At 33.5% G+C, this 72,089-nt stretch overlaps 1 long non-coding RNA gene across 3 annotated transcripts; it reads right to left on the bottom strand.

The window, feature by feature from the left end:
- Nucleotides 1–27,056: 27,056 nt before the first annotated feature.
- LOC129231249 (uncharacterized) lies at nt 27,057–59,001 on the bottom strand. Of its 3 annotated transcripts, none has more exons than XR_008581230.1 (6): nt 58,669–59,001; nt 58,115–58,230; nt 47,777–47,882; nt 47,249–47,322; nt 42,880–43,025; nt 27,057–27,344 (listed from the first exon to the last, which is right to left on the bottom strand). It is a non-coding gene; the product is annotated as an uncharacterized LOC129231249 (long non-coding RNA). The 3 variants fall into 3 exon arrangements; XR_008581229.1 differs by lacking the exon at nt 27,057–27,344 and adding an exon at nt 37,788–40,102; XR_008581231.1 differs by lacking the exon at nt 27,057–27,344 and adding an exon at nt 37,788–40,102 and having other exon boundaries at nt 58,747–59,001.
- Nucleotides 59,002–72,089: the final 13,088 nt, after the last annotated feature.

Below are 72,089 nucleotides of genomic sequence, written 5' to 3'. Positions count from 1 at the left end.
ACTTTTAACATTGTTTAATCAAAATTAGGGGGCTCTTCCCGCTCGCATCACTCGCCAACCCCCGCTTGTCACCTGTGGCGGGTGATGATTTTAATGGAAACTTTTATCAATTCATAATTTTGTCCCATTATGTATTAAAGGTGTGATACAAAGCGGAATGGCTTCGCCAGGATATCTTGTATCCAACGGTACAACTAGGAGACACTGACATTCCGAAGGGGATAAAGTTTCAAACACCTAGAGAAGCAAAGTCAGACGTGCAGATATTTTAATTATATCGATATCGATTTTCTACAATATCTATTAATAACGGGAGCGTACAGATGAAAGTTAAGCACTTAATGCTTCTTTTAATACTTCGGCAGATTTTGAGCACATTAATGCCTGAAATTCAACGTCAAGAAAGAACATCAGATTGGTTAAGACTAATATGGTACAAATGGATAGCTAATAATTTTCCCTTTATCATCACGTTTCAATTTTCGTTCGCAAATCTATTTTTATTAATTGAATTAGTTAAAAAATAAACTGCTAAAATTTATCTTCATTCCATTACTACACTTCCTTCTAAGCTGAAATTTGCAATAACTGATCGATCCTGAAACATAAGAAGAATGTAATTGATATGGCTTCATGCTTTAGAGTAAGCCATCCGCATAGTGATCAATGTAGCAGGAGAAATCCCCTTAGTTATCCTCTAGATATTCGCATTCTCGAGTAACTCCATTGTTATATACATGCTTATGTCGTACAGTGGAACGAGTTGAAAATTCGTATTGGGTGCTGGGTGCAAATTGAAGAAAGGTAGAACGCATACTGATACACTGTTAAAAATTCAGGAAACTTTTACGATAAATATTACTGTAAAATGGAGTGTTTACAGTACAGAAAAAAAATGCATCAAATTGTACCAAAAAAAATAAACGATTGCAGCGCAGATTGATACGCCACGTGACTTACAGTGCGAAGCAGATAACACCGTATTTCACCTCTCTCGATGTGTCCCAACTCGTATGGTGGACAGCAAAGCCGCCTGTCAATCCGAAGGTACCAAGATTGAACCTGGTGCTCGCATTTTGCGTTTTTTAACTCTCGTTTACTATACCGTAAAATTTTACAGTAAAATTGGATTTTACGGTAAAAGTTACTGGCAACATGGATGCCAGTAACTTTTACCGCAAAATTTCAGAGGGGCCGTGGTAGCCCGATCGGTAGAGTGTCGGATTCGGGGCCGGAGGGTCCTGGGTTCGAACCTCGATGGTCGAAGACCCACCGTCGTCATTAAAGGGGACTGGGCGACGTTAAATATGCTCGTGGTCTCAATGTCCTCCAAGTGAAACGATACCTCTGGGGGTGCTAGCACCAGGCAGCTATTAGCTCCTGCACTAGTTCTAAATTCTCATAAACTGTTCGATCCGGTGATGGTGCTGCCATCTATCGGTATATAAAATAATGGAGGCAAGGCACTTAGTATGCAGTCCTCGACATAAATACAGTTGTAGTCAGTTGTGACTCTTGAATAGAATAGAAAATTTCAGAATTTTTTCTCACAGTGTAGATTTCGGTTGCAATTTTAAAAAACGTAAATCATGAAAGGTCTCAAAAAAGTTGTAATGCATACATTTGAAATTAATGGGCATTTTTTCCCCTTGGAACTGATGAGAGTTCACTTTGACTTCTCATTAAAAAGTGGCTAGTTTGTGTCCCAGTGAAGCACCAGAAAAAGAGAAATATGCTGCAAGTTGTGTCCATAAGTGTTCACACTTTAGAGCATCATTTTGGAAATTTGACAATATCTTGTATTTTTCTCTTATCTGCAAATACAATTTTAACGCATGAATATTTCCTTATTTTAATATTATTCCATAGTAATGCATATGGTGGTCATCACTATCTGTAGTACAATGAAAAATTAGTTAATATGTAAATTTTTGACTCGTTACTCATCGTGTTTTCAATAACTTTCTTGCATTAATAACGATTAGGTACGACCGATGGTTCTAAATGGAGCTCGTCCGTTAAGATACAAAAGATGTCACTCAAGCATTTTAAAGAAATGTATTGTAATATTTCCTTTTTATATAACTGCAAAAATAAACTAAACTTTTTTCACTGTTGCAATAGTTTTCATGGAACTCTATCCTTCGCATTAACTTCCAAATTCTTTTAGACTTGCAATTACCAGGCCTGCGGAGTCGGAGGGAAGATGGCCGACTGCGACTCTAACTCCTTCACCCCAAAATCAGCCTGACTCTGACTCCAACTCCACCAGCTCGGCGGGAAAAGGAGTGACTCCAACTACTGGAATTGTAATGCCACCGACTACGACGTTTTCTCCCCAAAATCAGTCTGATTCCACAGCCATTGTAACTACTCCCATTATCCCCCTCCCATAGTTAAACCACCAACGTTATCGTGCATAATAATATTTATGTGCCATGAGGTACTTATGCAAATATATACTTTGATTAGCATATTTTCCATTCAACAAGTTTTCATTAATGACTTGAGAGTTCATGTTTTGTTTTGATATATGAGGCTACCTGTGGCACATTCATATCTCTTAGTTATTATTACTATTCTTGTAATTTTATCAAATTTATCACATTTCATAGTAATTGTATCTATAGCTTTGCTTTCACCCTCAACAAGGTAGATCTAAGATGTAACTCTTTCAATCAAAACAATCCACCCCATGAAGCTGATGGAACAATACAAAATCGCTTCCATTATTACCATAGCTTGCTTAAACACATATATGTGAATCTTATGTGTCAACTCCATTCATAAAATATTATTGATAGTATGCTATGTTTCTGTCAGTTGGCAAACTGATGTGTAGATGCTATCATTTCAGGTATCGACTCTACATCATGGCATGCAAGCGATTATACATTTGAAAATATACTCTAATAGTAACCTTTTTTTTTTTAAATAGAAAGGTGTGGTGGTAGGTGTTGCAAAACGGTAAAAAATACTTAAACCTGTGAGTGTACACAATACGTACGCTGACGTGTGTGTGTGTGTGTGTGTGGTTTTTTTTTTTTTTTTTTTTTGAAATTGCTAAAGAAATAATATCATGTTTTGCTACATAACATACTTTAAGCAATTGTACTTTGAGTTACGACACACGCTCACACACACACGTATTAGGTCAATAAAATCTTAAGCCTTTTTGTGCAAATTTCTTACTCTTTTATTTATTTTTCAAACTAAACTAGATAATATTCTTCTTCTGTACTGTAGGCAGCTGCAGATAAATAATCCACTGCGAGCAGTTGTAACTTTAGTTATTTCAAACATACTATACTTATGAAACCTAAACCTTTATTTTTTATTTTGTGATTGTTTTGTTTTGCATTATAATCATTTGAAGTTACATCTTTTAACGCTACATCACGCGTTAGAAACTTTCTCTCAAGTCATATTAAAATACTAAGGAATTATATTGCACAGACTAAACACTATTTAGTCATTTGAGATTCATTAATTTATTCGTTCTTTACTTATTACTCGGGAAACATGGCGTAGTTTTCAGATAATTCTGCAATGTGTGTGAAAAATGTAAGACCCTGTTCGAGTTTTCAGATTTCAAAGTGATTCTCAAATTACTACGATGATTAAAATTTTTAAGATACGATCGTAATTTAAATTGAGAAACTGCTTCATCAATTTTAATATTTACTTACTGAAAAACTCATCAATTAGAAACTTTCCCTGCCGTTCCTTCTAATTATTGAATTAATACCCTTTGAAGGGTCATACCACGAAAAAGTCAACCCTTTGTCCCGCACGTGACGGTTCATATATTTCATTAAAAAGTAATTAATTTTAAAGGGTAGTGACAAATTTTTTGCTTAAGAAATAACATATAAGTTTGTAATTTGTTAAAAAAAATTTTCACTAATATTTTAAAGATTTTTTTTAATGAAATATATGAGGCGTCACCTGCGATACAAAATGACCGTTTTCCGTGGAATGGCCATGAACATCCTAAATGAGGAATTTCTGCACAAATCGAATTATGCAGGTGAAACTGCGAGTGATATTGATAATGTACTCTGAGTGACTTTCACAATAACCAGTCAAGTCATTTTCATCCACAGCTGTTATGGATACTTATTACTCTAGGTTCACATCTTTGGCAATGTTATGACGTGCACTAATATCTATTAACTCAAGTTATATGCCACTGAGATACCCTGAAAACGTGATAGTATTACTTGAATCTCCAGAGATTTCTTATCATTGCCTTTCCTTCTCATTGCCTGCCATCTGGTCGCAAGATGCGTTATGGTTTTCGATAACTGACTATGAGTGTAATGTAGAACAGCAATGATAAGTGATAAGATGAGTTTCATGCATATGAAGGGCTCGGGACAAGAATGTGATATGCCATATGATGTGAATTCTTCAGTAGGCCAATTTCCAACTTATGAAAAATATTTGTAGAATTTTTCAGAGGTATTATACATTCTATATTCTGCAATACTAAAACCAGAATTTTTTTCTATAAATGACATAATCCAATGTCATTTTTATTTCAATTTTAGTTATGAGAAACAAAAATTTTGATCGAAAAGTGTGACTTGTCACATTTCTATAGTGTGTAGCATATCTGGTCTATAAAATTATTAACCAGATAAAACGGCACTACTATGATTGTCATCGTAGGTGCATTGCAGGTTGCAAAACTGTGAATTTAAATCCAGTCAATCATGACTTGATTTTTGATTGTTCTAACGACAGTAAAAATTACTATCGACAAAATTCAAAAGTCAGGAGCTATCGTTAAATCGAAGGTGCTATCCACAAATTAACACCACTATTCTACAAGTGTATTCCTAAACATTTTTCCTCCACATGTTTGCCTTGTCTTTATAACGTTAAAAATTTTAGCTCGTATGCTACTTAGTTCCAATATTTCTTGTGATTTTTATTGCTTAACATGAAAACTATTTTATTTTTCAAAAATATGTTTTAGTGGTTTATCTTTCATGGAACCACACAAGAGGTAGTTATATTACTGTAAAGACATTAGCTTTCACTTGTAGACGTCAAACAAAATTTCCACGCTTTCAATTTTAGTCAGAATCAGTTAGGTAGATCTCTATAAAGCAATAATCCAATATTTCCAATCCTTCTTCTGAGATAATCCCTTCAAAGGGCTAAATGTGAAATTCTCTGATATAATAATTGGTAAAGGAAGAGCAGAGACTTCGAAATCTGAAGAGCATAACGTCTATGTATGGTCGCCACAAATACCATTGAAATTTTCGGCTCATGATTTGAGCATCCAACTGTATTCTTTTATGTAAAAATAGACTAAGTAAATATAATATAGTGTTTTATTTTTATTAATAGAAAGTCGCCGGTCAAGGTATAACGGTTGAATATTGCTTCTACATTTGAACGAAGCAAGCTGTTTAGTGATATTTTGATGGTTTAAATTTTACCCTAACTTCAGTGGATTCACCCTAAACTCCAGTAGATAGCTTTCATTGTTGACCACTTTTTCGTTTCTCCCGAAATGACAGTCTTACCGGTAAAACAGTTATGTTACCGGATCCAGTTCAGCCTTGTCAAAATTAAGCATTTCCCTGCATGTCAATTATTACCAAAAAATATTATCAAATTATCATGCCGTGGAGCGAATTTCATTGTTGGTGACGTCTCAATCATTGAATTCGCTATTATATATATCAAGATTATTCCTTCACCTACATAAAACTCACAATATCGTACTTCTGAAGAAATTTTATAAAATTTTAAAGAGAATTTTTTATTACTCTAAAATACTTTAACTGAAACTTTCAATGTAAAAAACTCTGATGTCGAATGTTGGCTCTTGTTCGGTCTTGCTCTATCTGGTGTAATAAATTTGTAGATAAAATGCAACGATTTCAAAAGCTACAGACATAACATTTACATATACATTATATGTAATTTTATATTTACATATATATGTATATTTACATTTACATTAGGGCAAAGAAAGTGACACAACTCAAAATTTGGAAAAAAAAACGTACTAGATTCATTTAAAATCTAAATGTAATACACTGTCTTGTCGCAAAACTTGCGCACAGTTTGCTAACATAATTGGTGCGTGGTGGCGTGTAAACGATTTAATCAATAGTGACACATTATTAAAATTTCATAATATAGAAGAAAATTTTTCGAACTTTAAGTGCGGATTATTACTTTTTTTTTCTGCGCATACTGTAATGTTTGAGACAAATTCACTTAAAACTACTATTGCGTGAAACCTTGATTTTCTCCATTGCTTTTTTTTTAGGGGGGGGGGAGAGAGTTGTGTCACTTACCTTGCCTGGCTGCGATATTTTCATTTCATGTAACACCTGACCAAAACTCTGGTCTAAACTTCTTCATGCAAAAATCAACAAAGCGATAAATGCACGATTTTAAAATATTGAAGAATAAAATATCAATTTGAAAGATTGATTTTAAAATATCATGTAAAAAACATGAACATAAGGGAAAAAATTCATCATTAAACCTTATTCTGAGAAATATTTTACCTTATTTTAAGAATAGATTGTACCTTATTTTAAGAATGGACGTTATCACAATGTTAATAACTCTCTTTCAGAAAACTAAAATATAATAAACTATTTTGCTAAAGAATTGGCCCTCGGTCTCTCTTTACATAAAAAGCTTTGGTAAACTATTTATTCAGATTTGAATTAAGTTTACTTTGAATAGGAAGAAACCTAAATTTAACACATAAGGAGAACTGTCTAAAGCATCGTTACCGCTTTCTTTGATGTTACTTGCAAAACGTGTGTTTTAAATAAAGCAGTAGGTTGGAATAAACATTATCACTTCAGTAGCATTCAACAATGAATATTATTTAAAACCATACGTCATGAATTTTAGGGTGTAATTCAGGCTAAACTATAATTACTAAAGAGGGAAAAAATGTAGCTAAATATCCGTTGCTCTGATACCACCCCACCCCTCCTCGACTCCGACACTTTCGTTCTTTATTGAAAGGAAAAGATATTTTATTAAACTTTGTTGGACTGAAGCTTTGTTTTTGTCTAGACTTATTGTTTAAAAGCTCTTCAAACAATCTTTGCGAATAAAGGAAATAGAATTTGGCTTCTTTGATATAATGCATTCAATGAACCAACTGTTTGCAGTCCTTTACAAGTAAAATAAAATCTGAATTTCAACAAAGCCTGTAATGCTACATTTATTGTTTCTCTCGTAAATTTATATCAAATATTATGGCCATAAATACGTAAAAAAATTAGCAGTGCCTGACTGAATGTTCAGACTCGGTCTTCATGGGGAGAACGAAGACTTTACGTATGAATTCCGTTTTCAAGTTATTGTTTTCGAAAACAAATATCTGGATTGAATTATGTGGATGTTTACTTAGTCAAAATTCTATACAATGTAAAATTTTCTAGATAAATATAACTGAAAGTTTACCAGATGAAAATACCGGTTTCAAAATCATTCATTTTTTTTTTCATCCAAAAGAATTGCTTTGAAATGTAAATAGCCCTTTTAATATGTTGAACTGATTGTAATTTCATACTAATTTATGTTTAAAGAAAGGCTGTAAGAATACGATTGTGTGCACATTAGCAAATCAAAATTCTGTTCAAATGGCGTTCAAGTGTCATAATTTTTAGGAAGAGACTTACACATTGTAAAGATATTATGTGGGTACCTGATCTTTTTTTTTTTTTTTTTCAATCAAGGGTTTTTAGCTCTTTCAAAAAAGTTCAATTCTAGGAAAAAAACTGCATAGTGACAATATTAAAGCTTTGGGTATTTCAAACATGCATGTTAAAACACCTGTCACGTGTTTGCTTTTAAAGATAACCTGAAAATAATTATTGTCATACTTCGTAGATAAGCTTTGAAGTGCTCCCTTATATTAAATGGCCCCCAACTGCAAAATAAAGTAATTATCAAACAAACCACAAAGCACAAGGATTTTAATTTCTAATGGCAAGGCAATACAAGGAAAAATATTGAGTAAAAGTACAAAAAAGAAGCATAAGGTAAAGACGCAAACTTTGATATTTTATAAATCCCTTTTCTGAGAGGTATCACAAACACAGTTTACCAGTGAAAACTGTTCACAATAACAATGTAAGAGCTGTGAGTATTTTAAGCAAGCATTTTAAAATACCGGTCATATGTTTAATTAAGATAACTGTAAAATACCTGGTCTCTTATTTTGTAGTACGCTTCGAAGTGTTCTCTAATATTTATTGACATAGTAGTTACAACAAAATAGTAATTGACAAACAAATAAAGAGCATAAGGTAAAAACTCAAACTGAATTAATTGATTCATTTATTTTCAGGTAACACAATCATACTTTACCATCCTAGGAAAAACTCTGATCCAAAAGGTAACAAACTTCAGAACATAAAACTAAAACTCAAAAATTGGTTAACTGATTCGTTTATTTCCAAGACCACATGCACACGTTATCAGCCTAGAAAAAGTGACTTAGAGGCCGGGTAGACCTTCTTGACCTGATGCATTGATTTGAAAAAAATTCTAATATTGTTGTTCATTTTGAAAAAAAAATTGCTATCTCTAAAAATTTTACAACCGTTGAAACGAATTCCTATTCTATTCCTATTCAGAGTCACAACTGACTACAACTATATTTTATGTCGAGGACTGCATACTAAGTGCCTTGCCTCCATTATTTTATATACCAATAGATGGCAGCACCATCACCGGATCGAACAGTTAATGAGAATTTAGAACTAGTCCAGGAGCTAATAGCTACCTAGTACTAGCATCCCCAGAGGTATCGTTTCACTTGGAGGACATTGAGACCACGAGCATATTTAACGTCGCCCAGTCCCCTTTAATGACGACGGTGGGTCTTCGACCATCGAGGTTCGAACCCAGGACCCTCCGGCCCCGAATCCGACACTCTACCGATCGGGCTACCACGGCCCTGAAACGAATTTAAGAGCTAATCAGTGCTCTGTAGAAAGCCCCAAAAAATCCTTAAACTAGATAATAAGCAATTTTATAGAATTCTGAAGCTATGAAAAATAATTCAAAAAATATGATTCAACATTTTCAAAATTTTTAGCTGTGTGCTAAACAAATTTGGGTGAAATCATGAATTAATCATCTTTATAATATGAAGAAACATTATTCCTCTGTGATTAACGTGATGGGGACATTTTACTTGTTGGGATGTACAAAAGACGATGTCCAAAGTAATTCTCTGCTGTTTTTAGACTTCATAGAGGTTTTTGGATTCATGTAGACTAACTATCTCTGCTAGGCTGTCTGAAATTAGCAACGACATATTTAAAATTGTCTGAATCCACCTTTGTGAAACATATACAGGGTGATACTGTTTAAGGCTTTCACGGCCGGCGTCAATATGGGGAAATAACATTTCTGGCCTTATTGGCCGTGGTCTAATTGGAGTAGAAATTCCAGACGTGTCGGCTTGCTTTGCTGCAGCCATCACTAAAAGCCGAAACGTCTGGAATTTCTACTCCAATTAGACCACGGCCAATAAGCCCGGAAATGTTATTTCCCCATATATACAGGGGGATTCTAAAGTGTTTTTACAAATTGAGAGGGGTGATAGAACCCATCCAGGTGACCAATAACAACAACCAAAACATAGGAACACTTGGTCGCAAACGCAATGCTGACGCTCTACATGCACACGAAGTCAAAAACCGACGGATGCGAAGCGTGTCAAAATTTATTTTTGAAAGACGATTTTATGCATCATTTTTTCAGAAAAGCTTAAAACGACTGTTTGCAGTTGCGACCTGTAGCTCTAATACACGCGTCCCAACGACAGTTCAGCGATCAATGAATGATTGTCATAATGGTTCGTCATTGCGACGATCGGTGCGTTGTTATTCCGACGCATGCATTACAGGTGCAGTGCGCAAATTTAAACAACTGCTTTCAGTCTTTTTTAAAAGCTTAAATGTTGTGTAAAATTGTCCTTGTGTGATAAGTTTGTGAACTATTTCGCATCCGTCAGTTTCTGGCTTCGTATGCATGCAGTGCGTCAGTATTCCGTTAGTGACCGTATAAGGAAGTGAGAAGCAAAGGGATGTAAGTGGCGAAATTAAAAAAATTGGAGATAACCAGTACAAATAGCAGGGGAACCTCTTCTCTGTCTTGAGGCAAAATATAGTACTAGTAGCCCTGGTAGGTGCTGCTGTATAGCATGATTTAGAAAAGAAATTCAATGAAAGCCTACCTTTTAAGTTATTTTTAAGCGCGTTTTACTCAAAACTTGAAAATGTTCACTTACATCCCTTTGCTTCTCACCATGTTCCTATGTAATTATTGGTCGTCTGGATGTGTAATATCACTCCTCTTAGTTTGTAAAAACGATTAAGAATCAGCCCTGTATGATATATATATATATATATGATTACAAAATTGAGCTCAAGATCAAAACTGCTGAACAATGGTAAAAAAATTCCATTTGTAGTATTAAAATTATGGCAGAGATATCTCCCTCTTTATTTTTCTTCTACCACAGTACTGTTGGAGATTCATATTATTTTACTCCCATTTTCAGTAGAAAGAGTTTCTCAATAGAGAAATAAGCCAGGAAAGTGGTTATCCAGTACATAAAATAAAAATAATTGTTTCTTTCAGAAATTAGGCAAACTTAGACCAGTTTAGTTTTAAAATGTAAATATCTTATCTGTACGTACAATGCTTATGTATTACATAGCTTCAAATTCGGAAAGTAATTTCCCAGGGCTCCATAAAGCACAGTTTGAAGACCACTTTTTGAAAATATTTCATCAAATTATTTTAGAAATTACTTGAGAAAAATTGCTTAAATTTGTAAATTACTAAACGAGTTAATTTTTAAACAGAATTGAGGAAATAATTTGATAATAAAAGAATGGGTTTTTTTTTGCTTGAAGACGGTCGCCAGATAGAGCAGAGTACAAGGAAGTTTTGATCAAAATGACTGATGACGTCACATGAGACCGTACAACCGTTTTAATTGCCTTGAAACTACTCATCTAGAACGTATCATTAGTTACGGTAAATGCATTAAAAGGTATTTACTGCCTAACATCCAAATGAAGACTGATAATGGGAACAATTAACTTTGAATCATATTTCCCACCCGGACTTGGCTTTTACTCTGAATTAATTTAGCACTGTTTGCAACAGTATAGTAATTATTTTTTAAAAAAATCTAAATATATTGTAAATTATGTCATTCACTGTAGCATTCGCTGACTATTTTGTTTAAAGTTTCTTTATATTCTCACAAATTATGGTTCTGATTAAATATGTTGATACACCTTTTTATACAACCCTTAATAAAAACACAATTTGACTACTTTAATTATACAATATTTTGAATTAGGAGAAAAGAGTTACTGAAAGATGATTCGAGTTTTAAAAATTAGATTCATCCAAAAGTAATAATTGCTGTATTAATGAAATGTTTTTGAGACCGTTTCGAGACTTCAAAGTCTCGAAAATAAAAGTATATTGTAAGAAAAGAGCACACATCAACAATAGTTTCAATTTTTTGAGTGAAAAAAAGCACAAAATATTCAGTGTAACTCTTTTTTTTTCATCCATATAAACATAAAATCGTCAGTTTTTTTGTCGTTTCATAAAAGCTCCTATATTCTTATGTAAAGGCTTGAAAACGTTCTAATAACTCATTCTTTGAAAAAGGACGCTTTTTTTTCTTTTTGTCTTTTTTTTTTTCATGAATCTGGCTTTTGATGCATTATTGAGATGGATATATACAATAGTAAAAAACAATGTTGATCAACTGAAGAAAATGGTAGTGTAAGTACATATTATAATAACGTTTATCATTAAAAAATATTAGAATAAAGAAAATAAATAAGCGTAGTTTAAAAAAAAAACTGAGAATTGTTGGAAACGTTTCGTCACATTGCTCTGAGTTAAAACACTATTGGACACTATACTATTGGACTAGTACAACCACAGAGCATCGTTTTTTTTTTTTTTTGTTTTTTTTTTTTTTTTGAAATGCTAATAACAGAAGTTTTCTTCAACTGAGGAAGTTCGAGCAAAGATTATCTTGGGTTTAAAAAATAAACCTCTTTTTGCTCCCAAATTTTGGAGGTTAGTATGCAGTTTCACTTAAAATACAAATGAAAAAAGAATGAAACAATTTACCCACTTCTATATCGCACTAAAATTCGCGAAGATGTTTCGTTTCCCTTCTTTTAACTTTATACTAAAGAAACTGAGGAACATCTTTTGGTGTTCACGCATTAATAAAACGATTTGTTTTGTTAATTTATTTTGCTTTATTATTTCGTTTGATTTTAAACTTTGATGCGTACTTTACACTTGAACGGGTTAAAAAGTGCTAATAGTAAAAGAATATTGAGTACAATTATTTACAATTACTGTGAGTTATCGATTTCAATTCATCAATATATTTTTGCTATGTATTCTGCTTCCTCCTTTTTTTTATTTTGTAGTTAAATGCTTATCAGATGGCTGGATTTAAAAAGTTTGCGATCTTTAATCTTAAAAATTCTTAAATATCTAACGTATGGCACGTTTTTCCTATTGAGCATGGAAAATAGTCATCGTGCTCGTCACGCCCCAATCTTTGACTCAAAACAGGTTGAACTATTGAACTTATTTTGCTGAGTAGATATTTCTGTGATTATGTCAGTATTCCAATTTAAATTTAAGTTATCTTCCATCTTCCCTGCATTATTCTTGCTCGTCTCTACGTAGTACTCATAATGTAAAATGTGGAAAGATTTGGGTTTTTTAGGTATATCCTACGTTTTTCATTTGATTAAGAGCAAAAAATATTCTGTGATATTAACGAAAAAACCATTATATTTTTGAGAGTAGTATTTAGATTTCCTTTCTTAAAAAGTATCCTACCGTAGAGTTAACATTTCTTGTTCCTTAGTAACTATGTATTATTTTAATTTAGAAACACCGTAATATTACCAAACATTGAAAGTTCATATAAAAATGAGGTTATCAGACCCATCAATCAAATTCTTCCATAGGGGGAGGGAGGTACTCAATGCAAATTTTGTCAGTAAATAGCAAAAACTACGCCCACTTATATGTAAAGACATTATTTTTTCAAAGTCCGGGGGGGGGGGGGACATTTGCCCACTAAATGACGGACCTGGTGGTTTTTTTAATGGGTTATCAATGGATTATTTTAAACTTCGAGAATTTTTTGGTAACATTTTTTGAACTGACTAACTCTCACAGTAAAGCAGTTGGAGTCTTAGAAAATAACCTTAAACATTCCATACAAAAATTTCATATGTGTCTGAACAACCCATAAAAAGCGTATCCACCTAAATTTAACCTTTCGGAGAAAAAAAAACATTCTTCCATCCTGTCTAAGTAAACTTCCTATTTTCTGAGAACTTTTCCTCCACCAGGTGTTTGCACAGTATGAACGTGCTTTTGTTCAGTACAGACAAGGGCGTGCCGACTCAGTGTGCAATGTCTGCTGCGTGCATAGTCGCGTTTCACAACTATTTCTTACTTTGCTTATGTAAATTTTAAATATATCATTTATCTCCCACTTCCTTTTCGCCCTCTGGTCCACATTTATAAAAGGATTACTGAATGGAGTCTTTACAGGCACTAGAGACTGCTAACACGCACTTAGCACACACGTAATTGCTCTTCAGCGACAATAGTGGCACACCTCAAAACTTTTTTAAAACGTGATAATAATTGATTTAAAATTTCTATTTGATGTTCTTTCTTTCCACACAACTGGCAAAAAAGCTGTTTTACCTAACTGGTGCTTGAGGACGTGAAACCATAGAAATCAATGGCAGCACAACATTATTATTTATTTATTTTTTAATTTAGAAAAAAAATCAAACTTTTTCAATACATTCTTATTTAAACTACAGAAACTAAACAGTAAACATCACATCAAAAATCTTTCGCGTATAATCCAGTAAGGTAAATGTGTCTACAGAGTGAATCTAAACTCTAGAGCAAAATTTTAAGGGATGTTAAAGGGGAGGATTAGAAGCAAGGATCATAACGTATATATGGTCGCAAACGCAAACCTGGCGCGCTACATGCACACAAAGCTTGAAACTAATGAATGCGAAAAAGGTCACAAATTTACTACACAAAGACGACTTTTGCACAACATTTAAGATTTTAAGAAATGTTTAGAAGAAGTTATTAAAAGTTACGGTCTATAGCAGTTCTAATACACAAGTCGCAACAAAGGCGCAGCGATCGATCAAAATTTTTCAAAATGACTCGTTATTGCGATGGTGGGTGCTTTGTCATTACAATGCATGTATTGCAGCTGCAGGTCGCAAATTTCGTCGATCGTTTTAAACCTTTTTCAAAAACTAAAATGTTGTGCAAAACCGTTTTGGTGTAATAAATTTGTGACCTGTTTTGCATCCATCAGTTTCTGGCATTGTGTGTATGTAGTGCATCAGCATTGCATTTGCAACCATTATGTTCCTTATGTGTTTCTTGCTTCTTATCCTCCCCTGTAACACCCCTCAAAGTTTTGCCCAACAGTTTAGATTCACCCTGTATAGTATGTAATGTACCTATAATGCACAATCTGTTTTTTGCTTGGTGAAAAACAAGCTTATAGGAAACTAATGGAAACAATGAAATAATATCTGATCGGTTGAAACCCTTTCCAGCATATCGTCGCCTCAGAGCAACAGTAAAATATCTAATCCCAGAAATAATACTAAGATAGCTTATTGTTGCTCTGAAGCGACGCGACGATATATAAAAAGGAAAAAAAAATAGTTACCCGTTGTTGTATAAGTTATAGACACATATTTTTATTAAGTAGAGTTAACAGCTATTGTTTGCCAGCTATAATCGATTTATTTTATCATTTAAAGACCACGGCACACGAGTTCTCTAAGTTAAAAATTTATTTCATAAGTTATGAAATACGAATAATTTTTCCGGTGTTTTTCAAACAACAGAATCATCATAACATTAGCAAAAAGAAGTTGATTATTGTTTAAAAAGTACACTGTAAATTTATTTTGAAAACAACCCAAATGTTTCCAGACATCTTCACATCTGCATTCGTCCTGTCCTGCTTCTATTTTTGTTCAAAATTATTATTTAAATGAAGATTAATTGATGGTAATGTCATTAATTAGCCAAATATTTCTAAATTCAAAAATAAACCAATCAAATTTTGCAAAATTGTTTCTCCATGTGGTTGTCTCTGAATAATAGACTTCCTCTTTGAGCGACGATCACAAAGAAAAGTTACAAAAAATAATACATAAATAAATTCGAAATATTGATTTTACTGGACTTCAAGATTTCCTTTTTGTATAAAAACTAACTGATGAAGGGTTGACATTTTTTGACATGTACAAAACAGTAAGTATATATTCTGGAATTCTCGAGCAAATTTACGAACATATTTTTCTCTCACCGCAATTTATTCATGCATTCTCAATGCTGCATGGCCCATGACATCATGCCAAGCTTTCTATATACAAAAAATAATAAATAAATAAATAAAAACCCTGAAATTAATGTGAACACTAACTGTAATTTACATTGTACTGCATTGTACATTACATTACACCAAACACATAAATGTAACGAATTATTTCAAAACAATTTCTGCGAATCACAAAACTTAAAATTAAAATTTAATTTTTAAAACGTCTTCCTTTTTTTAATTTGAATACTTCAGAATCTTATGTAGTGTATATGAAATATTTTTAGAACTTATTATTAATCGTTAAAAGTTTGTTTATTTTTAAATTATGCTGAATTTAATACACTGCCTGCATCAACTCAAATACCTACCTCTGAAAAAGGCACACCTCTGTTTAAGGGGCGTAATGTCCAGACCTCTTTGTATTTCTTATGGAAAGATTTTACTGCATATATCACATTTGCTCACAGAGAAGCTCACAGATCACAGAAAAGTTACAAAAATAATGTATAAATGAATAAGAAATATTGAATTTACTGGACTTAAAGATTCACTTTAACTGGTAAAAACTAACTGTTGAAAGTTTTACACTTTTGACATGTGTACAAAAAAGTAAGTATATTGTCTGAAATTCTCGCTCAAATTTAAGTAGTTTTTTTTCCTCTCACAGCAATTTATTCATGCAGGATCAGTTCCGACGGATAGTGAACGGCCCATGATACCATGACAAGCTTTCTATGAAATAAAAAAAAATCTTGAAATGTGAACACTAATTGGCTAATTCAAATTTACGTTGTTCGACATTGCAGATTACATTACATCAAACGCATCGAAGTAACGAATTATTTCAAAACAATTTCTGTTAGTTATAAAACTTTGCCATTCTCAAATTTTTAATTAAAATTTAATTTTTTTTTAAAAAATTATTTTCTTTTTTTTAAATTTGAATAATTCAGAGTTGTATGTAGTGTATGTGAATCATTTTTAGCACTTATTCATAAACATTAATAGTTTATGTTTATTTTAAAATCATACTGAGTTAATACACTGCGTGCATCAACTGAAATACCTACCTCTGAAAAAGTGACACCTCTATTCAAGGGACAAACTGTCCAGTCCCTTATTTAGAGGTTCTACTGCATATGACATTTGCCTCGTTCATTTTAGTTCAGAATGAAACTCGCTGAGACTTCATACACCTCATTATTTAATCACAAAGGGCGGTTGTGGAGGTTCGGTATTCGATTAGAAAATTGAATGACAGTATCAAATTAGGGAAAATTCGATATCCATTTTAGCTAATGAAGAATCTTGATAGATTTTTAGCGGTTGATTTACGACAGGGGGAGAAAACTAGGTGTCTTCCTTATAATTTAAGTGTAAAAATGTCCAAGTTTATGCGAGATATTTCTTCCAATCAGGTATTAACGCAGTTACGAACTATGTGCTGTCATTTCCGAAACTTTTGCTTCAGAATACATTTGCTCAAGCCATATATTACGTCAACGTGATTAAATACTCGTTTCTCAGTAATTTAAGTAACATAATCATTAAATTTATATCACTTTTTAAGGTTTGGAAACGATAGTTCGTTTTCATTAACGAAAAATAAAAATAAAGCGAAGTTCATTCCTTGCACCAAAATAAAATATTTTGGAAAAAAAGATTAATTGATCAAAATAGCTTGGTTATATATATAATAGGGGGAGATGGAGCACATTGATGCACTTTTCTACTTTTTATTTTTTTATCTCATCAAAAAATTAAATGAGTAGTTAGGTTTTCCCCCTTGAGGTTCATTAAACATTTCTCACCTTTCCAGGTTCTTTTGCAGATGTTCAATTCATTAACTTTTTTCTCATTAATATTTTAACTGAACTCTCTAAAGCCAACGTGCCTCGAGTGCGGGATACATTAGTTCGCATTACGAAAACAACTTCTATAACAACTTTAATGGTAAATATTATCCCATATTGTAACTAACTTACGTTCTTTTGGGTTCAACATGAAAAAAAAAATCTAATTTGAAGATTAATATAATGATATAATGCATTAAAGTATTAAATTCACCAACTTCTACTCTTGCGCTATTTATGCCAGAACCATCTCATTTTCGCATGAATCAACACAACTTCAGTCTTCTTCAAATTCACTGTTGCTAATAATATAACATTTATTTTCTAGTTCTTCTAAAAGTCTAGGTTTTTGGTGGGTTTTCTAAAAGTGGACCAACGTACTCCGCGTTCTTCGCCTGAAGAAGTGCTGTCATATTTTTCATTTTTTTAATGACAAAAAATAAAGACACTACAAACAATTATGAACAAAAATTACTTTAGGAGAGGAGTTCAATTTATTACTCCATTTTTGATTAAAATCATTTAGAAAAATAAACTGGGCCGCGTTCTTGACTGGTATGGCGCCGAGTTCGTAACTGGAGAGTTCCGGTTCAAATGCCAGCAGGTCGGAGATCCTCCGTGTTCACTGATAATGATTGGGACACTTTAAACGTATCGCAGTCATCAAGTACTCCACGTGAATCAATACTGCCGTGGGCAGTATCTGCAGAAATAAGTTTTCGAGAAAAAAATTTGAAAAAACGTGGTTTTGATTCAATACTAATCATAGGGAAATGTTGGAGTTATACTTTTTTTTCGATCTATTTTTCACTCGCCTAAACCAATTAAGCAAGCTTGACAGAAAAGCTAACGCACTAACGTACAATAGGTAACAAAAATGCGAAAAAATGAAAAATATAAAAAATGCAACTACTCAACTACTTAAATGGTGCTCATTAAAACGGAAGCCTTCCAGCAATCTATCGACCAGCAATTGCTACTCGGGTTCTGTTTACCGAGTGGTATCAAAAACAACAACTAAATAAAGCTGAAGACTTATGAAAATTACTCAGCACTAAAAAAAATGGCAATAAAATTTGGTCAATATAAGTGTACTATGTGATTTTGTTGAAAGATTTGCAGAACTATAAGTGCTATTGTTGAGCATAAATTAAAATAAAAAATATTAATAGCGTTAAAATTATTGAGACGGGTCCAACATGCTCCACGGTTTAACGAGCCCCATCTCCCCCTAATCTTGAAGGAAAACAAAGTCAAATAAAAGAATAGTAGGTTGGTTGATATTCAGTGGAGCCCACAGGAGGACGGGACCGAAAATTGTGCTATCAAAATAGGGAGGGGGGGGGGGCATTTTTTAATTTTTTAAATTTATTTATTTAAATTTTTTTATTGATTTATTTTTAAATTCAATTATTTACTTTATTTTATTCTGTTTATATTTTATATCATTTATTTAGTTAGTTTGTGTGTGTGTGTGTGTGTGTGTGCGTGTGTATGTCATTGGCGTAGAACAGAATTTTTCTAATAAAATAATAATATTAATAATAGCAATAAAAAATAATTAAAATAAATAAATAACTAAACAAATAAAAAATATTTCCAAAAAATAAAAAAGAGAGCTAAAAAATAAAAAAATACTGAAGGCAAAGGGGGTTTGAGAAAATAGGGGGGGGGGGGAGCGTTGTGCCATCGAACTTTTCATTTTCATTTTTAAGTGTAATGAAAGTTTTTTTTTTTTTTTTTTTTTTTTTTTTGCTGTGAAAAATTACTGGGCTACTGAAATTAATACTGGATTTTAAAAATAAAGTATACGTATTTCATCAAAACTTTGCTCTCAAATGTTCATCTATGTTTTGTACTCATGCACGTCTGCTCGTCAGACAATGAAAATAACGAAATTTTTTCCAAATGTTCTGAGTTTGACGTAATGGGATCTTTTATATAATTGCTTTTTTATCTTTTTTTCCCTTTATGAGAAAACCGATTTTCTTTTAGATCCAAATTGAGAGTTTCATCGCTCTTTCCTGGGCCAATCTTTGGCCATCGAATATGTGCAAGTGCCATAATTCCCCCCTCCACCCCCCCCCCCCCTTTCGTGGGCAAACCTGCATGCATATCATATTTGCAAAAAGTTTCTTGTTCAACCGAAATTTTTAAATTCAAAGTTTCATGTAAATGATTTACTCTTCCTTTCAACAGTAGATGGCAGCAGCAACAAAGAGAGCTTTAATGTGTCAAAGTTTGTTTATACGTTTTTTTTTTTTTTTCCTTTTTTTCTAAACTGATGTAAGTGGAAACATGTCAAATTTTTCTTTTAATTTGAAGATAAAAATTAACAAATTAATCTAGACGGAAACGAAACATTCAAGCCCGTGTTTTTTTGTTTTGTTTTGTTTTGTTCTTCAAGGCATTTAAGTTAGTAAATTGGGCCGCAAAAGTTAAAAGAATGAGAAACGCTGCTGTTGGGGAAAGAGACGCACATGTAAACAATTTTTTTCATTCTTTTACTCTTCAAAATAATGTGATCGATTTCTCAGATCAAAAGTGTCACCATAATTGAACAGCCTTTACGGATTTTTGTGAGATTTTTTAAATAATTATTTCTTTACTTTGTGGTATTTTTAAAAATGAAATCGATTGTTCACATGTGTCCTTTCCATCCTGGGTCACATATGAACAAGGTTTTTGAAAATAGGGCTATCATCCTAGTTCAAAGAATAACTCTTTGACATGAAACAATCACGTCGTACATACCAATGGGGTTGTTTCCGAAATTTTAAAAGTATTTCTTTTGTGAAAGAGCATGCTTAAAAATATAGGATTTAAACATTTTTAATTCAAATTATATGACAAAGTTTAATATTTTTAACAATTATTTTAATCGGTTCGGTGCTCAGATTGAAATTCATTTTTTTAAGTTCCTGCACATGACATCACAAGTGATGAAATGCCATTCATCAAAGTTGCAATGGCGTAACGCGTCAAAGTACATCACTTGTGACATCATAAAGACCATGCCTTATTTCCAAAATCGGACAGTTAAAAAAAAATAAAGTATTTTCTGGCTCCATGTTATTATTTTTGCTTATTCTATCAATTTCAGTGACTAAAAGTAGTACTTTTGACTGAAGGAAACCACCCCATTACGTTGAAGGGTTTGTAATCTACACTGTGTCAGTTTAAGTTGTTCAGTAATTTATCATTAAAAATATTAGAAAATATGAATGTTATAACCCTGCACACCGTTAAATTTTTAAGATTTGCACTTGCAGCATGTCCTGATCAAACAAGAAAAAAAACCCTATAAAACTTCGTAGTAGAAAGAATAGTCAATTATCTAAAGATTATTCTTATCATGTATTGCTTTTTAGCTTCATACAGGATATGATAATGTATTTAAAATGATTTTAATTTTAGGTTTTTAATTATAAGCTCATATTGCTAACTTCTTCACCAGTTATTTTAGTTTTTTTTTAATATAAATTTACAATAAATTTATGAATAGATTATAGAAAAATAACAATTAGGAATGTTTATACATTTTTGTTAAACTTATAATATCCTACACTAATATTCACATTATGGAAGGGATATGAGATCTGTTCGTTTTAACATGTGTCCTAAAAGAGTTATGTTCACAAGTGTCCCATCATTGACCTTAGGACGAACTTGCAAAAATAAAGAACTTTTCATTCAATGAAATTTTTTTTACAATGTCATAAATGAATCTCAGCTTTCATTCAATGGTTTGCAATAATTGAGTTTAGCTTATATTAGCTTAACACATGCTCTCAAGTGAAGATGACAGATAAAGTTACATACAACAGATGATAAAACAAAGACATTGTCACCACAAAAAACACAAAATGACTCTTTGCTGTAAACGTTTTGCAAATTGAGACTGCCATTAACTGGAGAATTTTTCATGATTTTTTGCACCACGTTTAATTAGCAAAACGTAATGTTCACATGTGCCCCCGTTTCCTCTATGGCGTCGACGTTCAGGAAGATGTAATTTGAAAAAAAAAAAGACAGACTAGTGCACTGCATTGTAACTTACAATCACTTATTTTACTATACTATAAAGCAATTTCACAATTCAAAAGTTACATCAACAAACCAATTGCAGGAGTAATGGGTCTGTTAAATAATTTATACTATTTTCTATATCGATTAGATAGCTCAAACCAGTGGTTCTTAATGACTTTTGCCAGAACGTTGCAGTACACAGCGTATCCCCGTTTAACCTGCAAGGCCTCTATTTTTGCAGTTGTCTTAAATGCATACTTCCAATTTCAGAAAGAATCAAAATAAGCTGTAGAGTTAATAGATTAAAAGTTTAAAGCGATAGCATAATTTAGGGGGGAAATACGAAATAAAACATTTTATATAAATTTTAAATGCTTTGCATTGCATTTAAGAAAATTACAAGCATGAAAAAATAATTCAAATACAAAAAAAAAAAAAAAAAAAAGGTTTTAGCGCGACCAATATTCACCGAGATATGAAACGCACACGCAGCGTTTTGTGAATTACAGGAATTCGCACACGGTCAATTACACAATTTAAGGGGAAATATAGCGGCAAACAAGGGTAAAAATTCTGTGTATGCTTAGAGGGTGTTTTTATTCACACTGTACGAGCTTTTGTAATGTGTTTTTATCGAGCATTGCATAATATTTGCATATATTCTTTAATAGTAATGAGAAGTATGAGTCGCGAGTCCATTGACAACATATTATTCTTCTGAAAGCCACCAATAGGTTTCCAATCTCATCTTCTGCACGGTCCTTACTAATTTTGAACTCGAAAATCTCCTTGAATTTTGTTTAAAAATGCTTCATTTTTTTTTTTTTTCAACAGAGATAATTTAACTAAATGCAATGTAAGGAACTTGAGGACTATAGACAATATAATGTGCTTTTAATGTTTGTAAATTCTCCTTTATTTTTGTCTTGCATAAATGTATCATTTCTTGATTTACTTCAGTTTTACAAAACTAAAGACGAAAATAGGATTAATGTATGTAAAGAAATTTCTCACAGATGCTGGTGATATAGACTATAAAATGAAACATTTGATAGTTGCTTTTCCTCAAAGATATGTTGCATATTTCTTCCTAACACCCCATTAAATTGAAAAGACTAGATACTCTATGTTTTTTTCCCCCTTAGAATATTTTTAGAATGTTTTCTTCCATTGTATAGTATTCAGAAACATTCTTTCGCATATCCTTAAAATGTTTTTATTCAAAGTATTCAAAACATATTTTCTTAGAGCGCATTCAACCAGTATCTTTCTCAAGCTTAAAATAGTGTTTCTTCTCGGGGGGGGGGGGCGAATATAGTAGAATACAATGTAAGAAGATAAATAACAAAATCAGCTTGTAAAGGACAGCTATATATCTGAAGCATTTTCTATAAGATTTTACATAAAATGAATGTTTCCTTACATGCGTTAAAATATGATTATCTGCGAAAGCATGTTTATCCTTTCTTGTAAAGGAGAATGCTATACAAACTAGCATCATGAGGATAGATGAATGGAATAAATGGAAGTCATCGTCGAAAAGTTGTTACAAACAAATATAAAACTACATGTAAATACTATACTTCTATTTACTAAGTTTTGGACAGTTCCTACAGTTTTTTTTTTTTTTTTTTAATTTCTAATGATGCTGCGTTAGGCGTCTTAGCCTTTTGCAGACCTAGTGCGATCCCCCGATATGACATACAAACTTTCATGAGCCACCATTAAGGTACGGATGATTTTAGCACTCAGTTTTCCACCAGATGGAGGCACCTGGGCTCTTTTCAATGCGAAACTGCACTAGGGATTTAGCTTTTCCGGGTGCTTTCAAAGCAGTTCCTACAATTACATTAAGGAAGTTAGTGACCTATTTTTTATCAGTAAAACGAGGAAAAAATCATGCTCATTACTAAATCACTCTCTGTGATTAATAATAAATCTATCATTAAATTTCCTGACTCATATTGCTAGGTCTATAAGTTCATGAAGTTGCTTTTCTTAAGGTGGTTGAACATTTCAATTCCAAAGATTACCATTTAATAGGTCCGTTCTGGAATATTTTGTTTGAGAACATGAATTAGTGTTCGTCTAATCTTTCTTAAATAGCATTTTTCTTGATATTGATATGTGTATCATACACATGGAAGTAGCAAGTGAACTTACACATCCTCAAGCGGAAGCTTTTTTACCTCCTTTTTTTAAGGAAGAAAACTTCGTACTGATAAAATAAGAATTTAGTAATGGCAGTGGCGTAGCGATGGAGGGGGGATAGGAGGGTTAGAACCCCCCCCCCCCCCCCCCCATGAGCCCCAAAAACATTTTTCAGTCGAACCTGTTTTTATTTATTTATTATTATTATTTTTTTTTAATTCAATCAAACTCTTGTGGTGAGCAGTAGCTGCAGATCTAATTTGTCCAGTATTCTAGGATTTTCCTTCCACGCTTCGATCATTTTAATTTTCTAATGAATCATAATGTTAAAAAAAAAAAGAGCAACTAAAGAATAGCATCACAACAAACCAGGAAACAGAGCGGAAAGGCTTACGCGGGGGTTACGTTCCACGGAAATGCCATGTAAATAGAAACCGCGTAAATTGAGGCCTAATAGTAGTGTTTAAATAGGGGTTAGGTTCCGTAGATGAAAAAATTCTTCATTCTAGGGATGACTTATTGTATAATAAGTTAAATGCGTATTTATATCGATTTTTATGCACAACATGCATAAAGAAAACATAAAATAATTTTGTGTTCTGTTTATAAATAAGAGCTGGTTACGATAGTCTTTTGGCAGTCATTAAGAATTTTTCTCTGTAATTCTTTGCAGAGCATTAACCGCATTCATGATCCCCCCCCCCCCCCCCCCCGTCGTTTCCATGATAGAATCTTCCTTCACTTACAAATCAGAAAGATCATTTCTATTGTCAAGGAATGGCTTAATATTTACAATGAGAACGTTTTTGATTGTGTATTATTGATGTCAGTATCCTCGTTGCTTTTGTACTCCTTTGTCACTCCTAAAAGCTCTTTCAGTGAGTTCTGAACTGTTTGAGTTGAATAATTTTACTTCTCGAAAGACCTCTGGAACCGATCGCATAAAATGTCTCCAGTGGCCCAAGCTCAATAATTAGCACGCCAAAATGCAGTTTATTACATGTAATCTGAAATCTTTAGGAATTTGGATTTTGAAAGAGGGGCAAATTTTATCTGTTTGCATTGCCGCTTCCGTGTAAAACCGAAACTCAACTGCGTAAAATAAAATAAAGGTGTCAAATCTTAAACCGCGTATAACGTGGATCTACTGTATATATTTATATACTTAGCTCATAATAAAGTAACATTTCAAAAATATTCTGTGAAATTTTCATGCATTTATATGAAGAAATGAGCTATTGACAGCAACTTTCCATGGACGTCTCAAGAAAAAAAAGAAGCAATTATAAGTAATTACTGGATCATCTAAAATCCTCCCTCCCAAAAAAAAAAAAAAAAAAGATTATATTTGTTGACTTTCTACAGGTAAGAAATTCTTTTTTTTTTTTTAAACTTGAACATAATTTTAAAACAGCAAAACTTTTAATATTTTTACAATGAAAAACTGGTATTTTTACTTCTAAGTGCTGTAAAAAATGATGCTATTGCCTGCAGAAAATGAGCTAGGAGGAATTTATTTTTGTGGTGAATTAGCTTGGGGTACCACAATGAATTTTCTTTTTCTTCGACTCGAGATGCCTGCGGGGCGTTCAAATGTTAAAATGTGCAACAATGACTGTCAGAATTATTCTACAGCCTTTGGTAATGAAAATATGACCTTATTGTCAATAATCAAGTTTTAAAAAAAGTTTTATTTCTTACTCTTGCAATCCAATGCTTTTTCTTGCTTCAATTTTGAAGAGGGAAAAAAAATCATAAAACGAAAATGTATGCATTAATGGCAAATATTTAATTTGTACACTAACAATCATAACTCAATTTTCAGTTTGATAATGATAAAATTCATTTACATGAATGTGCATAAACAATCATGACTAATTTAAGTTTGTGACAATGACAAATTTTTTATTTTCATGAAAGTACACTCTGTCGCAAAAAAATATATGCACCTAGAAGAATTAGAGCCACAATCATGAAACTCGGCACAAATGCAGGTTGGTAGCCGATATGCAAATGATTAAAATTTCAACGCCAATGAAACAAGGCTAAGCGCGCTATGAGCATGTGAGTTGCAGAGGTGGGAGAGTTTAAAAGCATGAGTACTTGTGCCGTAGGGTTATTCAATCGAATCTGTTGACTTCAGTAGACTGTATTGCGACTTAAGATGCCTCTAAGATGTAACCCGCGGCAGTACGAACATCTGACGGAGTTTGATAGGGACCGTATAATAGGTCTCAGAGAAGCAGGTTGGTCTAACAGGAGTATCGGCCACCACCTCGGTCGGAGTGATATGGAAGTTGCTCAGTGTTGGCAACAGTGGATCACGGAAGGGAGAATCTACCTTCGCTGAGGGTAGGGCGTCCCAGGAACACAAATGAACGCGAGAATCGCGCAATCAGAAAAGCGGCCACATTGGCACCAACAACGTCGCTAGCATCGATTCAACGCCAATTAACTCCTTCAAGGCATCCGGTGGTATCAAGGGAAAGTATTAGGAGACGACTGGCCGAAGTTGGCTTAGACGACGTCTATTAAGACGCTTGCCCCTGGCCCCACATCACAGGCAGTGTCGACTAGATTTTTGCCGACCTAGGGCAGCTTGGAGTGTAACAGACTGGAGGCATGTGATCTTCAGCGATGAATCCCGTTTCAGTCTCAGTGCTGATGATCACCGTGCACGTGTATGGAGGTGCACCGGCCAGCGCTCCGATCCGGCATTTGTTGTCGAGCGGAATACAGCCATTTCACAAGGTGCGACAGTGTGGGGAGCGATTTCTTGGGACACACGATTACCTCCAGTTGTTCTCCAAGGCACTTTGACAGCTCGCAGATACGTGGACAGCATTTTAACACCAATTGTTCTGTCCATGCTATCAAGTCCCCCAGGTGCCATTTATCAGCAGGACAATGCTTGTCCTGCGCGACTCTCTCAACATTGTCTTCAGGGACACGACGTACTCTCATGGCCTGCCAGGTCACCAGACCATTCGCCAACCGAGTATGTCTGGGACGTGCTGGGAAGGCAACTTCAGCCATCACGCGATACAGGGAATTAACGACGCAGTTGCAAAGATTATGGCATGATCTTCCGCAGGGGGTCATAAGTGACCTAATTGATTTGATGCCACGTCGGGTTTTGGCTTGTATAGCTGCCAGAAGTGGCTTCACTACTTACTGATTTGTAACCTTTTGCATGCTGTAACTGCTTAATAAAATTATCTTTCATTCTGAATTTTTAATCATCTTATTATTTCCTTATACACTACATACCTGCCAAGTTTCGTGAGTGTAGCTCAATTTCTTCTGGGTGCATATATGTTTTTGCAACAGAGTGTATATACATTAGCAATCATAACTTTTATTTAAGTTATATAATGACAACATTAATTTTATTCCGTTTCCCCGAACGGCTCGTACATGTATAATACTGTTTGAAGATGAATCCCCTTCTCTCTGAGAGTAATTTTCACCTGCTATTGAAAAAATGAGTGTCTTGCCCATTTTGGCATACATTATATAGCACACAGTAAGTCATAATAAAAACTGGAGTTTTATTGGCACTTTTCATATTGACATATTTTAGTTGACAAAATCTGCCTTTCAAGAAAACAAAACTTTACTCCACAGCAGTTCTAGTTCTTGACTGAATAAAATTGTATTTTGTTCAGTTAGAGCTTAGATGGCCATCCTTTAATGGTGTCATGAACTGCTTATTCAAATCGTATGCAGATTACCAATCAGATGCTATCCTAAGGGAATCTTTATGGGGAGTTTGTCATTGGAGAATGTGTGCATGATGGACAGATCCAACTTTACCAGAATAATAATAGTTAAATCTGCACCTAAAAATAGATTTAAAAAATAGAAATATGACAATATATGTATATATATATATTTAAATTTCTAAATTCTATTTCTATAAGCTTGGTTCACACTAAAAAGTATGAAATGAACTCCTCCACTCCCCCCCCCGCCCCCGAATGATATCTAGACCATATCGGTTTGATGAGGGGAGTGAAAAAAAGAAGTATGAAATAAAATAAGCCAATGATTTCTTGATTACAACACTCATAAATTGTCGTTAATCTTAATATCTTTATATTTTGGTTGATTTTAAAGCAGTCAATTAAAATTATTAAAAATATGAAAGAAGAAATAGGCGATATACAGCTTTATGTGAATAGCTTTTACTATAGTGCCTATGTTTCATCTTCCCTCAATTTTAATTTTTTTGGAATTAACCTAAATGCATCAACTGCAATTTTTGAGTGTTGTAATCAAGAACTCATAATAGGAAAGCACTGTACTGTGTACTGTTCAAGAACAATGATTCAACTGTTAATATTTTATTTTAAGGACTGTATGTAACTCCAGAAAGAATATTAAAAAATCTCTGATCTTAAGAAATGATGGGGAAAAATTATTTTGATAAGCTTCAAAATGCAATTCAGTCAACATACTGGAACTCTGGAACTGTATGAAGTGATGCGATTGCTAGTAATAAGTACGCTGTTAACTCCTTCCTTAAGATACTGGTTTTACTGATCAAGAGGCGTCTTCATTTTGGTTTTTAGGTTGAGCAGTAAACTCCTTTCACTGTTGTTATGTTCTGTTTTTACTGCTCTTGAAAAAAAAGTTTAAAAATTCAATTAACATGGAACTGCACTGTTTATGGTACAGTCATAGAAAAAAAAAAACGAAACACTCGATCGTATTCAAAGACTATTAACACTAGAGACACGTGTAAGGTGTCATTGTTTCAGAAATAAAAAGTTCTACATAATTATGGTAAAAAATTGTTGTTAAGGGGTCGTCTTCATATTAAAACGAGCATCAACTTCAAATTTTTCAATGAGAATCCCCTTTTTTTATCACATATTTGTGATCAGCATCCTTTTCTAACTTTGTATGCAAAGTTTTGTTTGACTCGATCCAGCCGTTACTTCAGAATCGAATTTTGAAAAATTCCTCTCGTAATGTTAAAACGTATTTTGATATTTTTACTCATAACACAAAAACTAGATTAGGCACGGCAAAGATTGTTTTTTTATATCAAAATATGAATCAACCCAATAATAAATATATAATTTACAACACCTAAAATGTAATTTTAGTTTTTTTATGAATTATTTTAATATTTTTTGAAAAAAATATGATCTGAAACCATATTAAATTTTAACAGAAAAACAATCTGGAAGAGCTTTTATGTGGGAATCCAAAATTTGAGCTCAAAATATTCAGTAGTTTTTGCGCTATGCTTAAAAATTTATTTTTTCCTACTTTAGGGGACCGTATACTTTTTTAAAACAGAAATTATGAAAGTTGGTTTCTTCGTGAAAAAAGAAAAAAATTGTTCAACAAAATAAGCAAACCAATTATAACGTGGTTTTTCTATATTAGAGGTTGCCGTCTATGAATTTTTTAAATACATAAATTTTTTCGCTGTCTCTGCAGAAGAACAACACAATATTGCAACCGTCAGTTTTTTTGTGGATATCGTTCAGACGTCAATGTTTAAATAATGCGAAACACTACTTCATTGTCTAATAAAAGAATATTTTATAGAACTTTTTCAATTAAAAGCTACACTTAAAATACTTCTGTTTTTTTTTTTTTTTTTTTTTTTTTTTTTTTTTTTTTTTTTTTTGAGCAATCACGATTGCTTATTGTTCTCATTTGACTGTTTTTGATGTTCCGTGCCTTTTTTAGTTTGGACCAGAAGCCTCTGCAGCACCACCGCCCACCGTCCTCTGCAGGCGGCGCGGCGCGGCTGCTCCGGTCTTGAGCTATCCGCTTCTCCTGGTCGGAGGCGTCCATGTCCTACACACACGCACGCTCACACACTCACACACGCCTACGTGCATACACACAGGTCTACGCACACACACAAGCCTACACACTTACGCACACAACTATGCACGCCCAGGAGGAGAGGCAGGCTTGGGGGGGGGGGGGCAGGAGCTGTTTCCAGAAACAATAACTCCAATGAGTAGGGTCTCAGTTCATGATTGCAAAAAACATAATTTGCATTCAAAATTTCAGAATTCAAATTAATTTAAATTTTTTATTTTATCCTGGACGGTTACGTGTGCATAGTTGTGTGTGTAAGTGAAGTAGGCTTGTGTACGTGCATAGACCTGTGTGTATGCACGTAGGCGTGTGTGAGTGTATGAGTGTGAAGTCGTGTGTGTGTATGTGTATGAGTATGAGCGCGCGTGTGTGTAGGACATGGACGCCATCGACCAAGAGAAACGGATTTCAGGAGGCAGTGCTCGGAGCCGCGCCTGCAGAGGCCGGTGGGCGGTGGTGCTGGTCAAGCTAAAAAAGGAACCACAACATCAAGGACGGTGAAATGAAAGCAATAAGCAATCGTGATTGATCAAAAAAATTAACATGCACAACTTTTTCACAGAAACATACAACAAAACCTCATTGTCTTGCTAGTCATGTTGCAATAGACAGTGTAGAATTAATGGCTCTTTCCGGTGATAATTTACTAAAAGGAAAAATTATTGCCTTGCCAAAATCGGGAAAAAGCACTCGAAAAATAGCCGACAGTGTGAAGTTTCGACTTTAACAGTATTCAGATGGGTGAAAAATATTTGCTCTTAGATAAGTTTACTGGTTTTTAGAAATTATTTTTATTATTATTATTTTTTGTATAGTGTTTAAATAATTTTCAATGTGTTAAGATGTAAGAAGGGAAATGTCAGTCGCATTAGTGGGCCGCGTGCTTTGAGCTGTATTCTGCACAAAAGTAGTAGTTGTAGCTAATTGTGAACTTTTTTTTTTTTTTTTTGACCTAGTCAAAGATTTAACAAAACATTAATTTGCGTGTTAGATTAAGTTGAGTTTTTGACTATTCTTAACTGTAATTAAAATACTTATTTTTCTATTTACTTTCTCGGTCATTTTGTCCGTGTATTTCCATTAAAATCATCCTCGCAAGAAAAAGATAAAATTTCAAATTATTTTCATTTTTGAATAACATGGAAAAATATCGACGAAAAAAGAGTTATAATAAATTATTGTTATCAACTTCTATATGCCTATCTTATTAAATGCATGTTTTTCAGAATCCAATATCTGAATATTCGTCTCCAACTTTATGACACTGGAATTAATCCTACTTTCTGATCTTAATCTTAAAGCAAACAACGGGCCACACGCACCAGCTTCAAAGGCTAAATGTGGCCCGCGTCTTCACTGCGATATAATTGCGGTTTAGTTATCCCATTCGATGGCTGCTGTGGGTCTTAATAATGAGCACAACTGCCCTGAACTAGATTTAACCAAACATTGAAGCAGGTGTCATGTCATTGAAGCTGAGAGTGCCTACAGACTGGTGGATGAAGAAAATTTATCTCACCAGTGAGATGCCTTAAACATACAGCAGATAAATTTACTTTACCTACCAGTTTATTCGAACTCTCAGCTTCAATAAGGTGACTTCTGCCTCTCGCACGATTAGTTTCGATTCCAGTCTGAGAAATCTACAGCGAGGACGAAATTGTAGTTTTGGCTGGATAGATCAATCCACCTGTCGGGTATGCTGCGTATAGTATTGCTATAGGCGCGCCTGCCTGATATTACAAAAAATGTTAGTTTGCAGGTATATAGTGCGCGAAACAAAATCAAATAATGCTAAGTTTTGTTTACAAAATCAGAGAAATAACAAGAAGTCAGATTTCGGTTCACCTTGGTTTAAGCTAAAATAACTTTTGTCTTTTTAAATTACGGGTTGGACCATCTCGAATCTCGTTGCTAGAAACAGCATTGGGAAATTACTTTCCTAAATTGCTTTTAAGAGACATTACATGTTAACTAAAACCGCTGATTGTGTTATGCTTTTTAAATAGTACCACGCATTATGATCTTTATCATCAAATTTGGATTTGAAACAAAGTCTCTTTTTTTCATTACAAAAAAGCCGCTAGAACTATTACTGTGTTTGTCCACTGTGTTAATTCAAATAACCAAATTTTTCCCAAATAAAGTTCGAGTATGAACGGTTTGCTTATTAACGGGTAATTATATTCTGTTTCTGTTTTATTTTTTAGATTGATACTTCGTTCATTTTATGTATTTAGAGCAAATTTTCACGGAATAAATTGACCTTGCTTCACTCGAGTCTCCAATCTATTTAATGCTGCGTCTTACCACGTAGTGCGGTACATTTTTTATATTTTTGTGTTCGATGACCCAATCTTCTGCCGATGTTCTGCGAAATTAAAAACGCGCAATTCCATTTTACATCAAAAGACTTTCTGTTCATTCCAAAATAAACCTGTAACATAGGTGCAATACATTTTTCAAACATATTCACATCATATTTCTAGTTATAAGGTTGCATATTTACATTTCTATGAGGCTAATTTGCTGAATGATTATATAAGCAATCCAATAGGTTCATATTAAAAAAGGCAAAAAGTTCCATTACTTTTAATTTGTCATTATTCGATTTACTAAACAACGATCTATACGATGGACCCGCCAAACCCCATCCATTTTTCTTAGGTTAATCCAGATAGACAAAAATCAATAAATATTTAAATATTTTAACTTTAAAAAAAAAAAAAAAAGTTTTCGACTGTAAATCGCTTTTTGCCGCTACATAATCGGCTAAAAAGTATCGAATTACGGAAAAAAAAGAGAAATTCAAAAAATCATGAATTGAGCTGGATAATCTCGGTTTTTTAAGTGCTTACATTCCGTTTAAGCCGTGACCTTGAAAGAAACGTTTTCAATGTGGTGACGGTCCCTAAAACGTTTTTCGTTAATAACTCCTGTTCTACTGCACGGGATGCAGTGAAATTTCGTACCCTGGCTGTATTTTGTGGTCTAAACATAATTATGTAGCAAAAATTAGGGGTTCCCATTCGAAAAATCAAGAGTTGGTGCTCATTTTGCTTTGTATATGGTCCCTTATCAAAATTTTACCTACGTAGTTTTAAAGAAGACTTTAAACCAAGTCGGATGACATCTTTCTTTCCTACCTAGCATGTATAATGGCTGAATAATTAAAAGTGTTTCGTTTTTTTTTTCTATGACTGTACCAGAGGTGCCCAAGAGGAGGAGGGGGGGGGGAGATCTAGGGTGTGGACTGCGCCATTGAAAATTTAAGGGGAGGGGAGAGTTTTCAAAGGGGTTTTGATCTCATTTTAGGAGTTTCTCTTTCTGGGGGATGCTCTGTAATATTTGAGAAGGTGCAAAATCGCCTTGGCAGGATGGGTACCCTGGAAGAGTTAATACTCTTACTGAGTAAAAAACTTAAGTACTTTTCAAGAAAAAAGAAATGCTTTTTAAGGTAATACCATAAATTCGTGCTATGAATATCACAGTCAGATTTTATTTGGCAATAAAAAGTAAAGAAAAACAAAATTGCATTTTTTACAAAAGACAATTTACTGTTTCGAAAGTTTTTCTAAAAATGTATGAAAAGCTTAGTCATAGAGAAAAGCAGATGACATGAGGCTCAGTTTTGCAATCTTCACATTCAAAGTAAACATTCTTCCTTTTCTCAAACCATTTCTTTCTCTCGACTTTACGATCCGCTTTTGCCAGATTCTCAATAGAGAGAAAACCCCTGACAGGAAATGCTGCAATTATAGGAGTGAAGTTGATAAAAAAAAGAGTGAGCTAAGAGAAAAGGATTTAAGAGCAGTTAAAGGGGCAGCTGTAAAGAGTTTGTATTTTGACAGCCACAAAGATGACATTGTTAGCATTTGAAGCACATGCAGCACTGACAGAAGAAGCAGGTAGCAAGTACATTGGTCATACATCGCTAACAGCAGGTGAAAGTGCAAAAGACAGGTGTAAGATTTATAAAAGATTGGGTGAAGCATGACAATTGTGACAAATAGGGGGAGGGGGTCAGAAATGGCAAAAAAAGTGTGATGACATGAACAGACAGCCTCTGTTTATAAATGATAAATAATGTCAAAGAGATTTATTGCAGTAGAACAAGCTATGGCGCATTTAGAAACATTATCAAATTTAAGTTTATCAGACACGGAGTATGCCAACTACCCCCTGATGAACCAGGCAATATTACTTAGGAAGAAGATATTTTAGAAAATGATTTAGAGCTGATTACATCCACCGATGTATGTCGATGGCTAGACATTTTTTTCACAAACACTGCTGAAAATTTATCATGAAAATCAGAGGAAAAGCAAAAGTTAGTATGATTAGGAAATAAAAAAAGGAAAAAAATGAAAACTGACTTCAAATGGTGAAGGAGAGTAATATTCACAAGTTCATTCAATTGGAAAATATTGAAACTATATGACACGCATTTCCAAATATAGAATATTTATTTTAAAAAAAAAAAAAAAAAACTTCATGCAAAGTGCCAATGTTCCAAAATTGGAACATACTAAAAAACGCATTTAGAAAAAAAAAAAACAATCGGAAATTTTATGCAATTTCTGTATTTACTGGACTTAAACAGACATAAACTCAAAACATTATTCAAATCTGATCATCCATCAATAGTTCAGAATGTAAACGGTTAAAGTGTAATTCTATACGTAGAACATCAATCACAAAAGGTAGGGCATTGCTCCCTAATGCCACCCCTAGGCTACTGCCCTGGAGCCATGCAGTGGACATAGATTGTTTATGGCTGTAAATTTAAAAACCAACTTTTGAGGTCAACCAAATTCCCCCCTCATATTTGATTCACCGCAAAGCAGTACATCCTGAAGAAGGTAAGTATAGGCGAACAAGAACATCTTTTATTGTATTAAATAGTCTTTGCCTTAATATTTAAAATTTCATGTAGGCATGCAAATTTCTCAAAAATGTCACAATTTTTTTTGACACTCGTTCAGCAAAAAGAAACTTGTATTCACATAAAGCACTAATCAATCAAAAGTACTTGCCACTCGAAACACAAACACAAATTGTTAGGGGTGCCCGAGCCCCTCCATGCCCCATGAAGTCGGCTACTGCCCTGGGCCCCCACCCCTAGGCTACTGCCCTGAAGCCATGCAGTGGACATAGATTGTTTATGGCTGTAAATTTAAAAACCAACTTTTCAGGTCAACCAAATTCCTCCCTCATATTTGATTCACCGCAAAGCAGTACATCCTGAAGAAGGTAAGTATAGGCGAACAAGAACATCTTTTATTGTATTAAATAGTCTTTGCCTTAATATTTAAAATTTCATGTAGGCATGCAAATTTCTCAAAAATGTCACAATTTTTTTTTTGACACTCGTTCAGCAAAAAGAAACTTGTATTCACATAAAGCACTAATCAATCAAAAGTATTTGCCACTCGAAACACAAACACAAATTGTTAGGGGTGCCCGAGCCCCTCCATGCCCCATGAAGTCGGCACTAGTAATTTGATGCATCTCAAATTGTTAGCAGAACATAATTTAGGAAAGGTTTATGAGCACTTTAAGTTTGAATAATATAAAATACAAATTGTAATCTCCAACTACACGAGCCTCCAAAAGTTAAGGCACCACATGTTTTTCAAAGCTCACCGTAAAAAAAAATGGCAGTAACAATTAAATGCATAGTTTGCATGAATGATAATAACGAACTTTAAAACCATTTATAAAAAACGATTGCTAACACTTTTTTTTAATATAGAAAATAACGTATCTTCTTCAGTGAGAAAAAAATATGCATATATCAAGCTTTAGTACTTTTGTGTGTAAGTTGTTTTGATTTTCAACTGTTGTTGGCAGTTTCGGTGGCAATAGTCAATAGAGTTTAAAAAATCGTCGTTCACTCGATTTGTTAAGGTGGCGGGCAGTTGGATGGGTTGAAAATGGATTGTTGCAAGCTGATGCTGCTAGACATCAATGTGTCTTGTAGTGTTGTTCAGCGACTTTGGATCAATACCAATCCGAAGATTATGTGTCCAGGAGACCTGTTCCAGGACGACCACAAGCTGCATCACCTCCAGAAGACTGTTTTCTAGTTCTTTCGGCCCGAAAAAGAACCACTACTGTGCCGCTGCTCATTGCAGACCACTTTGCAGCATCAGGAAGAAGAATCTCTGCTACTAGGGTGTGAAATTGTCTTCACAATGCAGCTCTCTATGCAAGACGACATGTTGTGTGTGTTCCCTCAATGGACCAACGCGGATGATCCGCTTATGCTGGACAAGAGAACATGTTTCCTGGACCCAGCAGCAATAGGCCTCTGTGCTGTTCACAGACGAGTCACGATTTACATTGGAGAGTGATTCAGGGCATCTACTGATCTGGAGGGAATGTTGGGGGATTTGTCTTCTGTTTTTACCTTAAGTTCATTGAACTAAATAAAAAGTTTACAGAACCCAAACATCAAAAAGCCGCGCAGTCTGCCAATAAGAAATAAAACATACTCAAAATAGTTTAAATAAATAACATTTATTCAAAAATATCACAGTATACAATATGAAAATAGTTTTGTTGAGTACCAAAATAATTTAGATTGTAAACCCTCCAATTATCACAAAAATTTCAAAGTTAAATTGTTAGACAAACAAACATATTTGAATAAAGGGAAATATTAAAGAAATTGCAAAATGTCACCTTCCTGCACCAAATGCGCATGTTTACTTTGCCGAAGAATTTTGAATAAAGCATCAATAGCGTAACAGAGTTGAGGGTTCAGCTAACAGTCCCATCATTCACCAGCGGATAGGCTTGCTAGGTTAGAGAAGAACTTCCCCCATACACCGGAACAACAACTTGAGCACACATATCACCAGAAACACCGTTGAAAAAACCAGGAAATTCAATCAGGAACGTCACTCTGTTCCACATCGATGATTTAAACTGAAGGCAGTTCCATTCATCCATAGAAGCACCGGTAAGTCGATCCGGGTACAGGCCAAGTTTAAGAATTAGGCCTAGTTGCTGTAAACTACATATTTTTAGCAACTACTGCATCACCTTCAGCAATGGTGACATTTTAAACCACCAAAAGGAGTAATTTAAAACTTTTAAATAACACTTAACACTGAGTAAAACTTATTTCAAGTCCTGCTTGAATTCAAAACATTACTTCAACAGCGACTCGAGCACGCCGCAACTTCCATCAACGACAACCCAGCACGGTTGCCAAACCGTTAAAGACCAACAAAAAATGGCAAGATGCCAATGGGGAGTAAATACGAGTAATCAAGCACAGAAAATATTTCGAACAATCTATTTATACGTTTTATGACCGCGATACGTCATCCCATGACACACCCTACTTTGCATTGAAAATATACATCTCAACTATTCCTGATTGAGTGATTTAACAAACTTTCTATTCGTTCTTTTGGCTCAAAGTAGCCAAAAACATCTCAACCATCGGGTGTTACGTCATAGGATGATTCATCATGCCCGAATCAATTTCAGCTATCCGTCGCTGGGACACAGGACGCGGAGTGGCAAAACATAATGGAGGTAAGTTTCAAAAAAAAAAAAAAATACACTTAAACATTTGTAATTAAATTAAAAGTGCTCTAAGATACTGAATAAAGGCTTCTAAGCCCAACAGGGAACAGTGCACTAGATACAATCAATCCAACGCTGTTGAATGACACAATTATAGAGGTGGTGGAATCATGGTTTGGGCAGGGATCTCGCTCGGTACTCACACTGACCAGCATGTGTTCCATGGAGGAACTCTGACTGGTCTGAGATCCTTGATCCATATGTCAGCCCATATGCTGGTGTTACTGGTAATGACTTCAGTCTGAGTGATAACCCACGACCTCACTGAGCTCGGATTGTTAAGGAATCAGTTTCGAACGAATGGAATGGCCAGCTCGATCTCCAGACCTGAATCCGATCGAGCATCTTTGCGACTATTTTGGCAGACAGGTTGCTGCTTTAAATCCTCCTTAAAGGTTGTTACATGAGCTAGAACAAAGTTTACTCTGAGTCTCGTCTTTGCTTCCTATTCTGGTGTCCAACAACTTAATAAACAGCATGGAAAATCGATGCCGCCAATGCATTCAAGTTAGGGACGTACACATTCTCTATTAGAACCCTTTTTTGTATTGCTTCTATGACATTTTACTGCATAACACTGTAATGTTCTGTTTTCTTCAAGAATGGACTTTTCCGCAAAAATTGTTCTTTTTGTTATAAATCGTTTTTTTGACACACTTATACCAATTTCTATGACGCATTCAATAAGGAACTATTTATTGCACATATCCTCCAAATTTTTTGTTTCTACAATCATTCATTTGCAAATTAGATGTGAAAAACTGGTTGTACCTTAACTTTTTGAGGCCAGTGTATTTAGTATTTTCAAATGATAAAAGGAAATTACTGTTGAGTTGAGAGGGACTTTGATATACATTAAATTAAAAATGAGACAGTACAAAAACATTTTTTAAAGCAAAGAAAAGCAATTTTGCTCTTTATTCATATACTTAGTAGAAGCATTATAGCTTTTCAGGAATAAAATGAAGGAACAGTTACATATACAAAATAAAGAAATCATTTTGAATGGAATAGTTGAATATTTAAAATTTAAGCAACACTGCATCACATGCATAAATATAACAGGAGTCTGTCCAGGATTTTTCACAAGGTCCGTTTTTTTGTGAAAAATTAAATCATTTTGTGAAAAATCAAATTATTTTTCAAACAAAAAAAAAATTGTTAAACCAAAATTTTAACATTTTGAGATAGCGCAAACTGCATCATTGAAACATTTAGTTGTGTGTTTTCCTCTTTTCTGTTGAGCATATCATTCTTGAGTATTTTCCTAGTATTTGGGGGGGGGGGGGGAGAGTGGCATTGCTCTTTGGGAGATGAACACCCCTCAAGTATATACATTGCGTTGAATTATATTAGAAATGTTATAGGTATGGCATTGAAAATAATTGAAAAAAAATCAGGCAGGGAGGGGTTCAGCATTTAACTTTATGACCCAAGACACTCTTAAAGAGTAACGAATTTCGTTTGTTAAACTTATAAATTTTGTAATTTTAGCAAAAATAAAAAAGATATTTTATTTGTTTACCTTTTAACATAGAGTACAAAACATCAAAAATTCAAATAATTCGATTCCCGTAGCAGGTGCAAACATATTGCAATCCTCAAAGTGAAGGCGTCAAAGTTATAAAGACAGCTTATAAAATATCTATTTCTTGTAAAATTGTTATGAAATTGTATTTTAGAGGCCTATGCAAAAGATATCCTTTATATTTATCGACACAGTGGAAGCAAAAATAAAATTAAACCATTGGTTCAGCATTTTAATTTTTGACTCATAAAATAAAATGGAATTTCACTTTAAAAAAATTGAAATGAGCGTTATAAACATAAGTAAAGAGTCTTTTCATTTATTTGCATCCTAATAATGTGAAGTTAGCTTGAAAAAAGAATAAAATATGATTCTCATATCAGATGTAAACCGATTGCATTTTTCAAAATGAAGGCATCCAAAAGTATAAAACCGCTAAATAAATCAGTTTATTAAAGTTAATCATCCTTGTTAGCAATGAAAATTCAAACCAATATAATTTTCTCCTGCTAGATAATGTTTAACATTGCACCGTAAAAACGCAAATATTGCCAAGTTGGTAAAATGATGGGAATTAATTTCTAATCAAGTCACTAGAAAGGTTGAATCCAAACACTAAAATAAGTGACGATAATTTTAAAACTGGTAACCCTATCTGAAGCGACCACATTTTCTCCCCGCCCCTACTATCTTTTTCAGTTCCAAGTTCATTTCGCTGACATATATTGTTATTATTTTTATTATAGTTGTTTAAATCATGAGAGGGGAAATGTGCTAATGCTGCCTTTTCAGAGAAGTTTATATCAACACCACTGCAAAACAGCTACGATAAAACAAACATGCAAAATTATTTGAAACGAAACTGACTTTCAGCTATTAATTTCTTTTAAAGAAAAACCACACATTATATTTATTTGGCAGTTTTAATTTATTGCTTGCAAGAGCATCACAAAAGTATGTTTTTTTTTTTTTTTTTTTTCAAAATTAGCAGATCCTGAATAAGCTCATCCCTCAAATTTAACTTTTAGAAAGGTTTCGAAAACTCAGTTTATATGCCAAAATATGCAATATTTAGATTTCAGATTTGCTCTTTCAATAAACAATTTGTGAAAGATCTGTTTTGGTTTATCAGAATTTTGTGAAGGGTCTGTTTTGTTTGATTAGGATTTTGTGAAAGGTCCGTTTTGGTTTATTGGAATTTTGTAAAATGTCAGTTAACCCATTTGGGACAGCAGCCAGCAGAAGATAGAGCCCCCTCAGGACGGCAGCTGTTACACGTGAACTGTGAGTAAAGGTGGGGGCAATTTTTCCCGCTAAGCTAAATACGCAATTTGGGAAAGTACAAATTACATAATCATGGATAAAATGTACATTTAACTTAGAAATGATACCATTTTTTAATATATGATAAAATGTATCATAATTTTTAATCATAACAAAAAAATTGGTGAATATAATTGATATTCAACAATAAAAATACAAAATACATTGTTTTTTTATTATAACTAAAAATACCAAAATTAAACAATATATTTTGTACAATAGAGGATGTTGGAGCCCCAGCCGCTGCGGCGGATGAAAGACCTGAAGTTTGAGGAACTGAAAATGGGTTGATGCAAGCTGAAAGAAAATTTGTGGAATGATCTGTCTGGAGGAAAAGAATTACATACTCATTTCTCAAAATAAACAACAATTTATTAATAAAACAGAGTAAAATGTGTAAACAGGAAAAATACATTTAACATGGGTAAAAACAAATGTCATACACTCAAATAATTTAGATTGTGAACTCCCCAAACATATTCCATTAAAATTTATTCAAGTTCATAAAAGTCCACCCTCTTGAAAAATGCCATAACAATGGAAAAAGTCCCAGTAAAAGAAATAAATGTTCATCATACCAAGGTAAGTCCATACTTAGAAAAACAGGCATCACACAAATTGACTAATTAGAAGAAAGTTCCAAACTTCCTCAATGCTTTTAAAATGCGCACTGCACGTTGCTCCATGCTTTGAAATTTTTCATCCAGTCTTGAAATATTTATTGTTACAATATTCTTTATGTATTTCATAATATTAAAGTGCAATTGTTTTTCCTCTGTTAGGAAAATGGCTCCATTTTAGTTCTTGGAGAAATTTCTAAAAAGCTAAAAAGTGTTTTTAAATGAAAGAACTTGTTTTTGTCTTTAACTTGGTAAATTATTCCACTCTCCTGAACCGGCGTACGCGAATTTTTATGTCTTAGTGTCTAAAGAACCAACTGTTACTCACGTGTTTACTGGTGGAAGTGGTATGACGTCACAGCAATGTGTGGAGTAACATACTAGGAGGTTGTTGATGCTAATGTGAAAAATTGTTTTGAAAGTTTTCACAGTTGAATTTCTAAGGGTTGTGTATATTTAAATCAGATCATGCAAAATAAGCGTTGTGTTGTGCAGTTATGTATGTTTAACGTTAACATAAAAGTGTTCTTTCACTCACTTTTTCTCTTTTTGGTCTTTACCGCCACTGCAGTAGGTTGGTGTTACTTTTGGTGCGGATATTTTGCTCCTGTGAGCCAGCTATTGGGCTCTTAATTTATTTTTTCTCTAAGAGAAAGTGGATGGAATTTAAAATATGAGTTGAGTGTTGCATTCGCCCTGCTAGAAAAGCAGGTATGTTCATAAAAGTTTTCTGCCCTGATTATTGGAGGATTCAAACAAAGTGCTTCAGTAAAAGCATAATCATCTTCAGTTTAATTTAAGATGACGTTAAGTGTATTCTGATGTGTCTTCGGTCGGCTTGCTAGGCCGTGCAGTAAATGGAACATGCATTGTAGTTGTTTAAGTTGGGACTTTGCCGTTCCTGTGTACGACTTAGATTTGCCGTGGCTGAAGCAAAGCATGGAGACTTCATCAAGACTCAACCAAGCCTATTACTTATGAACTGGCCGGACTGGATGTCTGTGCAAATGGGTTCATCTGCAGATGGAATGGTTTCTGGGATAGAGTATGGAAGGAGCATGTTTTTCTTTTGTCTACTACACTCATACGTAATGTTAAGTCTTTTATTGTGCTTTGAGCAAACTACACATCTCCGTGTGAGTTCTTTGCCTTTTTTTTCAGCGTATGATTATGGAAAGTAACTACTGTATGAGGAACTCCAATAATTTATAATTGTTTCAGTGCAGCCCAAAAGATCCATAGATGGATCAGTCATAAATTGAGATGTTTCCTCCTCGGAAAGATAATGCATTCACTATGGCTACAAAAATGAATCTAAAAGTAAAACCCCTTGCTAGAATATCTGCGGTGAAACCTCATTTAAAAATGGAATTGAAACTACAAACAACCGCTTCAAAATGAGTATGAGTTTCTCTTTTCACCTGTTAGCACATGTTTAGATTTTCTTTCATGAAATCCAATAAATCACATACACTTGACGGACCTTATTCTGACCACACAGAGAGAAATACTAATGTTTGAGAATAATCATTTAAACAGAGGACAGATAAGGACCACAGAAAAGTAATGCCCTCTGATAGTAAACATTTCTCTGATAGTAAACATTTCATTTCGAAACCAAGCCGCACACGAGCATAGTTTGAATTTTTGCCAAACGGGTTAACAGACCCAAATTTCCTTGCCAGATCCATGAATAGATACTTTGTATTTAAGGGAGCTCCTTGATAACATTTAGTATTTTTGAAGATTTTATCTTAATATTAATTTATTAGCAATATGAATTAAATATTTATTTTTATCATGATTTATTTCAATGGGTTTGATTTTTCTATTTAGTAAGAGGAATAAATATTCTCACTGCCTCAAAATGTAAAGATTACAAAATGTGCTTACCCCTGTTTAATCAAAATATTAAGAGATATGACAAAATGGTGGCGAAATTTAAGTGTCTGATTGTTCGGCAAATGACGGTGGAATGCCCCTACTTATGATTGATAAAAAAATTGTAATTTTTAAAATTATAATTAACTGGAACAGGCTGATTATTTTTTGCTGATTAATTGGGAATCAGCAAATTTGCTCATTGTCCATCTCTAGTATTTGGTACAGATCTAGAAAAGATAATTGCAGAAAAAGACAGAAATAACATTGACAGGAATCTTAAGAGGATTTCTTTGCCAATGCTTGTATTGGGAAAGTTCACAGCAGTCAACTTGAGCCAATGGTTGATAGTTAAGACCAGTATACCAAATAATGTAGCATTTTTGTGAGAACATGAAATATAAAGGAACAAGAACTCAATTGTGTTTTACAACATTGTCATTTTAAGAACATGATAAATTTATGTAAGTTTGGTCAGAACTTGCCCGTTTATGTGTTGACAAATGCTAAGCAAAAAGCAGCAAAAAACATTTACATTAGAATAGAAAAGAAAACTTCAATGTTTAAATTTACCTAAAAGCCATGATCAAGCATTTTGATCATTAATCACTCACAATTGAAGCTTTCTGTATAAAAGAGTCATGCATGCTCCCAGGAAACTAAGCATTTTTTTTTTCTTTCTTTTCTTTTTTTAGTATCCTGATGTAATAATCACAAATCTAAAAAAAGAAAAACTAGGTTTAAATCCATAAAGCAAGGGGGAAAACACGTAATTTAACACAGAAAAATATTCTTGAAAAACAATTTTTAATATGAACCTTTTCTTTTTTTATTCCAATTACTCAGAATAATGTTTTTAAATTTATGTAATTTCTTTCACTTATGTTAAATTTCTGCACACACAATTCTCAGTGTAATGCAACTAACTATAAACTTATGAAGATGCTATATTAAAATAAAACCAACAAATACGAATATTATCTACTAGAGGTTATAAAGCAGTAAGTAGTCATTTTCAGTGTATATTAATTAAAACCAGTCAACTAAATATCTAATAGTAGAACTGGCTTGAAATAAGCTCCCCCCCCCCTTTTTTTAAAGGAAAACTGCACTTTTTGATGAAAAAGTGCTACTTTTCATTGTGAAAGTCATTTTTCCTTACACCTCACAGATTTGTCTGTACAACAACAGTGTTCATTATTTATTGTATAGTAAAATAAACAGCAACTTGATTGCAAAGAAATTGTAACAACTAGAGAAATAATATTTAATTTTTCACAAACATAATTTTAAAGAAAATTTATATACTACAAAAAAGTGAAACATTACCGGGGTCAACTTTGCATTAAAAATTGTACACAAGTGTTTCCAAGTTTGCAATTAAGAGCCAGTTTTTATAAGAACCAGGCAGAAATGGGGAGTTCAGATATACACCATTTTTGATTTTGCTCAAATTTTTATAGTGGATTCTTTTAAAGATTTTAGAAAACACGTATTTTTTCTTTTCCTCTAAAAAACTTTTTGGTGACCTGTAAAAATTTGTAAAGTCGAGCCCGACGTAGAGGTTTTTCCAAATCAGTGTTTTTTAAAATGTGATTATTTCTGTGTATTAAGCATCAGCCAAAAAAATTATTGTGTTGACAATATGACATTCAGTACCTAAATTGAAATATATTTTAAATTTTGTGGCTGAGCTTCAGTACAGCTTTTCAGGGGTCACTAAACTTTGTCGAAAAAAAAAATGAAAAAAGTGCCATGTTTCAAGCCATCTCGTTCCCTGCATTCAGGCTCAACCATGGTTTTGGTATGTAATTTGTGTAAGAATATATATAAACTATTCAATATCCTCATTAGTTGCATGGCTCACCCTCTGCGCTGCCAAAAAATGGGAGTTTTTGTATCGAAAAATGCTAAAAGTTGCAGTTTTCACGAGCCTTTATCTCAGTTCACTGAGGGTCAGTGTAGAACTGAATGCCTGCATTTCAAACTAGAGTATGTGTATTTTCAAACGAGTGACAGAACTATAGACAACTTCTTTTCAAGAACATAATACGTATTTCAAAACAGTAAAATGAACTATTCAGTTTTCAATTCAGTCAACATATCGGGGTTTAAATTTTCCTCCAGGGACTTCCAGTTATTATTTAAAAACTAGTATGATTAATAACTTACCATAAAAGAGCTACAAACTCGCAAATAGACTGATTATGCTTACTCGTATACTTTATAATATGATAACTAGAAGCAAAATGAAAGAAAAACATCAAAATATGATAAAAAATGTACTTTTTAGAGGCCTGTATCTCAGTGCACTGAGGGTTAGTATAGAACTTGATGCCTACATTTTAAACTAGAGTGTATGTCTTTTCACAAAAAAGTGACATAACTATGGGCAATGGTTCTGCAGGCTGATAAAATGGACTTCAAGATAAGGAAATTGCATAAGAGTTAATGACGCATCTAGTTAGTTGTACTCAAGCTATAATGCTTTGTCTTGCTTTTTTTTTTATTGTCCCACTAGTCAGTTAGGCAACTGTACCCTTGTTTTATAATGTCATAGTATTGCTTTATCATCAGTAATAAAATATGACTTAGTAATTGTTTGCTATGATGGTAGTTTAGTGCAAAGAAAATAATTTTTGTCACTATGATGTACAGCCTAAATGAATGTCAACGAACTATAATGTACAGTACAAACGAAAAAAAAGGTATCTTAATTAAAGTAATTAATAATATACCTAAAACACCTTCAAAAAAGTGTTACAAATAACTTATGTTTTTACTGCAATATAATTGCTTTTTTTTCACTTTGCTTCCAGTTATCATTTTATAGAGTATGCAAATAAGCATAATCAATCTATTTGCAAGTCTATAGCTCTTTTATGGTAAGTTTTTGATCATATCAGTTTTTTAAATAGTATCTGAAAGTCCCTGGAGGAAAGTTTAAACCCGGATATGTTGATTGAAGTTAAAACTAAATAGTTAATTTTACTGTTTTGAAATACGTATTGTGTTCTTGAAAAGAATTTGCCCATAGTTCTGCACTACACAAATTGCTCGCAAAAGCTATGGTTGAACATCAGTGCATGGAACCATAATGCCTCAAACATGACACATTTTCACTTCCTTCGGCACAGTTTAGCTACCCCTGCCAGGGTCCACTGAAGGTCAGCCATAAAATTTACAATATATTTCATTTGAGGCACTAAATATTATGTTGTATTCACAAAGATTACTTTTACTGATGCTCTATGCACAGATATAATTGAATATTAAAAAATATTGATTTGAGAAAAACCCTAAGTTGGGACCAACTTTCGGAATTTTTGTGGGCGACAAAAAATTTTTTGGGAAGAAAAGAAAAAATATGTGTGTTCTAAAATCATTCAAAGAAACCACTGTAAAATTTTTAGCAAAATCAAAAATGGCATGTATCTGACCTGCCTGACTATTATAAAAACTGGCTCTTAACTACTTCATCAATACAAAGAAATAGTTACATTTGCCCATTCTGATTTAGCACCTGACTTTTGAATATTCACTCTATTGTGGATTTTCTTTCATACATTCATATGATATTTGTAACATCTAATATGTCTTTTTTTTTACTTTGCATAATGTATCAGCTAGTACAATTGTAATGCTGACTGTGACTAAAGGGTGTTATTTCATGCCTAAAAGGATAAACAACAGCATAAAAGGATAAACAACAATGAAAAAAAATATTTGAAAGGTCATGAACAGGTCTACTCAACTTCAACTCTGAAAGTATTTGATTTATATGGTAAGAATTCTACTTCACAGAAATTCAATTATCCTGGTACAGTGTGCTCCTAATCAACTGCAATGAGGGCCAACAATCCACAATAAAGCTATTCTTGTCTTATAGCTTCAATACCTTACATGATAAAAGGGAGTGATCTCTAAAAATTCTTTAATTTTTACTTTAAATGTGTAACAGGATTGGACTTTTTTTCAGCTTTATCATGTAAAGATAAATACTTATCACTACACTATTTTAAAACATTAAAACTTTTGAAATCAATATAGTGAATTTCAATAAGCAATAATGAACCAGATCTATCAAAATGGGTAGATGAAATTAAGTTTCTGCCATCCCAATGATAATTTTGACTTCATTGAATTTCAGTAAATTTTTAATCATAAAATGTCTGTAATTATTGATAGCACTATTGCTTTTTGTTAATTCATCATTTCAATTCAGTTCATATAACATCCAGCTAATTTATAATTGTTAATCCAGCAATCTTGTCTTTGATAGTCATTAGTTTTGCTTAGAATACTTAATCATATATATTTTCTTAGAATTTGACTTTGTATTCTTATTGGGTAAAATGTTTAATTTCTTTAGTTATGCTGTTGAGTTCTTTCCAGGTCTTTATTTGAGTTGAGTTTCCAGGTCGCAGTTTTGGGATACCTTGGCCTGAAAATAGAAGGGGTAATGATAAAAAGGCCCCATTGCCAGAAGGAGCTGGTGGATTTGTTTATGATTAAATGCAGTTTCATGAACAAGCTTCATAAACTTAGAACAATACCTAAGTTTACATTAACTACCAGTTGAGATTCAATAATGAAATGTTTTGAATCAATGTATCCCAAGCTCTTTAGCGAGAACCAAAGGATCTTGGGATATCATCGGTGCAACTTCAAGTTTCAATTTATTAGTATAGGGTGTCATTTATATATTACTCTTTGTCAAAACGTGAGTTAAAATGTAAACCAATTCGTCACCTCTTTTATTTATCTGCAATATCATAACCCGTCCATTTTCTGGCCAATGTATCAAATAACTGTGACTTCAATTTTATCTCCTTTTCACCATAGGCGTGTCTTCTCTTTAAATTTCCTCACCCCATGGTAAAAGCTAATAAAAGAGGGATCTATCTGATCACTGAATGTGGTGAGTTTGATGCATCTTTACCTTTATTTGCTGTGACTACTTTTGTAAATAGCAAAATAGTGCACATCCCACAGAGGCAAATCATGGGACCCTTCCTGGAAAAATAACTTTATTCATTACACAGGTAGCACAAATAACTTTTACAACCATTTTAAAACATTTACGTAACGAACTACCTGGACCAACCAAGAAACCAGGACACAGGGAGGTCAAGTTGGAGTCTAAGAGCCATAGTCGGATTGATTTTAGGGTAAAGGATAACTTTCAAATGCATCAAAATAAAAGAAAACTTATTACATGTTCAGAAGTTTTAAATAAAACCAAATATTAAAACCACTTTGAAATGTTAAAAATTGAACATTAAGCTGATAATTATAAATATATATGTCATGAGTGTGTAAATTTGTGTGACAACATTCTTTCATCATGATTGAAGACCAAATAGTTCAAAACTAAACACAGAACATTTATTGCACAAAACAAGACCAGAGAACGGATAACTAGATAAAAAAAATTATGTGCAAAATTTACTATGAATGTTTTCTTTACCCGAAATCTCTTTAATGGAGATCTCATGTTTCGTGTACTTTCTTCTTTCTTTCTTTGTTTATTGAGACCTCTGCTGCATTACTTCGGCTTTGCCTCCAATCATCCCCTGAAGCGAAAAGGAAAATTTCAGAATCCCAATACAACAACCGAAATGCTAGAAACATCCGCAACCAGCAACAAATTGACAGAGAGCTCTAACCAACCGAAAAGCCCTCCTTATCCAACCACAAAACTGACCCAAGGGAAATAGGAGCACAATCATGGACCATTCTTTGCAACTCTCTCTGCCTCTCATAACAAACAACATGACAACAAAAAGTGATCTGCAGAATCAATTTCACCATGCCTAAGAAAGCTCTATTGATTTTAACCAGATTATCATTGGTCAATCAAGTTCTGGCCCTCAATCTAGAGAACACCACATCCCGAAACCTATTTTTTGTATATAACCAATTGTTGTTATTAATGAACAGCATATGCTGAAAGACAGTAGCATACTTTTGTGTTTTCCCAGGTGGTGGAGCTTTCCTCACTAGTATTCCTTTTCACCATTTTAATTATATCATTTGTGGAGATCCAATAAAAAATAAGATTTCTATTGATGAGCGAGTCGAAAATAGTGGCGATACGGATGATGAGTGGAGGGAAGATGTCATGGAATCTAAACTGGTCGTGCTTCTAGCACCTGGGGCAAGACCGTAGCCAGGATATCTTTTTGTTGAGGTACATGGTTGGAGGCAAAGGTGGTTCCAGACATGTAATCCAGGGGGAAAATAGTGTTTAAAAATTATGATTATTATGTTGTTTGCAAAAACTAAACTTAAATGCAATTTAAAAATTTTTATCAAATAATCATTTTACTTAACTAATTAGTTCATTACTATTTGATAATTAATTTATATAACACCAGAATTATTCCATCAGGGAAAAATGATACTTTTATATAAGATCTCTATCACTATCCGATGACTATCTGACTCTACAAAATAAAAGGACTGCATGCACTTATGCGGTCTATAATATATTATAGTGTTTATTACATGTTAACAATTAGAAATGCATGCGACAGTGCATTTTAGAATAACTTTCAGGTGAATAAATGAAAAAAGTCGCAAATAAAATGTAATCTACAATCGCCACTGCAAAAAAATAATATTCTTAAAGGCTACAAACAGGGTTGCTATTTTGTCCACTTTTTTATAAAAAGTCCAGGACGCTGGAAGAAATTGGACCAAATGGACGAAATGAAAAATCAAGCGATTATCCATACATAAATGTATTGTTATGGGGTAAAAAAACCAGTATATAATTCTAATACATTATGAATCAATCATTTAAATAATATAGAATGATTGTTAACTTTAGAGTTTATTAAATCCAAAAAAAATTTTAATTACACATTGGTGCAACAAATTTTAGATCATAATTTACTTTAAAGTAATAAAACTCAACAAGGTGGAATAAGCTATTGGGCATGATTACACTATTATATACATACCGTATATACTTGTATAGAAGTTAATCTGATCCCACCTTGAGGGGACAAATCAAGAAAAAATCAAAAAACTCACGTATAAGTCGAGTCTCTACTGTTTCAACAAAACAGAAGCATTTTGGTGCTGATTTTGAATTTAAAAGTAGAAAAAATGTAATGTAATGAACATTTTTATATTAAAAAACGTCCGATTTTTATTCTTTTGCACAAAAAAGTTCATTTTTCCGATTGCAAATTTTGTAAAGGGTTCGATTTTGCAGTTACGATTTTTTTAATTGTTGCCTTTTATTCTGATTTTATATCAATAAAATTTTATGCTGTAGCCATATTACAATATTTAAAAAAAAACCAGCATCAATTCGAGAATACGGTGATCCTCGCACATTTCACGTAGTCGTCCGTTTACTGTAATTACTTATTCTTTACTTCAAAGTCAGACCATGTAAAATCATAGCAGAATAATTAAGTATTTACTTCTTTAGCATTGTGCTTAAAAGGGTTTGACTAAACTCGGGAAAATGTTTGTGTTTCCCGAGTGGTTTTTTTAAAGAAAAAATCAGGGAAATATTTCGAAAATTCCGACCTGCGTATAAGTCGACCCCTACCTTTAAACCTCATTTTTTGTAATCAATTAATAGACTTAAAAGAGAATATATATGGTAGTAGAAATTAAACTCAATGGAAAAGTCAAATGAAATGCTTAGAGACATACATACAAAACAAAGATTTATAGACTAAAAACATTTCACTGTTATATTTTTCGAGATTTCATTGGATGTCACCCCATATTTATATGTATGTTATATAAATATACACCCTATATATATATTATACAAATATTTATGTACTCTGTATGTTTTTATTGATACATTAATGTCATACAAATTACTACTTTAGTTGGGGTTGTGGGTACTCAGAACAGTGTAACCGAAAGAGACTATAATGAGCAAGGGAGCAGATAGCTTTAAAATGACCATTAATCTTCATTGGGGACTAATGAATTGATAAGAAACAGTCTAGCTGAATACAGAGCCTGTTGCTGATCATCACATTTGTATTTGTATTACAAGAACAGATTTCACTTCATGTCATCATTTCCTTTATTAATATTATCAAGTATAGTCGACTCCCGCTACAAACGCGATTCGACTTACGCGAAATGGCTATACAACGCGATTTTTTTCCCCGGTAAAGAATTTTATTCCTAACACGAATTCTTCACCCGCAACATGAAAATTTTGCGAAGGGAATCGCGGTTTTTTCCTGAATGGACCTTCATCCCTTTGGCATCGCTGAGGGTGGAAGTTCCCACACCGTACTGAAACATCGCTTACACAAAGAACTACTCCTCATTTTCCATTTATTTTTTTCATTCTATATGGGAAAGTTGATGAAGTATAATGACACCTACTGAGCGCTGTTTCATTTAAAGTTTGTAAAGATAGAAGGAAAAAGAGAAAGTTTCAACAACTATAGTGCATTTGTTTTTCTTACTACATTTTGTACCTACCGTTAGTGGTTTATTTTACGCCTTTCTCCCATTGATCATTGATTTTGTGTATCGTAGCATTTTTTCATGTTAAATAAATCGATTTTTTTTTTAACTACAATAAATAAAAAATTCAATTTTTTGTTTAAAAACGGTAATGTATAGTTAAGAAATGGTTTTTAAAACACTTTTAGGTCGTGTTTACAAATGTCTTTAATCGTATGGGTATGTTTATAAAAGTTTTTACACATACCCTTTTCCACAACTCTAAATTTCAACTTCCGCGAAGGGTCTTGGAACGCATCCCTCGCGTAAGTCGGGACTCGACTGTAGTTTCCCTTTTTTTTTAAATGTGATTTTTAATGTTTTGAGACTAAAACCTTTAAAAATGTTTTATTTCTACTTTTAAATTTTATAAATGCATTTATTATGGGCAATAAACGTTCACATCACAAATAAAAATCTTAATATGTACAGCTGATGTGTTTATTTTCATAAATGCTATTACCTGCATTATAACTTATTAACACTCATTCGATTTACATATTTACACTTACATAAACTTCAACCGATCTTAATTTTTTCATTTTCACTTTAAAATATTTTTCAATCAATTGTTTTATATATACATTTATGTATGCTATTTTTTATATTTAAATATAACTTGAATAGGAAGAATCTATAAAATTAATTTTATTATTTTCAAACTTCAATGCAAAAACTTTCAATTCAATGAAAAAAAAGGACAAAATGACATTTTGTCCAGGACGGTTTTTTCCGGCACGGACAAAATAGGACAACCCTGGCTACAAAATGTATTAACTACTTGATAAATTTTTTTTGCACCAGAATATATAAACGTTTATGCAGTAAATTTGAATTCGTTACATGACTGGTCAAATACTGTTTTCGCGCAAAAAGAGAATTTAATATGTGTTTGAAAACAACAGTCAGTAGCGTACCTAGGGGGTCAGGCACCCCTGGCGAACTTTAGAAATTGCACCCCCCCCCCCCCACACCTCACAAAACACACAGCATCGTCCCGATGGGAAGTCACCGGAGGTCACTTTCACCTCCCAAAAAAATTTTTTGGGGGGAACATTTGACTAATTGATTCGATAAATTAAAAGACAATATTGTTTCTTTAATATTCTTATTTTATATTTTGATATTGTTTTCAATGATGGTCAATTTTCTTTCGCAGCAGATGTTATGTATATATATATCTGCATACTCAAAATTTTATCATTCGGTAAAATAGGGATTTCATTCAACATATTCAGAATTCTCCCCTTCCCAAAAATTTTAGTTCTCCGCCCACCATTTCACATAAATTTAATAAAACCAAGAATATTTGCAATCCATTAACTAAATATAAATAAAGTATGTTCTTGAACCAAATGAGAATAAAAAAATTTCAGTTCTGTTTATAACAATTTATCTATCATTATATTTTTTAAACAGATTAAACTTTAATACAATTTGTTTCAAACCATTAGGAAAATGTACAACAAATATAATTTACACATTTACTAAAAGAAAGAAAGAAATTTTATTTATTTTTTAAATAAAAATTATAAAAGCATTTAAAAAATTATATTATAATTAGGAAAGCAAAAGAAAATACAAAAAACAATGCCAATCTGAAATCGACTTTAAAGCACGATCATTTACATACCGGCAAAAGAAAAGTACTATATATTCCCTAATTAAGGCCTACAATATTTTGTACAACAAAGACTTTTTATTAGAGATTATTATGAGAATAAATACTTACCCCCCCCCCCCCAAGAAACACTTCAAACTATACCCGACAGAATGGCGCCCACTCCCCCCAAAAAAATGGAATCAACCCGCATACAACGCCTCCACCACCCGCTCCCTGGTGTGCAAATCGTATTTCTAAGTCATTAGCTAACTCAATGAATCCGGAATAGAATTTCACACCACAGGTAGAACTTCCCATCCCCCTTTTATTTTTATTTTTTTGAGATTTAAGGATTGTTTTACTTTCCCCTCTAGCTCTTTTTCTTGAGAGACTTTTTTTTAATGAAAATTTATAAAAGCATTTCTCTTCTCATTTGATCATTTTTTTTTAAAAAAATTATTATTTGTTTTTAAATCAGTTGAAATGCTGCCCCCCTAGCTGCTACGCCCCCTGGCAAAAGCCACTGCTGTCAATCCCTAGTTACGCTATAGGCAACAGCAATACCTTCTTGTGCAAAAAATGAGTGCAGAGCTGGATCAGCGAATTTTTGCGTGCAGTGTGTTTAAGCAACTAGTTCTCCATGAAGAGAGCTGCACGGTACACACAAAAGAACATACAATTACTGATTTTTCTCCAAAAAAAAGAGATGACCATAGAGGCGGCATCAATTGGCCTCCAAATTCAAAGGCACAAATTCCTCCCACCCCCATTTTCTCAACCCTTTTTTATGTTTCTCTCTCTTTTTTATACAGTAGCCCCTAGTTATAGCGCACCTTGATATATCACTCATTCGGATATATTGTTCTCTTCTTCTGTCTCCCAAAATAAAATATTAAAACCTAAAAAAAAAACTTGCATTAAGCTTAAAACATATGGTATTGCTCAGAAAAGGTCTCTTCTTTATTTTGTCAATGAACAAGACAATGATTCTTCTATTCTTCTGAATTCACTGGAAAAGTAGCGGCAATTCCTGTCATCTCAAATGTACATACCGGCAGCATATTTTAGTTTAAGATATAGTTTGGAAACTATTAACATTTCATTTGGAAACTATTAACATAGTTTGGAAGCTATTAGCTTTTACAATGAGCGAGAGACAGCAGGCAACTGTCATACTGGCCCAAGTAGGAAAAAGAACATACACCCTCTCTCACTGCTTTTTAGTACAGAAAAGAATTCTGCTTGGTTTTCAAATCGGGATTTGCATCAAAGAAAGGAAGAATGATCAGGATGAGTGGAAGAGTTTTCTGGAAACAATCTGGTTGTTTTTACTTTTTACATCTTTTCTACAACAAGTTGAAGGAATTAGAAAGTCTGTTGGGCATAAGAGGGTATTGGAATGCTCATTCTTATCTCGTGGTAGCTAAGAAAGATCATCTTCATTCGCCATTTGATGTTTCTACCTTTCTGACGCTAAAATTTATTTTAATCTTCTTGTTTAAATTTTAATACGTTTGATGGCAACATTCGCGAGCTACATCGAAACCATTTGAAAATCACGTCAAAAAGAACGAATATTAATATCTTTGTATGTTGGATGGATAAATACTTTTAATGACCTTGGTTATAATGTGCTTTCGGATATATCACACTTTTTCTTTGTCACCTGAAAAGTACAATATAATGAGGGGTTACTGTATTTACTTTTTTAAAATATTTTATTCATTTATTGAGTTTTTATTATTATTATTATTATTTTATCAGAAAAGTTCTGTGGTCATGCCAGTGACAAACACACACAAACTAAATAAATGTTAATAAATGCAACTTAAGTTCAAAAATATTTCTTCTAAACTATGAAAATTGAAAAATGTATCACCAACACACCAATTTTGAAAGCAAACTATGGCAATGAAAAGCATTTAATTTAGATTTTAAATTCAATAGCTAGTGCGTTTGTTCCAATTTTTGAGTTGTGTCAATTTCCTTGGTGCAATAAACAGAGTTTGAAAATATCATGAAATTTCCAAAATATCCGATATTTTGATATTTATTGGATATTTTGATATGTATCCGATATTTTTAATCAACATAAACTAGTCTTCAAAATAGTAAACGCATCCTCAAAGCACTCTTTATTTTCTTACATTATTATTGCAATATCTAGACTTAAAATAACGGTTTCTTTTATTATTTATGACTAATATTTCATTTAACATTTTTTACAATTTAATGGAATTAGTTTAGCATTAGCTGTTTTACTCATTTTTCTTCTGTTAGCTACTTTTACACAGTAATATGATTTAAAAACAAAGCATGATTGGTAAGGCGTCGGACTTGTGACCAAAGGGTTCCGGGTTCGGTCCTCGCTGGTCGAAGATCCACCGTCTTCATTAACAGTTAACAGGGGAAGTGCGGTCTCACAAGCCGCGGAACTGATGTGATATACCCCACCCTTGGCGACTTTTTCCTGTTGGCGCCAAGAAAGCGTCGCCAAGAAAACGATGTATGACGACATATGTCATACATCGTTCTTAGCGATGCTTTTTTAGAGCCAACAGGAAAAAATCAGATAAAAAACATGATCAAAGCACTTCAGAAAGCAATATATATAAAAACAACCATAAAACAACAACAAAAAACATCACGAATATACGCTTCAAAAATACCAGAAACTAGAAAGTTTTTGTATACAAAGAACAATTACTAGAAAGTATTTAAAATGCTTAAATTGAAAAATTACTATAACAGCTCACCAATGAAATATGTACCAATAGAAATAAAAGCTATTTTCCAACATGCATTTCATCGAACGAAAACTTTTCTCATACTCTGCTAAAAAAGAGCAAAGTGATTCAAATTGCGATGTTTAAAGCGGAAAACATCCCCAAAATCAATAACTACTTAAGCCAAGAAAGCGCTTAGTTACTCAAATGTATGATGTATGAAAAGTAAAAATGTCTCAACAGAACCATCCTAAACATAAACAATACAAAAATACCATACATTTATTTGCTATCCAGACATGCCTTCAAAATACCTATTATATTTTACATAAAATAACACCTTTATATTTTTATAAAATGCTGTCAACTTATTTTCAGAAATTCAGTACCCAAAGGAGGCACGTTCATTGAATGTCTAAATAATTCATGGCATCGATAAGAATTAACTTTTAGAACAAAATAACCGTACTATTTTTGTAAAATTAATTTACATACAGTAAAAATAAAGTTAAAAACTACAAGAAACCCTCAAGAATTTGTAAAAACAAAGAATTTCGGAAGTGAGAGTTTTATTTTTGAATTCTAAAATAAAGAACTTACCTTTTTATGGTATAAATCCTCACACTCAGTGCAAAACAAAACATCATACGACAATGGCACGTTACAAATACACACCACGTTGGAGTTAACTTTTAATTAACGCTCAAGTTTGAAGAAACTGGCATTTTCTAAAGTTTTTACTTCAAAACACAACTACTGAATTTAAACTAGCACAAAATAAGCTTTCCTGTAAGGTATATCGCACGAAACAACACGTATCTCTGCGTAAAACAGAGTAAACAACCCAAGTAAACAAGTTTGAACAAGATTGCCTTCGCGTTGCCAAACACAATTTAGGGCTCTCCTCTGATATGCCCCCCTCTTGGCGAGATTTTAATTTTTCGCTCGATACGAAAATCGCCAATAAGGCGATAACTTGGCAACCCTGGTTTTGCAACTTGTACGCTGGAAAGTAGTTTCTTGAAGTCTGTCTTTTTGCACGTGTCTCTGTGGTAGGAGGTAGGTGCTCATATGTTCCGCTCTTAGGGAGATTTTAAGTTGAATACTCTAAAATAAAGTTTCAATTCAAACTTTATTTTAGAGTATTCTTTTTCTTGTTGTTTTTTAATGTTAATTTAGTTGAATTTTCTATTTTAATTATGAGTTCGGTTTGTGATGTTGTCCAAATGTATCAATTGAAATTTTTCAATGAAAAATTGTGAATACAAAAATGAGGATATGTTTGTAAAGTTTTTGGAAATAATTCGCGAAATTAATTGGGTGGAGTACAAAATACAAGTAAAATAAGGTTGTTTTTTTTGGAATTTTTTTTGTCAAAACAAACATAATTTAAATACTTTTGTAAAGTAATGATAATAAAAAATGGGATAATTTCCCTAAGAGCGGAACATATGTGCACTGCCTCACGTGAGGAAGTAAAAGAAAAGTAAAAAAGGTAAGTGAACATATTTTGAATTATTGTGTTTTTAGTGTGTTTCTGGTAGTTTGTATTTTGGTCTGGTTGGCATTTTTGTAGCACAAAAATGGTGTTAATTTCACATAAAATCTGTGACTTTATTGTATACTGAACGGAGGAGATCTGTGACTTATATCCGACTGTGATGTATATTAAAAGTCGGAGGGATAACGGACCGAGCGGCAGCGAGGTCCTGGCGAGCCCGAGGTCTCATAGTACTTTCGTAATGAGACCGAGGCAGGGCCGGCGAGCCGAGGTCTCATTACGAAAGTACTATGAGACCGAGGGCTCGTATCCCGGAGAAACAACGGAAAAAAATTAATGCATTAATTTCATTAAATAATTAATGACATAATTTGAATTTTTCTAGTTGGCGCTAAAAAAGCATCGCTAAGAACGATGTATGACTTATGACGTCATACATAGTTTTCTTGGCGACGCTTTTTTGGCGCCAACAGGAAAAAGTCGCCAAGAGGGGGGTATATCAGATTTGTTCCCAATTTAGTTTCACCAGGGATGCCATGCTTAAAAAATTATCGCCTCATTGGCGAGAAAAATATTTCAATTTTGTGCAAAAAAATCGGATGTTGCCAAGGGGGGGGGGGGGTATATCACATCTGTACCCAAACTGCTCAAAAGTTCATCCGGTCACCCCTATTTCATTTTCAGACTGATTGAATGGTTTTCCCTAATAACTTTTTCTTCTGTGACCTTGAACACCCCCCATGCTAATCAGTTTCTTTTGGCAAGTGCATCTGGTTTAAATTTCATTGCATTCTTAGAAGTGGTTTGTGAGACCACACCTGCCCTTCAGTATTACAATTTTCGGCAGTAGTGGCTCTTAATGTTAGAAACCGCATATATAGGTTCATTTAATCTTATCCGCATTATGCGGAAGTGATGCAAAATGTTCTAGATTAGGTTGAGAGTTGTTTGAAATTTTCACAAACGTTACGCAATGATTTTCTAGGGACAATGACGGCTGAATTATTCCTTCAAATAAGATGTGAAATACTAACAATTAAAGGGCTGTCAAAAATTTCCCGTAACGTGATATAACCAATTTTCTGGCACTAAAATGTTCTGTATAAAAGAACAAAAATGAAATCATTAATAAATAATAGATTCATTTTTATTGTGAGTAGATAGTTATTTACTTCAGCATATGATTTTCTCAAAAAATCTTACGACTCTAACAAAATTTCCTCGGAAAAGGTATATACCGATTAAAAATTCAAAAATATTTTTTTCTCCTTGCTAATAAAAGTTCAAAGAACATCTGTGGGAAATTAGAGGAATATATCATAATTACACAATATTTTAAAAATTTGCAAATAGAGCGGTCTCTGAGATCTCACGTCCCCTGTTACGTCCTACTTTTTCACCTCTCCTGTTGAGGGTTAATGTTGACTACTGGACGTTAAATATGCTAGTGGTCACAAAGTGCTCCAAGTGAAACGATACCTCTGAGGGTGCTGGACCAAGGATTGTTCAGCTTTTGGTCTGGATCAAAAGTCAGAGCTGCCTTCAGAGTCCCATCTCACTGGTTAAGTCACAAATAGTGGTAGGTACGGGGAACTCTGGAGTGAAAAGTGAAAAGTAGTTAGACATTTTCTTTTTTTGACCAACGTTTGGTATTTAATATGAAACAAAATTTTAAAATTACTAATAATTTTACAAATATAAAATAAAAAGGAATGTTATATTACTTTATTATATTAATGATGAATTAATACACATCATAAAATATAGTACATAACATTTTGGTTATTCTTAATAATAAATGAACAATAGTACTACGATTAATATGATTTTTATATTGAAAATACTGTACTTCAAAATAAATATCGAAAAAATCAAAATATCATGATATTTTCAAAATAAATATCGGATATATATCACGATATCATGATATATATCGGCGAACCCTGGCGATAGATCAAGCCCTGTTGAAGAGAAAGTACGCAATAATTACATGAGTTTCCATAGTTAGATAAATATATGAAACACTTCCATACTATCTATTCAATTGTTTCCATGGTATGTATGTACAGACTATAGTGCCGTGCAGAGAGACGAAAATGGCTTTTAAATACCCCATTTGGCTCACAACGTCTTCAAAATAACCTTCCATGCGAGGAATTTTTTCCCTCACATCAATACAAAGCAGAATATCATCTTCGGAAGAAGATGACGATTCAGTGGAATCTGTATCAGATTCAGATTCAATGAAATCTGTATCAGATTCAGATGAATCAGATTCCGAACTGCTAAAAATTAATAATAAACGCGAGTGAAAATGGTAAAAATTTTGAACTTCGGCTTCGATCTTCATCGTCACTGGTTTTGTTTACATACATCATTCTGCTCATTCTGAAAGTGAAAGTTGCTGCTCGAGTTTAGCAGCGCTTTGCTTCTCTTCGGAGGAAACTATCATTCTCGCAACACTCCCATGATTTGAGTAGAGTCCCTATCCCTAGAGTCCCTAGGTTTGAGTAGCGTCCTTGTAGAAGCTATACTACGATTTTATATAGCGACAAGACTCTACATGAAGGAAACTCAAGACAAAGAGCTGATAATTCTCACATTCAGTTCTTGGAAAATTGTGTGAAATTTTTATAACTCTTTCTTTCCTGTCATCTTCTCGGTTTCTTCCGGATTTGCAAAAGTCTCTCTCTCTCTTTCAAAAGATTTATTCTGGAGGACTGCACTTCGAGGGATGGTTTAACGTCCCTAATTACGGCACCGCTTCCCCCTATTATACCCCTATCCAATTGTTTTTTTTTTTTTTTTTTTTTTTTTTTCAGGCTTCAGACAGTGTCATGGGTAGGACTCAGGAGGGGGCCTTCAGAAAACTACAGCACTGGTGTGCAAAAATTAAGGACGAAGTCGAAAAATTAGCATATCAGCAGAACGAAAAGGCAGAGCGGACAGAAAGACCAATCAGGAGATTAAGTAAGGTGATGGGCCGTGGTTGCCCGATGGGTAGAGTGTCGGATTCGGGGCCGGAGGGTCCTGAGTTCGAACCTCGATGGTCGAAGATCCACCGTCGTCATTAAAGGGGACTGGGCGACGTTAAATATGCTCGTGGTCTCAATGTCCTCCAAGTGAAACGATAGCTATTAGCTCCTGGACTAGTTCTAAATTCTCATTAACTGTACGATCCGGTGATGGTGCTGCCATCTATCGGTATAAAAAATAATGGAGGCAAGACACTTAGTATGCAGTCCTCGACATAAATACAGTTGTAGTCAGTTGTGACTCGGAATCGGAAATCGGAAGTAAGGTGATGTACGGTAGCACATGCGCAGATATGCAGGCAGACGCAATGGGGGAGTGTCTGAGTAGTATAAAGCATGTTGTCGGTGTAAGATCAGTATTTCTGGCAAAGAGATTGCACGCCGTATAGCAGTTAAAATCACACCGAGTTGCTGCCTCAGCGAGAAATGGCGAATAATCAATCTGTTAGACGACATCTGGATGCTTTTACCCGAGGTCGAATCATTGGGAAGTTGGAGGAAGGCCGCATTGTGACAAGTGTGGCTGCAGAGTTCGGAATTGCTCACAGCATCGTTTCACGACTTTGGAGACAATTTCAAACTACAGGAACAGCTATCCGGGGGTTCAGTAGTGGTCGTCCACGAGGAACAACACCCGCAGATGACCGGTGTATTGTCTTACAGGCCAGAAGAAACAGGCGGCAGACAGCGGGAGAAATCGCTAGACACACGACACAGGCGACTGGACGACCGATATCGCGTTTTACCGTGGCCAGAAAACTGCACGGTGGTGGTCTGTTTGCACGACGCCCTATACGGTGTGTACCTCTAACGCCTGCCCATCGGAGAAGGCGTTCTCTGTGGTGCCGGTAACACCGGAATTGGAGAGACAATGAATGGGGACGAGTACTCTTTACAGATGAGAGCAGATTCAGTCTGAGTAGAGATTCTTATCGCATACTCCTCTGGAGAGAGCGGGGAAGCCGCAATCATCCCTCGAACATCATTAAAAGGGACAGGTATGGAGGTCGCGGTGTTCTCGTTTGGGGAGGCATCATGCTTGGTAGTCGTACAGACCTTCACATCTTCGACACAGGTTCAGTCAACGGGACCCGTAATTGTAACGAGATTCTTCGTCCATATGTGCATCTTTTTAGAGGCGCTATGGGTCCGCAGTTCCTTTTCATGGACGAATATGCACCATGTCATCGCACAGTAGCTGCCTAACAGCTCTTAGAGAGTGAGGATATTGAACGTATGGATTGGCCGGCACGATCTCCGGATCTCAATCCCATCGAGCATGTATGGGATTTTCTAGGCTTGGCAGCTCGTACCTTACCACCAGTAACTAATCGGGAGCTTCGATTGGCGCTGCAAGACGAATGGGCAGCAATGCCTCAACAACTTATTAACACCCTCATTCTCAGCATGGGCAGACGCTGTCAAACCTGCCTAGCAGTCGGGGGAGATCATATCCCCTACTAAAGACCGGATGTTTCTTGCTGGACACCCATCACAGGGATGTTTCGGCCTTCAGTCGCATTGCGCTCCATGCTACTTTTTCAATAAAGCTTCTTTTTATCCCTCTGATTTCTCTTTTAGTAAGTGTTGCTTACATTACACATGTCCTTACGTATTGGGGATCTTACGGTATTAAATGAGTTGATTTGGAAAGCTTTTGTACAAAGTTATATTGAAAAAACCCTCTCGTCCTTAATTTTTGCACACCAGTGTACAGTGGAACCCCGATTTTACGTTGTCCGTTTTCATACGTTATCCCGCTTCTGGCGATTTTCTGCTACTCCCTGAAAAAGGGTATACTGATAATGTTAAAATATACCGGTTGTTACGTTAACTTTTTCAGAAAGTCCGCGATTTTCTACAACATATCAAAATAATTTTTGCATCAACAAGGCTCATAAACTTTTTTTTTTTCAAAGATTTTTTTCCCCAGCATTAAATTGTTCGAGCTGCTTGAAGCCGCTCTGGCACTCTTTTTGTCCTAATAGTTCTCTGTCTGCTGGAGGGATTACCTCTGGTCCTCCAATCTTTCTTCATGACAATTGAGGATTAGAGCTGCTGACACTCTTGTAGAAATATGTTTAGAAGTTGGTGATGCATCTATAGTCTCATCATAGCCTCATCATGTCACAATATCAGATTTATTACTCACTTTCGATGATAATAATGAATACAAAGAAGAAAATAATCGAAGGTGTCTCCACAACTGATCAAGCAATTCTAAGCATAAATAAAACTCTAAAATGATTTTAATTTGAATGCTTACTAAGAGCCTAAGAGGTAACTTTTCAAAAAAAGATGTTGGTATGCTATAAATGGAATTGTATCTAAACATAAAAGAAACAAATTAAGATCACACATTTCCCCCACTATTTCATTAGATAAGAGTCAACTCATAAACGTATGCTTAGATGTTTAACGCTACCTCGATTTCACGTTTTCCCGCTTGGAACGTTTTATATCACTGGTTCGACAGAAAATGAAATCGGGGTTTAATTTGAGTGGTAAGTCAGCTAGGATTTGTTTTTTTTTTTCATTATAATTTGCATCGAGCACACACCCTTTGACCCCCCTGGAAAATGTCAAAATGCCTGGTTTGTCTTTAGTTTAGTTAAAATTCAGCAACAATGAAGTCTATTCATCTATCTATGTGACGTCATACTCACGAATCACGAAACCTACAAGCTGTCATGAAACTGTTTATACTTTGGATGCCTGCCGATCGCTTTGAAAGCAAAATTAGAGCAATACAGGAAAAGTGGTTTTTCATTCTAAAGTTCTTAATCATATTGAGTATTTGATAATATTATCTTTTTTTTTTTTTTAATGTAGGGTATGCTCTTTTGGATGATCACCATCTAAATGCATTTTGAAGTCGATGAGGTAAGTTCATTCGTGCAGCGGTCCTAATTCTAAATATACGAATAAAATAGAAAAGTAAAGTTTAATTTGTATACCGTAATGATGCAGATGTAGGGTTGAATTTATAAGGGAAGTACCAATATTTATTTCTTTTTTTAATCATATAGCTTGAAATAATTATGACTGAAAGCTTCATTATCGTCATATTTTACGCATGATTGATTGTTAACCCTAATATATAGTTTCACTTAACATTTTCATTTTTCAAAAATTTGCAACTTCAGCTCTGTATTAAAGATTCTGTTGAAATAATAATTATAGTGTGTTGCTTTTAACGAACGAAATTCTTTTTTTGCTTCAAGCCACATGGAAGACATTTATTTCTTTTTGAATGTACATACTTACAGAAAATTTTGAATCTTGTTTGGCGGGAAGCTTTTCAAAGTGAAGTGGTTGCTTGGTGAGCAAAAAGCTTCCCGCCAAACAAGATAAACAATTTAAAAGATCTATCCATATTTCTGAGGAGTTGAAGGTGGGAGGAGGTTCTAATGGAAGTAGGTGTGATGAAAAAGGAGAAGAGGGAGGATGATAGTTTGGCAGATACTTGGCGGGCAAACTAGATATCATAACTTTTTATGACTGAGGGTTTTTGGGTTTAGGATGCAGGTTTTCTTTTTTGTGCGGAAAAGTTAAAGGTTTTCTTGGCGGGGAAATTTTTACAAAAGGGTTGTTTTTGATGAGATAAGATTAACGTATTATAGGTGACAAAAAAGCAAAATTTGTAGTTAGTGTCTTTTACCTTTCCCCAGCAGTTAAAATCTCTGTAAAGGAACTGGTAGAAAAGAAGGATGGCTGGCTAGTTTTTACTTTGCATTAATTTTACGTGTGGAGTTTTTTTAAACTTATATGCACGACGAGATAGCTATATACAATGAGTTCTCAATTTGTACCAGGATAAGTGTACAATGTATAACACAAGAAGATTGAAAGGGGCACTTAATTAGCACATATTACCATTGTAAAAATTCCCCTTTCATTCTACCTGTGCGATATGGGTGTGAATGCTCGACTGTTTTTCTAGTACACAACAGCAACTTTGAAAATATACGGACTTTCTCGAGAATGGGTCTCCACTTTTTTAACAAGACCTGGATGTTGGAGCTTGAAATCGAATTAAATATTGAAAAAGCACGCACTTAACGTTAGTACAGAAGCAGTTATAACTTATGAAGTTATAAATTTCAACGTGGAAGATTGGGTGTACCCTGATTACTGTAGCCATATAAAAAATGTTCATAACTGTGAAATAATCATGCACCTACAACCTCCACAACTGTAGCTCAGACCACTGTTTCTGATCACAATACAAACTACAAAGCATCAACATTTTGACAATAAATTCTGAAAATATCCGTAGATGGCGGCTGCTGCATATGAAAAAAAAAGAGAGGAAAAAAAAAAGACTCAAGCTAAAAGAAAAGATTAACTATGCAAAAAAAAAAAAAAGAAAGAAAGAAAGAAAAAGAATAAAAAGGTTAATTTCAATTAGCAATAAGACCAAATAAGAAAAACCGCAAAAGTAGATAATTTAATTGTATTATATCTAAATTAGGATATGTAACGGAACAACTAAGTAACAAAGAAGAAAATAAGCACTATGAATGACGTACAGAAAATATTCTTTCCCAAGGAAGAAGAGATTTAAAAGTAATACTAATAATCCCAACCACATAAAAGGCTTGTCTCTCAAATCAGTAGCTGAATCATAACAAGGACAAAAAATAAGAAAATTATTTTTAAAAAAAGTTTAAAATTGATAAAACATATTTTAGAAGAATTAAACCTCAAATTATATTTGACTTTTTTTTCAATTAGTTTTCAATCATTTTTCCCATTGTAGGCCGGCTTAGAACTTTATTTTCTTATGCTTTTGAAATATGGTTTATAAGCCACCAGTAAGCAAAATATCTTGCCTCAGTATTGCATAAAGGTTGACATGCAAGAAAAATCATCTTGCATTAATACTGCCTCAATGTTGTTATGTTACTCCCTTTATGCTGTCAGCAGGCTGCCACAATATTGACTGACAAGGTGTATGCAGCATAATATCAGGAAAATATCAAGGTAGGCTGCTTTTGTAACATTGCATACGTATTGATATGACAGGATAATATCAAGATGTTGTCATGACAGCATGAAATCAAGGTCTAGGCAAGATGATCTTGCTTTTGTAATCTTGCATACGTATTGATATGACAGGATAATATCAAGATGTTGTCATGACAGCATGAAATCAAGGTCTAGGCAAGATGATCTTGCTTTTGTAATATTGCATACGTATTGGTATGACAGGAAAATATCAGGATACATTGACATGACAGTATGAAATCAGCACGTTTGCAAGGTGTTTTATCCATTTATTTATTTGTATTATTTTCACTTCAAACTCGAGAATTAAATTTCATTCTTTAATTATTTCTGTTATTCTTCAAGATAGTTTTCTAGTCTGAGAATATTTTCTTAAAGCTGACATCTGATCGGAAATTCATATAAAGATATTAATAGTTCTCGCAATTTAATTTTAAAAAATGAAAGTTTCTTCGTTTTGCGTAATACTTGACTTATTTTTTAAATTCTTGCTTCTAACTGTATTATAAAGACATAAAATGCCAGGAAAATATCAGGATACATTGACATGACAGTATGAAATCAGCACGTTTGCAAGGTGTTTTATCCATTTATTTATTTGTATTATTTTCACTTCAAACTCGAGAATTAAATTTCATTCTTTAATTATTTCTGTTATTCTTCAAGATAGTTTTCTAGTCTGAGAATATTTTCTTAAAGCTGACATCTGATCGGAAATTCATATAAAGATATTAATAGTTCTCGCAATTTAATTTAAAAAAATGAAAGTTTCTTCGTTTTGCGTAATACTTGACTTATTTTTTAAATTCTTGCTTCTAATTGTATTATAAAGACATAAAATGCCTATTTAGAAATAATTGCGGAAGTTTTCATAGCACATTTAAGAGTAAAGGTAGCAAAATAATAAATAAATACAATAAAGTACATTTTCAAATGGATGTCAGCATTGAAAATATCCCATGGACAAAACATATGAATTTATCTCAAAGAATAACATAAATAACCATTGAATAAAATTAATCTTACTTGTGAGATTGAAGTGATAATACGAAATTCTGGACTTCATGTCCTTTGTTATTTTCGGCCATTTCTAACATTGATCGCACATCGTCTGCGATATGACTTGTTTAGTACTATATTAATAAACAAATGCAAATATCAGTTATTCATAAGTTATTCCTAAAACAATACTATTCCACACTAATAACTAAGCAACCAACTTAACGAAGCCTAAAAAATGCAAAGCCACGTGCAACTCCTCTGAACCGACTGAATCAATGTGCTAGCAATGCGAGGGACGCTGGGTAGAAAGAACTGTGCGCATGCGCAAGTATCAACGAAGGTCCACCTGCTCTATTGTGTACTAATTACCTTGACGGCGACAGCATGAAATCAATATCATCTTGACGGCATCAACATGTATGCAATGTTGTTATTTTAAGGTAATATCAATATTGATATTTTAAGATGAATGCAATGTTGCATACGTGTTGTTATAGTAATATTGCTTTTTAATCTTTATGCAAGCTTTATGCAGTATGAAACACGTCAATATTGACGCCGTCAGTATAATATCAAGATCTGTCAAGGTTGATGCAAGAAATTTTGCTAGTAGGGTGACGTTTGTCATATAATACATAAAACCACTAATTTTCAATAATGTTACTAATTACTACATTAGGTGAAACTTACGCAATGGTTTATTGAACGCAGAAAGTAATGAGTGTTGGATCGTCGATTTTTTCAAGCAATGTTTGGGACAAAATAGATGGCTGAAGAACCACTAGAGCAAGCAGCAAGCGCCGATTTTATAATGCTACCCTGTTATAACGACTATAAGTGACGGAGCAATCAAATGTAGTCATTTATATTGAGTTGCATTCAACAGGGGGGAAAATGCTATGCGGGAACAAGTTTGATTTGTTTATTAACTACTAACTCGAGAGTTAACAGCCTAACCAGACTCATTCACTCATAATAATTTTCTCCTTGAATACGAAATTATGAAACTGCCGGATTTGATAGTGTAGTATTACTCTCGTGGGAGAATATGGCGTTCTTCGAAGACCGACATCGTTAATTTAATGAAAGCTCATAAAATATTTCATTAATGGACCTGGTATGTCGGAAAAATGAGAGTGTCTTTACAAGGAAATTTCAGAAAATGTCTTTTCATCTGCTGAATGTATTGCATTTTATATTAATGAAGGAGATTTGATAAAGGCAAACTGAATAACTATAAATAAGCAACGCCCTGACGGGAGGTGAAAAATTTAACCCTACCTGGAATTAGTTTGTTAATAGCCGATTCGAAGGAGAGAAAAAAAGCTTTTGCATCAGCAAAATCTCTATCCATTGAAATTATTCCACTTTGAAAGGAAATCAAGTCACGTGACTCAGAGACAAGAATTGCTTGCTTGACCGTTTTGCGTGAAACTAGCGAAAGAAACCTGATTTCTGCAAATGCTTTTCATTAAAATCTATTACTTGACTTGGGGTCTCATCTTCACGAATGAAAGTCTTCACTCCCTCCATTTTATCTCTTCTCAATGGGTTTATCCACGGGAGATTTCTGAAAAGAACCTCAACATTATTTCTGGTTGAGTAATATAAAATCGGGTGTACTTTAGTTTCATGTGATGTTCTTCTATGAACCACGCATGAATACATTTAAAAAATAAATAAATAAATAAATAGACCATGGAATTACGAGAACCATGTCTAGTTATTGATACTAATTTGTTGCTGCTCTTAGTTGCTTTTTTATTACAGAGTGCACAAATATTTTTCTTCCTGAAAAAGATTGTGTTAAAAAATATTTTAAATCGAAAACTTCTTATGTTTTCAAATTTTCTGCAATGTTCATTTAGGTGGCAACACAGCGCAACAAATGTGTTTTAATGTAACTTAAGTTTAAAATTTATCATTTATAAAAAAAAGTTCGTTTAATAATAACTCGAAACCAATTTCTGAAAACTGATAAAAATTGGAAAAAAGAAAAAAAAATGTAAATTATCAATATTTACAAAAGATGCAAATTTATGTTGTTATGTTGCTTCTGTATATAAATAAGCTAAATAAAAATAAGCTTTAAGTAAGATAAGTAAGCTGAAGGTAGCCCTAGTTAAGTTTAGACGATTTTTTACGAGTTTCTGGTAAGGTGAATCTGGTTGATTTTTTTTTGTTGAATTTTGCTTATCTACAATACATATAAAGTGCAATTGAATCGATGAGTCCGAAAACCAGTCTTCTCCTTTGTTTTAATAAAGGAGATGACTGCATTTCGAACTCATCGATTCAATTGTTTTTGAGAGATAAAATTTCACTACTTTTTAAATATTTTTTTTAATGTGGCTTGTGGGCCATGTTTACAATGTAGTGTTCCAATGCTGGCCTCACTCGTAAAATTGGCTGGATTGAAATCACTCTGGACTGAAACTGGTCAGTGAATCTGCATTTAATGCATTTGAGAAAAACGAAGAGATGGATTCATAAGAAAAATTTTATTCTCCAGATCGTAAATTTCAAAACTGAGAAGTTCTTCAAATCTTAGCCCAAACGTAGAAACTTGTTTAAAATAAAATAGTAATTATAAATATAACTATATTGCAAAGATATTTGTCTTTATTGGTTTGGTGGAAGAAAAGGGCAGGGCGGAGCACAAACTGCAATGCCACCACCTCCTCGTGCAGGGATCTGGGTTGTTAATATAACAAAATATAACTATTTTAATTAGCAAAGAGAAGCACAATGCTCATTTATAGGGGAAAATGGAAAACTGGATAAAATAAGAGGAAATACTGCAATGTACAGAAAAAGCAAGATAAGTGAAATTTTTGGATAGTTTTGCGAAGCTTTACGGCTTATGTCTGAACAAAAAAATACTAAAAAAAAAAAAAAAGCAAATAGTTTTGAAGATACATGAAAAGAGAATAAAAGGAATCATTTGAATGGTATTAAAACAAAAAAAATTAAATATTTGTAAATTATTTTTTTTTAAAAAATGGAAATTCGACCATTTGCTACTTTTTTTCCAAACTTTGAAGCTGATGTGCGATCTAAAGACATAAGCATTTCATTTCTTAATTATTTTCCGCATATTTTGGATGCTCATACGCAACTTTTTTTTTCCATTAGAAACCACTTATCTAAAATATCCATCTTTCGACCCTCCCTAGTGTGAGCCGAACACCTTGGGGCTGTGACATTTCCAAGAATAAAGGGGAGAGAGTGGTTGAGATGAGCACTCGTCATGTACTGAAGTTCCAAGTTTATTTAGGATTTAATTTGTTTTTGTGATAACAATGGGAAAGTTCAATGTTTTAAAAAGAAAAAAGAAAAAAATCGAAATATTGTTTTGTAATTTAATTTAAAGTAAAAGCCCCGTTGAGGAAGGATTTAATTTTTTTGGATTGAGTTAAAAATTTTAAAGAACCATTTATTTGCACGAGGGAACAAAATACGTTGCCGTTGCATGAGATTAGGGTAGAACGTGGAAGTTTACGCATGGAGCACGTTTACGCAGTGCCCTTTTTTCAAAACGATTATAACTGGAGAGTCAACAGTCATAACAGATTGATGCTGCTCCCTAGCACATATTCTAACAAGTTTTTGAGCATCAGTCGAGTTTCAGTCTAGCATGCAGAAAGAATAATCTATTTTCTAACAAGTTGAGTAAATTTTGTATTGAATGTTTTGAAGTTTTTTGTGAATAAATAATACTTAAGAAATAACAAATATATAAAAATTAGCAGAATTTTATCCTTTTTTTGAGAATTGTATTTGTTTGAACTGAAATATTATTACATTTCTTTTTTTTTTTTTGCACGTTAAAAATTAAATCCAAAGTTGGCGACGGGGCGATTTTACGCGTTCAAGTCAAAGCACCTTTACGCACGTTCTTACTGTGTCTTACTTAAACGTGCCCCTGACACTTTTTTCTCACTAAACTGTCTCAAACCTTTTAAGTATTTTCCGGCTGTTTAGTTTTGAAAATTACCAATAAATGTTTAATTAAGTTACACATTCGTATCTTATAGCTTACAATCATAAAATGTTGTTTTCATGCCTGTTCATCTTTTACTTTATACACTATTCAGTCTGCAATAAATTTTCTTTAATTTAACAATGGTAAGACATTATGTTCAAAACACTAACAAAACCACGTGAGGTGTCAAAATAAGTATGCATAAACGCGCCCGGTGTCGGGAAGCAAAATGTAGATTTCAAAATGTTAAATGGATTACGAAATAAAACAAAAATAATGCTGTAATAATTTTTTGCATGGTTTGTGTAAATTGTTGACATAAATTGTTCGAATTCTCAGCATTTTTATAGCTTAGTGCTGCGCATTTCCTAATATTCGCTGAACATCAACTCACAAGTTTTACGACTAGAACGACGAAAGAAATAGTCCTTACACATCAGACATCATATTCCTTATCACTATTTTCTTTTAGCTTGACCCAATTTACTTTTGGAATTTCGTTTCAAATAGACGTTGCACCTGATTTTCTTTCCAACGCTAAGATTCCCATCGAAAATTTATTCATTTTTAACGAGACAGACAACGGAGGTATTTTTGGCAAGCATCTTTGGGCAAGCAGATTTTAAATAATAATTATTATAAAAGATTATTAATTAATAGAAGGGTTAAGATTCAATAATCCCTTGTTAGCATTATTAGTTAGTTTGAGACAACAACTAATAATGCTTCAAAATTTAATAAATTTTTGCTATTATTATTATTTGTGTGTGTGTGTGTTTTGCATCAATTAATAGTTGAAGAGCTTAGAGGACGAATATATTACATAATAAAAAGGTGATTTTGTGATCAATATTAAGGTATTTAACTTTCTTATAATACTTTGCATTTTACAATGAACATTTTCCCCGCAACATGATGTATTGAAGAAAAGGAATAGTGTTGTTGAAAATTTTTGATTTTTCGACTGTTAATTTGTTACAGCTAAGTAGTCCTTTTTAACTACACTGATTCGTAGATGGGATCTGTAGAATTATTGAACATAAATTTAGATGGCTGTCTAACGAAAGGAGAAAATATTATGTATGTAAAAAAAATAATAACATGATCTATCCAACGAAATCTTTCAATTTTTTCTTGGTAATGTCATTAACAAGTTTAGCCACTAAGCCGTTTAATTACTAGAAATTTACTTTTGAAACCACACATGTGAACTAATACTTATTATGGGTAAATGAAAGATATTATTTTTTTATGTATTGCAATCATCCATGTAAATGTAAATTATTTGCTAGTTGAATTAGTAGTCATATCTTTGTCAAAATAATTGCATGCACTAATTTCCTTTAGAGGATGGTGTGATGATTGAACTTGTTATTTCTACAAGGAAATACTTGCGAAATAACTGATTGGATATAAACGATAAATATAACTTGCACATTTAACTGGTCAAATATTGATGTACCAGATTGCTTCCTATATACTGAGTAAAATGCTCATTCCATTTGTACAAATGAGGCATTTTTGTGCATATATTTGCTCTTTATTCCCGGAATTTGAAACTTCGACTTTTAATTTTTATGTATCCGAGTATAATGAACCATTAGGTATCATAATGTGAAACATTCATCAAAGTTTTCTTATACTTAAAAAATAATGATTTGTACTTGTTGCGAGCGTGATCGTATATCATGGTACATAATGGTGCACAATTGAAGACAAAAAAATGTCACAGCCGTGCAAATGATTGAGCAAAAAGTATTATGCGTGTAATATGTTTTGTGAAAAGGACATAAATGACACAGTGAGAAGATCGCAAAGTTATCTTCATGTAACGTTGCTTTGTTAAAATAGGACGATTATGCCCATACATGTGAGCAACATTTGTTGTGAAAATTGCTGTCTTCAACTTAGTAAAATGGTAAAGAATTAGTGAAGTCCTAAGTTGAACGAACGTGACAACATAAAAGGAGTAGATGATGAGAGCGTCAAACAAGTGTGACGTTACAAAATTTACATTGGTGAGTGAAAATTGGCCCACTCAAATGGAAATATAATACTCACTTCCATAAAACAAGTAGGGGAATGTGGGGCAAAGTGAAATGGTTAAGATGACTGAACTTTTTCAAAATGAACAAATCGGAGATTTGTTTTGAAAATTACATCTCACAACGAAAGAACATTGTATTTTACAATACAACTTGTATTGAAGCATCATTTTTTTATTTTAGGAAATAAATTTGAGTCAAAAAAAAAAAAAAAAAAAAGTGGAAAACTTATTTTTTTTTTCATGGGGCAAAGTGAAAAATAAAATATTTTTCTAATAAAATATTTTCTATTCGATTATAAAATGTATTTTTTATTAAAAGGATCAGTACATAAAAAGTTGACTGAATGAATGGAAAAATAATGTAAGAATAAACGA

The sequence above is a fragment of the Uloborus diversus genome, chromosome 10, assembly GCF_026930045.1.
Source record: "Uloborus diversus isolate 005 chromosome 10, Udiv.v.3.1, whole genome shotgun sequence".
Classification (NCBI taxonomy): Eukaryota; Metazoa; Arthropoda; class Arachnida; order Araneae; family Uloboridae; genus Uloborus; species Uloborus diversus.
The sequence above is the reverse complement of the archived record's forward strand: the minus strand, read 5'-3'. Positions and strand labels throughout refer to the sequence as shown.